The sequence below is a fragment of the Schistocerca nitens genome, chromosome 10, assembly GCF_023898315.1.
Source record: "Schistocerca nitens isolate TAMUIC-IGC-003100 chromosome 10, iqSchNite1.1, whole genome shotgun sequence".
Lineage (NCBI taxonomy): Eukaryota > Metazoa > Arthropoda > Insecta > Orthoptera > Acrididae > Schistocerca > Schistocerca nitens.
In genome coordinates, this window is record NC_064623.1 from 43,622,560 (window position 1) to 43,694,648 (window position 72,089).

The window sequence follows — 72,089 nt, forward strand, 5'->3', positions numbered from 1 at the left end:
TTGACCTATGGCAGGGCCATCTAGGGGGCCAACCATAACGCCATCTTGTTTCCCCCTTCAAGCTAGACGAGTTTCATTCTTTGTAGTTTTTTCGTTTGATGCTTATTTTGTGAGATATTTGGCCCGGTCACTGTCAATGGACCACCCTGTTTACTGTACTCAACTTGCGTTACAGGCTTCTTCATATGCTGCATACATGTAATTACAAACATATCTAGACAGGCATTACTTATCCCATACTTGACTAAGCGCCTTGTTAGAGGTTGCTCCCTATCAGTTGAAGGCCTTGCTACTTTACTACTTGACGTCCTGATCAAGAGTGGACGAGAGCTCGCTAGATTCTTTCACAAGCTGCGGAGCGGCGCTAGTCGCGACTCGCGGGTCAAGGGATATCTAGTATTACGGACCGCGGTCCATATCTGCAACCCCAGCAAGTGTGGTATCGTGCGTTGATACCTCAGCCTTTAAGAAGAAAACGCACGACAGTTATGTAATGTTGGCTGCATAGCTTCAGGCGAAATTTCTCACGAGGCCCCCGTACTTGGCGGGAGACACTATTGTTCTAGGTGTTTTTATGTGCTCCCTGTGTGCTCACAACCAAAAAGAACGACGTAACGCGATCGACGTGCATACTGGAGACATTGCGCAACAGACCCGTGCAAAACGTAATTGGATTTTCACTGTGGTTCCCATTTCGTGACCGATCGCTCCTTACTTTTCGAATAACCCTCATATTATCATGTCTACAGTTAATATAAAAAGATCCCTAGTGTTAAAGCAACGATTATGGTAATTGATTTAGGGTGAAATATTTCATTGCCTGTAAAACTCAAAGTGCTCCGTAAGACGTACAGCAACTTAGCTGGCTACCACGATCTCCGTACTTGACTCCAATAGAGCACGTGTGTGATATGGTGGGACAAGATGTGACTCGTGTGACCTTTCAGCCGACAACCCTGACAGAACTACGTGAACAGGTCGAGCAGGCGTGGCTCAACGTATCCCGGGACTGTATTCGCCACCTGTACGATCGACTGTGTGCCAGAGTCAGCGCCTGCATTGCCGCCCGTGGAGTCTGCACCGCTTAATAATGTGGGTGGTTCGGCATGAGCCGATACCAGGTACCTCACAACCGGCTGTGCTTTTGACCTACAAATGTAATCCTTTCGTGTACTCCATATGCGCTGTTCAAACAAACAATACATCTTGAGTAAATTGGAAACTTACCAAATATGCAGCAACCAGTCGCAAAATCATGTTTTATTTATTGACTTTTGCAAATCGATTTCAACTGATTGACAGCCATCATCGCTGCTTTCAACCAATATATGGACTGAGTAGTAATACTGTCTTAAGCGGCGGTCAAACATAAAGTCACTGTATGTTTCACCTCTGCTTAAGACAGTTGTTGTTGTTGTTGTGGTACTCAGTCCTGTGACTGGTTTGATGCAGCTCTCCATGCTACGCCATTATGTGCAAGCTTCTTCATCTCCCAGTACCTACTGCAGCCTACATCCATCTGAATCTGCTTAGTGTATTCATCTCTTGGCCTCCCTCTACGATTTTCACCCTCCACTCTGCCCGCCAGTACTAAATTGGTGATCCCTTGATGCCTCAGGACATGTCCTACCCCCCCTGCGGGTTCGGGGGTTAGAATAGGCCCACGGTATTCCTGCCTGTCGTAAGAGGCGACTAAAAGGAGTCTCACACGTTTCGGCCTTATGTTTTGGTCCCCTGTTGGGTTTGACCTCCATATTTCAAAATTCTTCCGAAGAGCGAGCCGATTGGGGAAGGGCGCCTTACATGGTGCACTGTATCCGTCGTGCAATTAGACCTTTAGCCGGCTTTCTCGTCGTTGCAATGGTGTAACGCTCGTTTTCGATCTCTTGGGCGATTACCACGCTGCACTCTGCAGTGTTTCTTTTATCTGCGACGACGACCTTGGTCAGTTTTGCACCTAAGATCCAGCACGGTAGCCAGTCCGTTGTGGTGGGGCCGCCATGTACCCTCTTGGTTGTAGCCCCCTGACAACACAGGGATCGCTCTACTGATGCCTGCGCCGTTAACTCCCCACGTATGCCAAGGAGTAGATGCCCATCTCCTTGGGGCATCGGGACTCCCGGCAATGGCCATCCTGCCAGGTGGCCTTTGCTGTGGCTGGGTGGCGCCCGTGGGGAGGGCCCTTGGTCGGAGTAGGTGGCATCAGGGTGGATGACACGCAATGAAGCGTGGCACTTCTTCTCTTGCTGGTGGCCAGCCACCAGCAGTCTCTAAGCGTTCGAGGGCCCATTTCAAAGGTAACGTTTATGACCCCAAATCGTTCCCCTCCCTCGCCACACCATGGGAGGAACGAAAGGCATTAAATGCAAGTGAGCAGTATTCGCCCAGATATCTTGTCTGTACCAGAGCTGATGGGGAATCTTTTATGTCCGTGAAGCCTCAGTTCTTTGTCGAGCATTTAGAGGACAAGTTTGGGGAGGTGGAGGGCTTGTCAAAGATGCGGTCCGGATCGGTGTTGATAAAAACGGCGTCCTCCGCCCAGTCGCGGGCCTTGCTCGCTTGTACTAAGCTGGGGGATGTCTCCGTCACTATCACGCCCCATAAAAGTCTGAACATGGTCCAGGGCATTATCTTCCACAGGGATCTCCTTTTACAGTCCGATGACGAGCTGCGCGCCAACTTGGAGCGCCGAGGTGTCCATTTCGTCCGGCGCGTCCACCGGGGTCCGAGGGATCGTCAAGTTGCCACCGGTGCCTTCATCTTGGCCTTCGAGGGTGACACGTTACCTGAGAAGGTCAAGGTGATGGTGTACCGTTGTGATGTCAGGCCTTATATTCCTCCCCCTATGCGGTGCTTCAAGTGTTGGAAGTTCGGCCACATGTCTTCACGCTGTGCTTCCGACCTCGTCTGTCGCGATTGCGGTCGACCATCCCATCCTGATCATCCCTGTGCCCCACCTCCAATCTGTGTGAACTGTGGTGCGCACCATCCGCCTTGCTCGCCAGACTGTCCGATTCTGCAGAAGGAGCGGAAGATCATGGAGATAAAGACTCTCGACCGCCTGACGTACACTGAGGCGAAGCGGAAATATGACCGGCTTCACCCAGTGCGCATGACGGCTTCTTATGCCGCAACTGTCTCTCCTGCTACGGTTCAATCCTCTCCAGCCAGCTCGCAGAGTCGCAGTCCCGCACCTGCCCCCTTGATGGTGGGGGGCACTAAACCCACTGTTGCTCCTGCTCCATCTACTTCAGGAGCAACACCCCCCCAACCATCGGGGGCATCAGTTCCCCCTTCCCAGCCGGAGAAGCGTAAGACTTCTTCGGCTACTCTCGTCCGGAAGGGGTCCCTTGGGGGCTTCCCTTCACACGTTCCGACCGGTTCCAAAGCCGACAGCCGCAAGTGGCTCAAACAACCGCCGGTCCCTGGTCGTCGGGACACACGGTCGTCGTCTGTCCCTGAGACTGACCCGGTGACGCCCTCCCAGCCTGAACCACCAAAGGCTCAGCGCGAGAAGCAGAAGAAGAAGAAACTCCCCAAGGCCACCGACAATGCGGTGGCACCCATTCCACCGCTTCCTACAAGCTCTGCGTCTGAGGATGAGGTGGAGATTCTGGCGTCCGCTGAGGACATGGATCTCGCCAGTCCCTCGGACGCACTGGCTGGCTGTTCTCCAGGTGGTGACTCAGTAGCAGCAGGGGCCTCGGAGGCGTAATCTGCCTCCCCAGTCCCTCACGCCTTTCCCATCCATGGCTAATACCATCCTCCAATGGACTGCAGCGGTTTCTTCCACCATCTAGCTGAGCTCCGCCAACTTATCAGCCTTCATCCTTTCCTTTGCATTGCTCTGCAGGAAACTTGGTTTCCAGCACTGCGAACCCCCGCCCTCCGTGGCTATCGGGGTTATTTTAAGAACCGGGCAGCTTATGAAAGGGTGTCTGGTGGCGTCTGCATATATGTCCTTAACTCTCTACACAGCGAGTTTGTACCACTACAAACAGCTTTAGAGGCTGTCGCTGTTCGGGTGTGGACGCCACAGGCTGTTACCGTCTGCAGTATTTACCTTCCACCGGATGGTGCTGTCGGGCAGCATGTCCTGGCTGCTCTGATAGCCCAACTGCAGCCACCTTTCTTGTTGCTGGGCGATTTCAATGCCCACAACCCTCTCTGGGGTGGGACTGTCTCCGATGACCGCGGTCGTGCCGTGGAGCATTTGTTGGCTCAGCTCGACCTTAGCCTCCTGAACACCGGTGCTCCCACACATTTCAGTGTGGCCCACGGCTCGTTCTCGGCCATCGATCTCTCTCTTTGCAGCCCCGGCCTTGTCCCATCTCTCCACTGGAGAGTGCATCCTGACCTGTGTGGTAGTGACCATTTTCCCATCTATTTGTCACTGCCCCAGTGTCATTCTTCTGGGCGCCTGCCCCGCTGGGCTCTCCACTGGGCTGACTGGCCGAGTTTTACTTCCGCGGCAACCGTTGAGTCTCCCCCGCAGGGTGCCATTGACGATGTGGTCCATGACTTAACCACGTCCATTATTTCGGCGGCCGAGGCTGCCATCCCCCGCTCTTCTGGACTCCCTCGGAGGAAGGCTGTACCCTGGTGGTCGCCGGAGATTGCTGAAGCTATTCGCGACCGTCGGCGGGCCCTCCAGCGTCATCGGCGGCACCCGTCTCTCGAGACCCTCATCGCCTTTAAGAGGCTCCGTGCCTTCGCCCGTCGTCTTATTACGCGGCGTAAGCAGGAGTGCTGGGAGCGGTATGTTTCATCCTTGGGCTCTCGTGTCTCCCCCTCGCTCGTGTGGTTCCGGATACGGCGGATTTATGGACACCAAACCCCTCTGGGTGTCGCTGGGATCTCCTTGGACGGCGCTGTCTGCACGGACGCTGCCGCCATTGCTGAACACCTTGCTGCGCACTTTGCTCAGAGCTCTGCGACTGCAACTTATCCCCCCGCCTTTCGCTCTCTCAAGGAGCGAGCCGAGCGGACGCCGTTATCGTTCCACACGCGTCGTTCTGAGAAATACAATGCTCCTTTCAGCGAGCGGGAATTCCTTGCTGCCCTCGCCGATTGCCCTGATACAGCACCAGGACCAGACTGTATACACGCGCAGATGCTGAAGCATCTTTCCAGGGACTGCCAGCGACACATCCTCACCATCTTTAACCGCATTTGGAGCGAGGGCGTGTTCCCGTCGCAATGGCGTGAGGGTCTTATTGTCCCCATCTTGAAGCCCGATGCGGACCCGCTGGCGGTGGACAGCTATCGTCCCATTACCCTCACCAACGTTTTATGCAAATTGCTCGAACGTATGGTGGGGCGGCGTTTGTGTTGGGTCCTTGAGTCGCGCGGTCTCCTCGCTCCATCCCAGGGTGGCTTCCGTCGGGGCCGGTCTGCAGTGGACAATTTGGTGCGGCTGGAATCAGCTATCCGTACGGCCTTTGCCCGACGTCAGCATCTCGTTGCCGTATTCTTCGATCTGCGGAAGGCGTATGACACCACATGGAGGCATCACATCCTTGCTACGTTGCATGAGTGGGGTCTTCGTGGTCGACTCCCAGCTTTTCTTCAGACCTTTCTATTGCACCGCTCTTTCCGGGTACAAGTCGGTGCCGCCTCTAGTTCATCCTATACACAGGAGAATGGGGTCCCGCAGGGCTCAGTGTTGAGCGTCTCGTTATTTCTAGTGGCCATTAATGGTCTGGCTGCAGCCGTGGGGTCGTCGGTGTCTCCTTCTTTGTATGCCGACGACTTCTGCATCTCATTTAGCTCCACGACTACGGGGGTCGCCGAACGCAGGCTGCAAGTAGCCGTACGCAAGGCAGAATCGTGGGCTCTGACTCACGGTTTTCAGTTCTCTGCAGCCAAGACTCGAGTTATGCACTTCTGCAGGCGTCGGACGGTCCACCCTCATCCTGAACTTTACCTTGACGGCCACCTGCTTGAAGTGGTGGACACTTGCCGCTTCTTAGGACTCGTGTTTGATGCCCGGCTCACATGGGTTCCTCATATTACTCAGCTGAAGCAAAAGTGCTGGCGGCATCTCAACGCCCTCCGCTGCCTCAGCCACACATCTTGGGGTGCGGATCGCTGCACGCTGTTGCGACTGTACAACGCCCTTGTGCAGTCCAGGCTTGATTATGGGAGCCTGGCCTATGGGTCTGCATCACCCTCAGTGTTGAAGTTGTTAGACCCCATACATCACTGTGGGGTTCGGCTTGCAACTGGCGCATTTCGTACGAGCCCCGTGGATAGTCTACTGGTGGAGGCCGGGGTTCCCCCGCTGCGGATTCGCCGCCATCGACTGCTAGCCGACTATGCTGTCCACGTTCATTGCTCGCCGGGCCATCCCCATCGTCGCCTGCTTTTCCCTGTCTCGGTCCTCCACCTGCCCGAACGGCGACCTCGGTCTGGGCTTTCCATAGTTGTCCGTGTCCAGTCCCTGCTGTCCGAACTGGGACCATTCCCTCTTCTGCCTCCCTTCCGGGTCTGTGCACCTACGCCTCCCTGGTGCTTGTCCCGTCCGTCCGTCCGTCTGGACTTGGCACAGGGACCCAAGGACTCGGTTCCGCCTGTGGCCCTCCGTCGCCGTTTTCTTGCGCTCCTCGCTTCATTTTCGGACTGTGAGCCTGTCTACACCGATGGTTCCCTGGTTGATGGTCGCACTGCCTACGCTTTTGCTCATGCTGCCCACGTTGAACAGCGCTCCTTGCCGGCTGGCTGCAGTATTTTTACTGCAGAGCTGGTAGCCATATTGCGCGCTCTTGAGCATATGCGTTCCTGCTCAGGTACGTCCATTGTCATCTGCAGTGACTCCCTGAGCAGCCTCCAGGCCATCAACCGCTGCTATCCCTCATGTCCTCTGGTGTCCTCTATTCGGGAGTCTGTTTCCACCATTACCCGCTCTGGACGTTCGGTGGTCTTTGTTTGGACGCCGGGTCACGTTGGCATCCCAGGGAACGAACGTGTCGACAGGTTGGCCAAAGGGGCTATCGACGCCCCAGTTTTGGAGATCGGCCTTACGGCTCGCGACCAGCAGCTGGTGTTGCGCCGAAAGGTGCTTGGGATGTGGGCTGCTGAGTGGCGTGGCATGACAGCCCCGAATAAACTGCGGGCTGTCAAGGAGACGACCGATGTGTGGCGTTCCTCCCTGCGGGCTTCTCGCAGGGACTCGGTGGTCCTGTGTCGGCTGCGCATCGGCCATACATACCTGACGCACGGCCATCTGTTGCGTCAGGAGGATCCCCCTCTGTGTCGGTGTGGGTCCCGGCTGACGGTCGGCCACATTTTGCTGGAGTGTCCTCGACTGCGCACACTCCGGCAATCTTTTAATCTCCCGGGCACTTTGGCTTTGGTTTTATCTGACGATGCCTCCATGGCTGACAATGTTTTACATTTTATCCGTGGTAGTCCTTTTTATAGTTCGATTTAGGAAGGTCCTGCACCTTCCCATTCTGTGTCTTTTGTCCTCGCGTCTCTTTACATTTGTTGCTGTTTTGGTGTATAGTCTGCTGGTTGACTCTTTCCCTTTTTTTTTGTCTCGCGGTCAGTCAACCAGTTTCCAGCCATCTTCTTTTCTTCTGTATGTTAGTGTCTGGTGTTTGTCTGTCCTCTTCTTGTCTGTAGTGTTCATTGTTGCATTTGTGTTCTTGTAGTGCCTGGGGGGAGTCTCCTTCCCTCTAGGGTTTTACCTGCTTCGTGACCCTGTCTCGCCTGTTTTTGGAATGGGGGACTGATGACCTTAGCTGTTTAGTCCCCCTTAAACATCCCAACAACCAACCAACCAACATGTCCTACCAACCGATCCCTCCCTCTAGTCAAGTTGTGCCACAAACTCCTCTTCTCCCCAATTCTATTCAATACCTCCTCATTAGTTATGTGATCTACCCATCTAATCTTTAGCATTCTTCTGTAGCACCACATTTCGAAAGCTTCTATTCTCTTCTTGTCTAAACTACTTATCGTCCACGTTTCACTTTCATACATAGCTACACTCCATACAAATACTTTCAGAAACGACTTCCTGACAGATCTGTACTCGATGTTAACAAATTTATCTTCTTCAGAAACGCTTTCCTTGACATTGCCAGTCTACATTTTATATTCTCTCTGCTTCGACCATCAGCAGTTATTTTGCTCCCCAAATAGCAAAACTCCTTTACTACTTTAAGTGTCTCACTTCCTAATCTAATTCCCGCAGCATCACCCGACTTAATTCGACTACATTCGATTATCCTCGTTTTGCTTTTGTTGATGTTCATCTTATATCCTCCTTTCAAGACACTGTCCATTCCGTTCAACTGCTCTTCCAAGTCCTTTGCTGTCTCTGACAGAATTACAATGTCATCGGCGAACCTCAAAGTTTTTATTTCCTCTCCATGGATTTTAATACCTACTCCGAACTTTTCAATCGTTTCGTTTACTGCTTGCTCAATATACAGATTGAATAGCATCGGGGAGAGGCTACAACCCTATCTCACTCCCTTCCCAGCCACTGCTTCCCTTTCATGTCCCTCGACTCTTATAACTGCCATCTGCTTTCTGTACAAAGACAGTATTACATGATATTGCGACTGGTTGCTGAATATTTGGTAATTTTATGGTTTACGATCGCTGCACGAATTGTGGACCACATGGAGCCCACCATTCATAAATTGCAAACCTCTAGAAGGGTAATTTTTTTATCCAGCAGTGTGTTTTAGAGTGCTACAAAATTACCAAAATATTGCTGTGATTATTCCTGGTTTATGCGTATGATGTGGATGTTTATTCTTCACCTCCATTTTTTGTCTTTCTTTTATTCTGCTAAGAATCTGCCTGTAAGAGTTACAGATAAAGCAGTTAGTCTCCAAGAGAAAAGTAGTTGTGTAGCGGATCCATAGACTCAAGAAGCCGACATCAAAAACAGGTTAAAAGGAGATAGCGGCGGAGGAAATTTAGGCCGGATCCATGGGAAATTGAGCGCGTAATTTCCTTGGCGGTCCGCCGTAACAGGAAATTGCTGCTACCCAAGAGGCGATGTTTAAACTTTTTTTTAAACATGATTGAATATTTCGGCGATTTCCTCGGCTACGTACAGCGATAAACACAGTGAACATTAAGGAGGTGGTAATAAGAATTACAAATTACCAATAGTTTACAACGGAACTTCGATAAGGAAAAGAAGTGTGGCGTTCAATGAAGCGTCCTGAGCGAGGTCATTAGGGTGAGGCTTGGTAAGGTGGCGGGTAACGAACAAAGAATTCGGCAATGATCTCTGATCCGAATTCAGACGTATTTGTCAACTTCACAAGCAGAAGATCAAGAGAGAAAGAAAGTATGTGGGGATGTGGGACGTATAGTTCACAAGAAGGAACTCCAGTAATTAATGGTGATTGGAATGCTATAGTAGGAATAGAATACAGAGATACGGGAGAATGTAGACTTAGTAGTTGAATAAGAGAGAAGAAATGCTTTGTCATGTACGTAAACAACGATACCTGGCGGTATTTCAGAAGCTTTTGCCATTGTTCTACATTTCCGAATGATCATTGGATTAAGTTTAGCACTGCCAGCACAACATGTAAGGCCAATAGTGTAGTGCATTACTTCATGTCAACTTGGTTTCATAGTCATAGTTTTAGTACACTTCAAGGCAACAGAATCCGTTACTCGGGACACAAAATGTGAGAGGAGTTTAATCCATATTCGCTACTAGTCTTAGTTCCACACAGGTTATCTTTCGGTGTTGAATAATACAGCGATGGGAAGATAATATTTTTTTCTTCCTACTCTTGTGTCATTTTCTGAGATAGAATTTCAGTTCGCATGCTAAATACAGGCAGCTTCATAGACCTGTAGCATCATCCAACTCCACCCTTAGAGCGTGTTAAGTTCCCCTGTAGCGCTAGCTAGGGAGCGAAAATGTGAATCATTTTTGTATTACCTCCAGGGTCATTTCGACGGAGTTCTTGAATCCATTTCAGTGTGTCGTCTTCTGGTTTTGGCCACTTTGCATTCAGTTCTCTATTTGCACATTTAGTCTCCCTGACTTATTTTTTTTTTCAGCTCTGCTTTACTAGTCCGCAAATCGCAAATTGTTCTTGTCTGTTGGTGGAGGGCCGAAATGCTTTTCAGCTGCTGTTTCCATGCTCTCCTGCATAGCTGTTACTTTCAACTTATAATCTGTATCATACGAAAATCTCTTTTTTCCATTACGAAACTAGCTACTGACTAAAATATTGAGCTGTCACCTATAACAGAAATGGCTTTCAATTCTAGTTCACTGCCACCGCGGACTGCAACGATACATGATAGCTAAATAGGTAATGCTGGAATTCAGTAGGGTGTTGGCCCGCCCTTATCCTTGATGACAGCTTCCACTCTCGCAGTCATACGTTCAGTCAGGTGCCGGAAGGTTTCTTGCGAAATGTCAGGCCATTCTTTACGGAGTGCTGCACTGAGGATAGGTATCGATGTCGGTCGGTGAGGCCTGGCACGAAGTCGGCGTTCCAAAATATCCCAAAGGTGTTCTGTAGCATTCAGGTCAGGACTCTGTGCAGGCCAGTGCATTACCGGGATGTTATTGTCCTGTAACCACTCCGCCACAGGCCGTGAATTATGAACAGGTGCCCGATCGTGTTGAAAAATGCAATTGTAATCCCCGAATTTGCTCTTCGGCAGTGGGAAGCCAGAAGGTACTTAAGACATTAATGTAGGCCTCTGTTGGGATAGTGCCATGCAAAACAACAAAGGTTGCAAGCCCTGTACATGAAAAACACGACCACACCAAAACACCACCACCTCCGAATTTTACTGTTGGCACTACGCACGCTGGAAGATGACGTTCACAGGGCATTCGCCATAACCGCACTCTGCCATCCCCACATTGTGTACTGTTAAATCGTCCAATGCCTACGCTCCTCACACCAAACAAGGCGTCGTCTGGCATTTACCGACGTCATGTGCAGCCAATGAGCAACCGCTCTACCATCAGATCCCAGTCTTGTCACCTCCCATCTAGCTTGCAACGGATACTGATGCAGTTTGGAATTCCTGTGTGATGGTCCGGATAGATGTCTGCCTATCACACATTTCGACCCTCTTCAATTGTCGGCGGTCTCTGTCAGTCAACAGACGAGATCAAAAATGGTTCAAATGGCTCTGAGCACTATGGGACTTAACATCTGAGGTCATCAGTCCCCTAGACTTAGAACTACTTAAACCTAACTAACCTAAGGACAGCACACACATCCATGCCCGAGGCAGGATTCGAACCTGCGACCGTAGCAGTCGCGCGGTTCCAGACTGAGCGCCTAGAACCGCTAGACCACCGCGGCCGGCTTTCTCCCTTCAAGCTAGACAAGTTTCGGCCTTGGTACTTTTTCCGTTTGACGCTTATTTCGTGAGATATGTGGCCCGGTAACGATGAATGGACCTCCCTGTAGAATGTCAATAACATTCCCTGGCTTTTAACAGTTTTAATGGTTTTTCTATAAAAAAATGGATGCACTGCTTTTCAGCACACCTTCGTACGACGCGCACTGTTCCCAACGTGGCTGTAACTACTCGTATTCTAGTCACGTGACGACCGTGTGGCCCGGTCTGGTTAGCTTTGTTGACGAATGCAAGTGTCACTAAGAACCATTTTCAACGGCAGTCTTTCGGACACAGTTTTTGTAGTCAACACTTCCATAAATACAAAGGAAAAACACCTGTACACATCTCCTAAAATTTGACTTAAGCACTGAAGTGCGTACATGCAATGTATATGAGCGTCCATCAGAGTAATAAACGCACTGGCCAGTTACATTCCGCCGTCAGTTACTCTGGCTCCTGTATTCATGGGCGACGGAGATGCAAAGTGCTGCCGCCGTAGCAGTCCATTTACGCATACATGAGATATGAGGCACGTGTGCAGTCCGGCTAACCAATCCATACTACTACGTCAGTCTTCAGGGGGATAGAACCAGGTGTTATGTACTCGGCTACAGCTGCGGGTACCGCAGTACCGGGACCGATGTGGTACTTTTATTTGTCTCTTTAAGTTTAAAGGCAAATAAGACATCGTAACCACTTTGTAATGATGTAAATGCTTTGAAGCTGCATATGCATAAAAACTCGGCAAGCCGCCATAGGATTTACCTGTAAATGCCACATTAATGCAATACATGCTCAAAATGATGTCCGTCCATCTCAATGCATCTGGCAATACGTGTAACTACATTCCTCTCAACAGCGAGTATTTCGCTTTACGTAATGTTCGCACATGCATTGACAATGCGCTGACGCATGTTGTCAGGCGTTGTCGGTGGATCACGATAGCAAATATCATTCAGCTTTCCCCACAGAAAGAAATCCGGGGACGTCAGATTCGGTGAACGTGCGGGCCATAGTATGGTGCTTCGACGACCAATCCTCCTGTCGTGAAGTATGCTATTCACTACCGCTTCAATCGCACGCGAGCTATGTGCCGGACATCCATCATGTTGGAAGTACACCGCATTCTGTCATGCAGTGAAACATCTTGTAGTAACATTACGTAGGAAATCAGCGTACATTTCACCATTTAGATTGCCATCGATAAAATGGGGGCCAATTATCCTTCCTCCCATAATGCTGCACCATACATTAACCCGCCAAGGTCGCTGATGTTCCACTTGTCGCAGCCATCGTGGATTTTCCGTTGCCCAATAACGCATATTATGCCGGTTTTACGTTACCGCTATTGGTGAATGACGCTTCGTCGCTAAATAGTACGCGTCCAGAGAATATGTCATTGTCCCGCCATTTCTCTTGTGCCCAGTGTCAGAACAGTACACGACGTTCAAAGTCGTCGCCATGCAATCCCTGGTACATAGAAATATGGTACGGGTGCAATCGATGTTGATGTAGCAGTCTCAACACCAACGTTTTTGATATTCCCGATTTTCGGCCAATTTGTCTGCTACTCATGTGTGGATTAGCCGCAGGTCGTGGTTGATGTTTCACATGTGGCTGAACACTTCCTGTTTCCTTAAATAACGTAACTATCGGGCGAACGGTCCGGACACTTGGATGATGTCGTCCAGGATACCGAGCACCATACATCGCACACGCCCGTTGGGCATTTTGATCACAATAGCCATACATTAACATGATAGCGACCTTTTCCGCAATTGGTAAACGGCCCAATTTAACACGGGTAATGTATAACGAAGCAAATACCGTCCGCACTGGCGGAATGTTACGTGATACCACGTACTTACCCGTCTGTTACTATTACAGCACCATCTATCACAAAGCGGAAAATGTGGTCCAACTAAAACATTCATATTTCTTTACGTACTTCACGAATATGTAATAAAAATGGAGTTTCCTGTTTTTAAAAAAACGCGGTTGATATCCGTTTGACCTATGGCAGCGCCATCTAGCGGGCCAACCATAGCGCCTCTGGTTTCCCTCTTCAAGCTAGACGAGTTTCGTTCTTCGTAGTTTTTTCGTTTGACGCTTATTTCGTGAGATGTTCGGCTCGGTCACGATCATGGAGCAACCTGTATATCTTTATTCTACATGTCAACATATTTTCAGCACCTGCTTCAAATTGTAGCGTGTAATGTGGTTGTGTGTAAGGTTATCTTTGTCGTTGCCTGAGAAAATGCGTTCTCTAATCGAATTTCGAATTCGAAGAGTTCCGCCTACACATGGAACACACACTCCCCTCCAGCATCGCAATGCCGGCCTGCATCTGCAGCAATGCGACGCCTTGGTTTTACTGTCATCGAACATCCTCCACACAGTCACCACTTGGACCTGTCCGATATTCATCTGTTTCCATTTGAAAACACCTTCGAGGACTTCACTTCGATGGTTCAAATGGTTCAAATGGCTCTGAGCACTATGGGACTCAACTGCTGAGGTCATAAGTCCCCTAGAACTTAGAACTACTTAAACCTAACTAACCTAAGGACAACACACACATCCATGCCCGAGGCAGGATTCGAACCTGCGACCGTAGCGGTCGCGCGGTTCCAGACTGTAGCGCCAGAACCGCTCGGCCACCAGCGGCCGGCCACTTCGATGGTGATGAAGCGTTGCAGGCAGGGGTGAGGTCGTACCCCGGTCAACAGAGTCAAGCGTGTTATAGAAACGGCAAAAAAAGGGTGTTTCGTTGCGAGAATTGCGTTCGTTGCCGAAGTGACTACGTTCAGAAATAAATACGAGGGTTATTCGGAAAGTAAGGAATGATTGGTAGCGAAATGGAAACTATAGTGAATGTGGTGTCACCGCCAGACACCACACTTGCTAGGTGGTAGCCTTCAAATCGGCCGCGGTCCATTAGTATACGTCGGCCCCGCGTGTCGCCACTGTCAGTGATTGCAGACCGAGCGCTTCCACACGGCAGGTCTAGAGAGACTTCCTAGCACTCGCCCCAGTTGTACAGCCGACTTTGCTAGGAAAGGTTCACTGACAAATAGGCTCTCATTTGCCGAGACGATAGTTAGCATAGCCTTCAGGTACGTCATTTGCTACGACCTAGCAAGGCGCCTTTACCACTTTATATTGAGATTATATATACTTTTGTATCATCAAGAGCGATGTTCTCCAATTATGGATTAAAGTTAAGTATTACAAGATTTTCGTACTTTATTGCAATTCTCAAGACATTGTCCTGCTAAAGACCTCACGCCACTCTGCGTGTAATTAAAAGCGTGCATTTCGGCCTCCTCTAGCAACACGGTGTTGGCTCTTCTGCCAACACAGCAGTGAAAATCCGGTGAAGTTTTTCACAGGTTTGTTCGACAGTGTCTCGAGTATGCCTGTCGATCGCGTTACGTCGTTTTTTTTTATTTTCTTATTTTTTTTTATTTTTTTATTTTTAGTTCTGAGCACATAAAGATACCTATAACTACAGTGTCAGTGACGTACGAGGGCCTGGTGAGAAATTTCGCGTGAAGCTATGCAGCCAACATTACATAACTGTCGTGCGTTTTCTTCTTTAAGAGAATTCCCAGCCACATTCTGCAGGGGCAATGAAGATGCTCCTGCATCGTTTTCAATTGGAAATGTTTGGTTACCCACAATACAGCCCGTAATTGTCTCCCTCTGAGCTTCATCTCTGCTCACACGAAACGCTGGCTATGAAGACAACATTTTGGCACAGGAAACGAGCTGTAGGCCAGCGTAGAGAATTGGCGGAAAGCCCTGGCTGTTGCCTTCTATTACGAAGGTATTGGAAAGCTGGTACAACGCTACGACGATCGTCTAAGTCGGATCGGTTACTATGTAAATAAGTAGCTGGAGCTCGTAGCTAACTGTTGCAGCCGGCCAGGGTGGCCGAGCGGCTCTAGGCGCTGCAGTCTGGAACCGTGCGACCGCTACGTTCGCAGGTTCGAATCCTGCCTCGGGGATGGATGTGTGTGATGTCCTTAGGTTAGTTAGGTTTAACTAGTTCTAAGTTATAGGGGGCTGATGACCTCAGAAGTTAAGTCCCATAGTGCTCAGAGCCATTTGGCTCAAAATGGCTCTGAGCACTATGGGACTCAACTGCTGAGGTTATTAGTCCCCTAGAACTTAGAACTAGTTAAACCTAACTAACCTAAGGACATCACAAACATCCATGCCCGAGGCAGGATTCGAACCTGCGACCGTAGCGGTCTTGCGGTTCCAGACTGCAGCGCCTTTAACCGCACGGCCACTTCGGCCGGCTCAGAGCCATTTGAACCATTTCACTGTTGCAAATAAACAGTTTTTATTTTCGCTGTTGTTTCCATTTTGCTACCTATCGTTCCTTACTTTCCGAATAGCCCTCGTATATAGGCACGAAGAATGAACCGTGCAAAGTGTAGAATTTTGATAATCTTCGTTTTTATTAAAAAATCGTAAAGAGCTTTGCAGAATAAATTTGGAGGCACTAGTTGTCAACACGTGCTTGAACATCGCAGTGCTAGCATAGATAGTAATCTCAAGAGGTCCCTCACCGCCGTTTAGAGAATAAAATACGAGCTTATCGAGTGCCTGACTAGATTCGCGACTTTATTCGAGACAACTTTGCAGAGAGAACACAATGCTGCTACTGACGTAACAAAATCGACAAACCTAACGATAATATCAGGAGCACACCGAAGAAGTGTGAGAGGACAGTTACTGTAAACAGGCTATATAAATGGCTCAAATGGCACTGAGCACTATGGGACTCAACTTCTGAGGTAATTAGTCCCCTAGGACTTAGAACTAGTTAAACCTAACTAACCTAAGGACATCACAAACATCCATGCCCGAGGCAGGATTCGAACCTGCGACCGTAGCGGTCCTGCGGTTCCAGACTGCAGCGCCTTTAACCGCACGGCCACTTCGGCCGGCAGGCTATATAAATGATCTAAAAGAAAATGGCGGAAGCTCCATAAGGCCGTTGGCAGACAATAAATGTAACAGATAGCGCGTTCACAGGAAAATAAATCGATTACCACTGATGACAAATTGCTGGAAACAACTTTTAGCGCCGCGCGGGATTAGCCGAGCGGTCTGGGGCGCTGCAGTCATGTACTGTGCAGCTGGTCCCGGCGGAGGTTCGAGTCCTCCCTCGGGCATGGGTGTGTGTGTTTGTGCTTAGGATAATTTAGGTTGAGTAGTGTGTAAGCTTAGGGACTGATGACCTTAGCAGTTAAGTCCCTTAAGATTTCACACACATTTGAACCGTTTCTTGAACAACTTTTACCGTAAATATCTATGGGTAATGATCCGCAGAGACCTTAAATGGAGTGACCGCCTAAAGCAAACAGCAGGAAAATCAGATGCCAGGCTGAGATTCTTAGGAAGAATCTTAGGGAAATGTAACTCATCCACGAAAGAAGGGACATAATGCGCTTCTTCGACCTATTGTGGAGTACTGCTCATCAGTCGGGGACGCTACAAGAGAGGCATTTTTCATGAAGGAGAAATTTCCTTTCCAAATTTCGAGAGAGTACGCTCCGGAAAGAGTAGGACAATATTACACTACTGGCCATTAAAATTGCTACACCAAGAACAAATGCAGATGATAAACCGGTATACATTGGACAAACATATTATATTAGAACTGACATGTGATTACATTTTCACGCAACTTGGTTGCAGAGGTCCTGAGAAATCAGTACCCAGAACAACCACCTCTGGCCGTAATAACGGCCTTGATACGCCTGGGCCTTGAGTCAAACAGAGCTTGGAAGGCGTGTACAGGTACAGCTGTCCATGCAGCTTCAACAAGATACCACAGTTCATGAAGAGTAGTGACTGGCGTATTGTGACGAGCCAGTTCCTCGCCCAACATTGACAAGACGTTTTCAATTGGTGAGAGATGTGGAGAAGGTGCTGGCCAGGGCAGCAGTCGAAAATTTGCTGTATCCAGAAAGGCCTGTACAGGACCTGCAACATGCGGTCGTGCATTATCCTGCTGAAATGTAGGGTTTCGCAGGCATCGAATGAAAGGTAGAGCCACGGGTCGTAACACATCTGAAATGTAACGTCCACTGTTCAAAGTGCCGTCAATGAAAACAAGAGGTGACCGAGACGTGTAACCAACGGCACCCCGTACCATCGCGCCGGTTGATACGCCAGTATGGCGATGACGAATACACGCTTCCAATGTGCGTTCACCGCGATGTCGCCAAACATGGATGCGACCATCATGATGCTGTAAACAGAACCTGGATTCATCCGAAAAAATGACGTTCTGCCATTCGTGCTGCACCCAGGTTCGTCGTGGGGTACACCATCGCAGGCGCTCCTGTCTGTGATACAGCGTCAAGGGTAACCGCAGCCATGGTCTCCGAGCTGATAGTCCATACTGCTGCAAACGTCGTCGAACTGTTCGTGCCGATGGTTGTTGTCTTGCAAACGTCCCCATCTGTTGAGTCAGGGATCGAGACGTGGCTGCACGATCCGTTACAGCCATGCGGATAAGATGCCTGTCATTTCGACTGCTAGTGATACGAGGCTGTTGGGATCCAGCATCGCGTTCCGTATTACCCTCCTGAACTCACCGATTCCATAATGTGCTAACAATTGTATCTCGACCAACGCGAGCAGCAATGTCGCGATACGATAAACCGCAATCGCGATAGGCTACAATCCGACCTTTATCAAAGTCGGAAACGTGATGGAACGTATTTCTTCTCCTTACATAGGGCATCACAACAACGTTTCACCAGACAACCCCGGTCAACTGCTGTTTGTGTGTGAGAAATCGGTTGGATACTTTCCTCGTGTCAGCACGTTGTAGGTGTCACCACCGGCGCCAACCCTGTGTGAATGATCTGAAAAGCTAATCATGTGCATATGACAGCATCTTCTTCCTGTCGGTTAAATTTCGCGTCTGTAGCACGTCATCTTCGTGGTGTAGCAATTTTTGTGGCCAGTAGTCTGCTACCCGCGACACACCTACGGGTGACTTGCGAATTATTGATATAGATGCAGGTGTAATTTTATATTGTTAACTTTAGTATGAGTTATGTTTTTTTAGCATTTTTAGACTAAGAAAAAGTTTTTGACAATGTTGACTGGAATACTCTCCTTCAGATTCAAAACGTGATAGGGGTAAAATGTAGGGGGCGAAAGGCCACTTACAATTTGTACAGAAACCAGACGGTGATTATAAGAGTCGAGGGGCATGAAACAGAAGCAGTGGCCGAGAAGGGAGTGAGACAATGTTGTAGCCTATTGCCTATGATATTCAGTCTGTATACTTAGCAAGCAGTAAAGGAAACAACAGAAAAATTTGAAGTGCGAATTAAAGTTCAAGCAGAAGGAATAACAATTTTGAGGTTTGCCGATGAGATTGTAATTCTATCGAAGACAGTACAGAACTCGGAACAGCAGTTGAACGGAATCAACAGTGTCTTGAAAGGAGGGTATTAAATGAACATCAAGAAAAGCAAATCGAGTGTAATGGAATGTAGTCGACTTAGGCGATTCCGAGGAAACTAGAATAGGAAATAAGACATTTAAAGTAGTAGATGAGTTTTGCTATTTGAGCCGCAAAAGTATCTGATGGTGGCAGGAGAAAAGAGAATATAAAATGTAGACTGACAATAAACAGATAAGAATTTCTGAAGAAGTGAAATTTGTTAACATCGAGTATTGATTCAAGTTTGAAGAACGCTTTTCTGAAAGTATTTGTCTGGAGTGGAAATGAGATATGGGTGATAAGAAGTTTAGACAAGAAGACAATAGAAGCTTTTGAAAGGTAGTGCTACAGCAGAATGTTCAAGATTAGTCGGGTAAATCACGTAATTAATAAGGAAGTACTGTACATAATATTGTGGGGAAAAATTAGTGACACAACCTGTCTGGAAGAAGGGATCGGTTGGTAAGACAAAATCTGAGACATTAAGGGATCACCAATTTAGTACCGCAGGGAAGCGTGGTGGTTAAAAATCGTAGAGAGGGACCAAGAGATCAATACAGTAAGCAGATTCAAAAGGATGTAGGTTGCACTAGTTACTCGGAGATGAAGAGGCTTGCGCAGAATATAATAGTATGTAGAGCTGCATCAAACCAGTCCTCGGACTGAAGGCCACAACAACAACAACAACAACAACAACACTGCTAAGTTACGGCATTGAGTTGCGCATAAATGAAATGTACGTCTCTGATTTCTTACTACACCTCAGAGGACTCGTTCTGCGGGAACCATGAAGTATGACTGATGTAATGCAGCGTACAGTTCCACCGCCCGACACAGCACGTGTAACAGTCACTGTATGAACTCTCGGAAAGTGTTATACGGGTTTACCGCAGAGACAATTCACGTCCAGCTTCAAACAGCGACGTTATCATCTCGACATCGCGCTAATCACGCGCTTTTGTCCACGCAAGGAAGTGAAACTAACACAGCGGTACTTCATTGTGGCAGGTTGGCACCACTGCGGATGCAATTACCGCTTCGCACGCCTTATTAGCCATTCAGTCAGCGGCATTCAGCAAACGCATCGCCCATTCACCTGTCCGCGATCGCATTACCCGCTGGGGTACAAATACCTCCCCTAATGGTTTCTCGCTTAGCGGAAAGTGGAGCCAGCAACTGTTTCGGTTTGAATCAAGTTAACTCCCACACCTTCTTTAAACAATCGAACTCCAAGTTAAAAGAGTAGTTTCAAAGGTGTGACCACTTCACAAACGAGTTAACGTGCTAAATATTTAACGTTAAGCAAGTGATACCTTTACGGTGAAAGACGAGAAGTCATAGTAGAGTTGGTTTTATTAGTTTCGAGTTATTCAACCCTAGATTAATGAATCAATAAAAACCAGAATGAGATTTTCACTCTGCAGCGGAGTGTGCGCTGATATGAAACTTCCTGGCAGATTAAAACTGCGTGCCCGACCGAGACTCGAACTCGGGACCTTTGCCTTTCGCGGGCAAGTGCTCTACCATCTGAGCTACCGAAGCACGACTCACGTCCGGTCCTCACAGCTTTACGAGTTCGAGTCTCGGTCGGGCACACAGTTTTAATCTGCCAGGAAGTTTCATATCAGCGCACACTCCGCTGCAGAGTGAAAATCTCATTTTGGAAACATCCCCCAGGCTGTGGCTAAGCCATGTTTTCGCGGTATCCTTTCTTTCAGGAGTGCTAGTTCTGCAAGGTTCGCAGGAGAGCTTCTGAAAAGTTTGGAAAGTAGGAGGAGATACTGGCAGAAAGAAAGCTGTGAGGACCGGGCGTGAGTCGTGCTTCGATACCTCAGTTGGCCTTTGGCTGCGGTGAGGACGCGCTGTTTGTGTTCCTGCCGCGGAGCGAGCGCTCGTGTGGTTTACATCGTACTCGGCCGTTTCGCGCGTGCCGTACTCAGCATATCGATCACTAGGGCGCACCAATACAGAAAATCGACGCTCAAATTTACGTTCCGCAAGGAGTTTTCACGGCCCAAAGCACTGGAAGTCGAACGATTTCTACGAGAAGAAGTTAAAATCCCGGCGACCGACATTCTCGGCATTCACTTGTCCATTGTGAGTAGTATCGTATATGTCAAGATCATCAACGACGCAACATGTGAACGGATGCTTCGGGACACGAAACAGGGCCTCCGTTTCTGCCATGCTGATGGCAATCTGGGGACTGTGCACGTCGATTATTCTGGCATGGGACTCTGCACGATCAGACTTTTCGAACTTCCTTTCGAATTACCGGCGGAGGACGTCGTGACAGCGCTGCGCCCCTACGGCACGGTCCATGATCATATTGCGGAAAAATGGACGCAATTCCATACATATCCTGTGCTGAATGGAGTCCGCCAGGTCCGAATCTTCATATCTGAATATCGGTGGCTGTCGTGCCATCGTCATCTACGATGGGCAACCGAAGACCTGCTCTGGTTGTGGGAAGGAGGGACACCTCAGATCCGAATGTATCCAACGTCGAATCACTCTACTGCCGCCGGCTGACGCGGATCCGCCATCGCAGCAGACGCTGCTTCCCGTGACTTATGCAGCAGCCCTCACGACAACCGACATCCACTGTTGGGTCGCGGCTCCATCCTCCAATACAGGGCGATGATGACACACCCGTTCCACGAGCTACGGAATCATCTCCGATGCCGCCGCCCCCGTCGACGGATAACAACATACATGACGATAGCATGGCCGTAGACTCGCTTATTGTGTCTACGGCTGCCTTCGTGCCGGAACGTCGTGAATCTTTGCCATCGTCTGACACAGAAGGACACACCAGGACGCAACGCTCTCCGAAGCGACGGAAGCGGAGGTGTAGAGCAACTTCCGAACTGGATGCGACGCAGCCTCCAGAGGACGACGACTCCACCTTCAATGACGACGCTACCACAGAGGCAGCCGCGAATTGCTGCAGTGTGGCGTCACCGACCGGAACTGAGGCCAAACCACTTATATCTACAGTGGCAAAATCGGATGCCGATATGCAGGAGAGATGCTGCCCACCACCTTCTGGAGTGCAAGCACCCATGCCGTGTCCTGAGGAAGCTAGGGAAGCCGATCTTGCTTTGGATTCCCCGACGTGGGCGGATGACCACGACGACGACGGAACCGTGCAAGTTACGCCAACAGGGCCCACGCCGTTGGCGCCGGCTCTCTAGAAAGGACTGCAGGTGAGGTTTGGGGGGAGAGACGGAGGTGTGAATAGAGACAGAAGTGTCATAGGTAACTCCAGTCTTAATGGATAACTTAACACCTGCGATTCGGCAACAAGCTTATCGTATCGCCACGCTTAACCTCAACACGATACGAACGGCAGTGAAGATCCAGTTGCTGCGTGAGATGCTTCGTTCTTCGGATGTTGACATTGCCCTGTTGCAAGAAGTGTATATAGCGGCCCTCCCCGTTTTCTACGGTTATGTGACATATGTGTCACCGACGTACCGGAATGGCAGCGGTACGGCAATACTAGTGCGCGACGGCATTGCCATCGAAGAAATGACTTACCTTCCGTCAGGAAGGGGGCTGGCGACCATAGCACTGGGCACGCTCCATCAGGAACTGACCAACGCCGCGAACGATCGCTGTTCTACTCGGAGGATATCGCCCCCTCTTTATCAGCCGCTTCGATCAATACATCTTCGGCGGCGACTTTAACTGTGTGCTTCACCCCAAAGAACAAGTCCCACACTTCTCGACTTGTCAAGAACTTCGGCACCTGGTTCGAGATATGCTTCTCACCGACACGTGGGAGACAGTGCACGGTGACGTCCCGGGCCGACCTACCTTACTAGTCACTCAGCCAGTCGCCTAGACCACATTTATGTCTCACAAGCTCTAGCGCCGGGAGTATTGGACGCCGAACGTTGGCCGCTTGCCTTCTCCGATCATAGCGCTTTCATATGCACACTCACTCTACAACAGCAGCGGATATGGCGCAGCCGAGGACCCTGAAAGCTGAATGTGGCACATCTTCAAGCCCCGGAATGCCGTCAGATTATCGCCAACACATGGCTGGATTGCGAACGTCGTCTTCCCCGATACCCGTCGACTCTAGCATGGTGGGTGGACTGTGCAAAACCAGCGTTTCGGCGTGTGCTAACTAGAGATGGGGGATCCGCTCTTGAACTAATTCATAGAGTTCAATCTTTCAAAGGAGTGAACAATCAGTGATTCAGAAAAAAAGAACGGTAGCTCCAAACGTTTCCCAGGCAGAGAGAGAGAGAGAGACGGAGCATATCAGCAGCGCCTCTGCTGGTCAGAGCACAGTGCACGCCACACAACACAGCCAGCGCCGGCCTCTGCCCTGCTTCTACCTTGGCTGCCTGCATTGTGCAGTGCCCCATTGGATTTTGTGTTTCACATATGCCGGGCCGTCTCTGTGCGTCGTCTGCCGTGTGCACTGTGCAGTGTGGCGCAGCTTAACTTCGCATCGCACTCTGTCGGCGATCGTTTCAGTCGCACGTCCTGCCCTCTGGGCAGTTGATGCCAGCAACAGGACAGAGAGCCACCTAGCGGATAACATAGGAACTACTTGCAAAAACCTGCTCGCAAGGGAGCGGACGATTTGTCTCGGAGCGGGTGAGCTCCCCCCACCCTCGGAACTCGCCCGCTCAACGCTCACCCCACCGTCTCGGCTCTAGCCAGAGCGTCGAGCAAAGCGACTCTGGTGTCACTCTGGTCTCTGCGGTCTCAGCTCACGCAGTAATACAGCTCGCGGCTCGACCTGCTCGACTCAGCGCCTCTGCATCGGAGTTTGTCCCCACTGGATATTGTTCTTCGTAGTAATACCGCTATGTATATTACATTATTATGTTATGTATACATCAATTGTTTTTATTTTATTTTTATTTGTTTAAACTGATTAGATTAGGTTCCTGATGACTACTCTTACTATAGGATTTTTATTATGGACACTCGAATTTACGCTTTAATTACGAGCGAACCGATAAACGTATCGCAAAATGTGATACACCAATATTTTCCTTGTTTTATTCTGCGTAAGGCTATATGCAGCACTTTCGTTTTACAGTCAAATTTATATTTTTTTTTCTTATTCTGGTACGGATTTTGCGATTTTAGGCGTCTTCGAAAGGAAAAATATATGGCTTGCGATGTATTTGTATGAGGTTAATGAAATTTTAATACATTATAGCCAAATATATTGTTAATGTAAATCTCAAGCTACAACATTTTCCGATCACCCAAAAAACCACGCTAGTGCAAAATAAATCAATAATTAAAAACTTTGTCATATCGTGGAAATTTCAATAAACAATACAAAATTCTTACTCATTATCTATGTTACTTCAAAATAGGATCAAATAAGATCAAAATACAGGTATAGTACTGGAATAAACCAAGTTTAAAGGGCAATGTGCCTTTCATTTATTTTCTTTTGTAAATGAGTGGTGAGTCATGAAAAACAGCTAATTCATTTCAGGGAGTGAACAGTTCTGATCCAATCTCTGAAAAGAACAGTTTTGCCCATCTCTAGTGCTAACACAATTCGGAAAAGATATCGCAGCTTGGCATCGTCACACATTGGACTTTTATTACACGATGCTTCGCGAACTCGACAGCCAACCACCATCTCCAAACCGACAAATGGAAAGCCGCCGAATTAAAGGTAAAATATTGTCTCTTACGAGGAAACGTTTGGAGGGGGTCGTAGTGCGATCGCGACGTCAAGACCGAGCGGAAGGAGAAAACCCGTTTATGCATCACATCGTGCTCGACAGCCGCCGACGCCGACAGCAGCTGATCACGGACCTCGTATTGCCAGGTGGTAGGGTCGTGATGACTCAGGCGGCGGTTACAGAAGCCTTCGCAGATCACTATCGCCGGTTTTACGACGAGGTCAATACAGAGGACGAGGAAGCGGACGATCACGTCATACTGCAGCACGTGTCGCACACCCTCGACAATGCAGCAGGGGCGACGCTGTTAGATGGAATTACACTGGACGACATCGAGGACGAGCTTAACAAGGGAGCACTCAACAAATCTCCCGGGCCAGACGGACTACCGCTCGAGTTTTATCGGACTTTCCGCGATCTAATGATGCCCCGATGGATCATCATGTACCAAGAACTGATGACCCCCGGCTCCCACGTGCCACCTGCATTCGTGGAAGGTCTCCTTATACCGATACACAAGCCTTCCAGAGGTCGGACGGTCGAGGACTACAGGCCCATTACAATGCTCAACTCGGACTATAAAACCTTCGCCCTACTACTCGCCAGCCGCATAAAGAAGGTTCTGCCCCTACTCCTCTCAATGGAGCAAACGACACAGGGCGGAGTGACCAACATGCAAACGGCAACCAGCGAATGCAGGGATTTAATAGCCATCGCCACATCCTGTCGCCTTCGAGCTGCTCTGATCTCCATTGATTTCGTCCACGCCTTCGACAGAGTTCACCACAAGTTCCTTCTGTCCGTTATAGCCCGCATGGGCTTCCCGCCTGACTTTCTCGACATCCTTCAGCGCCTTTTCAGTGGAGCTGCATCCCGTGTACTGGCGAATGGACGGATTGTGGGTCCATTTCCGATCCGACGGTCCGTTCGCCAAGGATGTCCACTCTCCATGATCCTTTACGCCATTGCACTCGAACCACTTTTCGGAGGGTTGAAAAACAGGCTCTCGGGCATGTCATTGAGGGATCACACCTTTCACCGCAGGATATATGCTGATGACCTTCTATTGCTTGTCCGATCTGGTAACGAGGTACGCTTGGTGATACAATGGATCAATCGCTATGGATTGGCAGCGGGCAGCCTCATGAATGTGGCCAAGTCGGCAGCGATGCCCATTGGGAGAGGTCTACAGGAGGACGCTTTAGGCCCGCTCCCCGTAGTTAACAAGATCCGGTTCTTGGGCATAACATTTACACAGGATGTGCGCCGCACGGCTGCCATGAACTTATGCTGGATTACTACAGGCAATACGCACAGAAGTCCGCCGGAACTTACTTCGACGGATGGACCTCCTACAGCGTATGGAATACCTCAACCTTCACGTGGTGACTAAGATGATCCACATGGCCCAGGTCCTACCGATATCGACAGCGATGGCACACAGATTGCAAGCAGCGTTTGGGTATTACCTTACCGCCGGACACCTATTCAAAGTCCGCTAGGAAACACTCACCCTCCCTCCGCATGATGGCGGACTGGGACTTATAAATGTACGAGCGAGAGCTACAGCGTTATACTTGTGCACAATGATGAAATTGTGGACCCACAAAGATGCTTCCCTTACGGGACGTCTGTTAGAGGAATTGCTGCCGGCGTCTCTTCTGCCACCTGTCACGGTCGCGCACATTACACCCTCACTCTCGCACCTCTCGGCATTTATTCTTGAGTCTAGTTACGTGCACCCAGACCTTCCCAACACTCGCACTCCCAAGGCGAGAGACGTTTACACACTGCTGGTAAGGTCCATCCCTCGCAATGTTGTTGAGAGGAAGAGCCCTACGACCCTATGGTCTGCAGTGTGTAGAGCGATCCAGAAGCCGTTCCTCCCCACGCGGGTACGAGCCACGTGGTACCAGGTGGTGTACGGGAAGGTTATAACACGACAAAGGCTGCACGCTATTGGGATGACGGACTCCCCCCTTCGCCCACGTTCGCACCTCGTGGATACTGACGAACACCGTTTGACATGTGGATCGGCGTTAGAGGTATGGCTGCTAGTGCAGAAGATCCTCGCCTGCTACCTACGTATCGCGCCTCGCACAATTGAGCCACGGCTCCTCCTTTGTCCAGAGGATACTTATTTCCCACCTGCGAAGACTCACGCTCTCACATGGTTTAAAGGCAACCATATACTACCTCTTTCGAGATGATGAGAAGATGGTGCTTGATTACTGGCAATTTCTCCAGGACAGTCATGGCACACTTGAATGTACACCCCGATACCGACAACTATTTGCGAACTATTTGCGCAGTGTCTTCGGTAACCCCCCTCCCAGTTGGGGAGTACCGGGCAGAGAATGACCGCCGACATGGAGCTCCACATGCTGCGAAATGTTGTACCAATTTGGAACATAGAATCTGTACGCAGATAGGCCATGCACATGGAATGGCGTGCGGGATTTGTTTACTTATTTCTTTCTTTATTATCTATCATCACACTATTAGTTTCAAATTCTATTTCATAGTTTAGAAGGAACTCTTGTTCTGTTGTTGCTACGGATGTACATTCTAATTTTGTTTGTCGTAACTGAAAGACGCCTTTTGCCATATATAACAAAAAAAGGTTGGCAGAGAAAATAATTTACAACTACAAAAGTTAAAAAATTTTAAAAAATAAAAAAACAAATAAAAGACACAAATATGTTAGCCGAGAGCGCTAATGCGCTAAAGAAAAAAAGAAAAAAATAAAAAATAAAAGTTGGTAGAGCACTTGCCCGCGGAAGCAAAGGTCCCGAGTTCAAGTCTCGGTCAAAATAAAAAAAAAAAAAATAGATGGTAGAGCACTTGCCCGTGAAAGGCAAAGGTCCGGAGTTCGAGTCTCGGTCGGGCACACAGTTTTAATCTGCCAGGAAGTTTCAATAAAAACCATTTTATCGTGATTATCGTCAGAATGAGGCTTAGAGTCACCACCGAGACTCTGTAATATCTGAGCTTGCCGCAGGTCTCGACTCTGAAATTTTTAGCTTGTATATGTAAAACCCTAGTAATTCAAGAATTTCAATGTGAAACCCTTTGTCAGCATTGTGTCACAAGGAAATGGATATAATGAAGAACACTATCTCTTCAAAGAGAATCCGGACACTTATTAGTAGAAATTAACGTAAGGTGTATCTATCATTCGCTTTCATGACGCCGTGAACTCCGCTGCGTACACCTTCGATCAGATGTGTGAATGGCTGTAGAGGAATGGTAGGCCATTCTTCCTCATCAGCCGAAGCCAGAGAAGATAACAAGGATGTGCACTGGGGTTTGAAGCGAAGTCAACGTTTAACACCACAAAACAGTGCCTCATGAGTATCACTTTACTTACACTGAAGTGGTACATGCATGATTATTCATATAAATTGAAGAATTGAAAAAGTATCATGGTGATTTATCCACTGGCAAATGATCCCGGAATAGTCCCCCATTCGGATCTCCGGGAGGGGACTGCCAAGGGGACGGTTATCATGGGAAAAATATTTAATAATCAAAGAAAGGATAACGTACTACGAGTCGGGGTGTGGAATGTCAGGAGTTTACACGTGGAAGGGAAACTAGAAAGTCTGAAAAGGGAAATACAAAGAATCTACGGGTTCTGTCAAGTGAAGTGGAAAAAAGACAAAGATTTATGGTCAGATGAGTATAGGGTAATATTAATAGCAGCAGAAAATGGTATAACTGGAGTTGGATTCGTTATAAATAGGAAAGTAGCGCAGAGATTGTGTTACTGTGAACAGTTCAGTTAGAAGGTTACTCTTATCAGAATGGATAACAAACCAACACCGACAACGATAGTTCAGGTATACATGCCGACGTCGCACACTGAAAATGAAGAGATAGAAAAAGTATGTGAGGATATTGAAAGGGCAATAGAGTATGTAAAGGGGGATGAAAATCTAATAGTCGTGGGGGACTTGAATGCAGCTACAGGGGAAGGAGTAGAAGAAAAGGCTGGAGGAAAATATGGGCTTGCGACAAGGAATGGGAGAGGAGGAAGACTAATTGAGTTCTGTAGCAAGTTTCAGCTAGTAATAGCGAATATCCTGTTCAAGAATCACAAGAGGAGGAGGTATACTTCGAAAAGGCCGGGTGATACTGGAAGATTTCAGTTAGATTACATCATAGACAGACAGGGGCTCCGAAACCAGATACGGGAGGTAAGGTGCAACGAAGAGCTGATATAGACTCAGATCACAATATAGTGGTAATGAAGAGTAAAGTTTAAGACATTAGTCAGGAAGAATCAATACGCAAAGAAGTGGGATACGGAAGCACTAAGGAAGGGCGAGATACGGTTGAAGTTGTCTAAGGCTATAGATACAGGAATAGCTCAGTAGGCAGTACAGTTGAAGAGAAACGGACATTTCTAAAAAGAGTCATCTCACAAGTTGGGAAAGAAAACATAGATACAAAGAAAGTAACTGCGAAGAAACCATGCCTAACAGAAGAAATGCTTCAATTGATCGATGAAAGAAGGAAGTACAAAAATGTTCCGGGAAACTCAGGATTACAGAAATACATGTCGCTGAGGAATGAAATAAATAGGAAGTGCAGGAGAGCTAAGACGAAATGGCTACAGGAAAAATGTGAAGACATCGAAAAAGGAATAATTCTCGGAAGGACAGAATCAGCAAACAGGAAAATAAAAACAACCATCGGTGAGATTAAAGGCAATGGTGATAACATTAAGAGTGCAACGGCAATTCCAGTGTTAAATGCAGAGTACAGAGCGGATAGATGGAAAGAATACATTAAAATCCTCTATGAGGTGGAAGATTTGTCCGATTTTATAGAAGCAACAGGAGTCGATTTGAAAGAGATAGGGGATCCAGTATTAGAATCAGAGATTAAAAGAGCTTTGGAGGACTTAAGATCAAATACGGCAAACGGAATAGATAACATTCCACCAGAATTTCTAAAATCATTGGGAGAAGTGCAAAGAAAAGGATTATTCATGTTGGTGTGCAGAATGTATAAGTCGGGCGACATATCATCTGACTTTCGGTAAAGCATCATCCACACATTTCCGAAGATGCATGAGCTGACAAGTGCGAAAATTATCGCACAATCAGCTTAACAGCTCATGCATCCCAGATGCTTATAAGAATAATATGCAGAAGAATGTAAAAGAAAATTGAGGATGCGCTAGATGACGATCAGTTTGGCTTTAGGAAAAATAAAGGCACGGGAGAGGCAGTTCTGACCTGCGGTTAATAATGAAAGGAAGACTAAAGAAAAATCAAGGATTTGTCGACCTGGAGCCGGTCGCTTTGGCCGAGCGGTTCTAGGCGCTTCAGTCTGGAACCGTGCGACCGCTACGGTTGCAGGTTCGAATCCTGCCTTGGGCATGGATGTGTGTGATGTCCTTAGGTTAGTTAGGTTTAAGTAGTTCTAAGTTTAGGGAACTGACGACCTCAGATGTTAAGTCCTATAGTACTCAGAGCCATTTGAAACATTTTTGTCGACCTGGAAAACGCGTTCGACAATGTAAAATCGTGCAAGATTGGTGTCCGAAATACTGAAAAAAGTAAGGTTAAGCTATAGGGAGAGACGGGTCGTATACAATATGTACAACAGCCAAGAGGGAATAATAAGAGTGGACGACCAAGAACGAAGTCCTCGTATTTGAAAGGGTGTAGGACAAGGATGTAGCCTTTCGCCTCTACTGTTCAATCTGTACATCGAGGAAGCAATGATGGAAATGAAAGAAAGTTTCAGGAGAGCAATTAAAATTGAAGGTGAAAGGATATCAGTGATACGATTCGCTGATGACATTGCTATCTTGAGTGTAAGTGAAGAAGAATTACATGATCTGCTGAACGAAATGAACAGTCTAATTAGTATGGAATGAGAGTAACTCGAAGAATGTCGAAGGTAATGAGAAGTAGCAGCAATGAGAACAGCGAGAAACTTAACATCAGGATTGATGGTCAAAAAGTAGATGAAGGTAATGAATTCTGCTACCTAGGCAGTAAAATAACCAGTGACGGACGGAGCAAGGAGGACATCAAAAGCAGACTAACGATTCCAAAAAGAGCATTCCTGGCCAAGAGAAGTCTACTAATATCAAATATCGGCCTTAATTTGAGGAAGATATTTCTGAGAATGTACGTCTGAAGCACAGTCTATGGAGGGTCATAGACGTCTAAACATTTAGGGCCAGCTGTAGTTTCACTGTCGTACCTCTTTCGGTAGATGCTCGCGACAATGGCAGTGAGCCGTAGTAAAGTTAGCTTTGAAAAGTTCGCCGCAGCGCGTGGCGTGAAGCAATCACCCCCCGTTTTCTGCCGGTGGCGTCGTTATCGCAAATGAAGGCTTCTGTGTCTCCCTCTAGTGGGAATGGGGAAAAGGGGGCTATTCGCGTGGGTTTAAGAAGTAGCTATATGGACTCTCGTGGAGAGTTGGCAGTCGGGGCATCAAAAAGCGACGTCTCTGCCGGTAAGTGACGCGAGCAGCGGCTCCGTGGTATGGGGCGTTAACTGCTCGTCGCGAAAGGAATCTTCCTAAGCGTGGGTCCGCGAGGGGCCTAACCTGCAGTTCGGCCGTATGCTGTCGACCGGCGAGGAGGTTCTGAAAATCGGCGCGCCTTCCTGCGTCCGTTGAAACGGCTGGCAGCGGGCGGCTCGGCAGAGCATTTGGAGGTGCTGCGTTGGTTCAGTCCTGGGAGTCGTAACACACCAGAAGTTGAGTATTGATTGTTAACAGATATTATGGAGTTTAACTGAATTCAGTATACTTATTCTTGTTAATTATACCAGCCGTATTTTGGGGGGGGGGGGGGTCCCGCCATTTATTCTCGTCTGCCCACCCGCGGGAAGGTGGTAATATTAGAAAGGGTGGTCCGTTTGTCCCCTTTTGTGGACGAAAGGGGGGAGGGGGGGGGGGAGAGTCATAGTAAATCTGTGGTACGGATTGCTTCTTTCTCCTCCCAGCTTACCTACGGGTTTATTCGACTGTTAGTCTCTGGCATGTCTGTGAAAGTCTTAGGCACCAATGGCTGTACTGTTTAAAATGCAAGGCACTAAGACCTGATCCATTCTCTCGCCTGCCAGATCTAGTATTACTAGACTCACGTGTAAAAGGTACTCTAAGAAAGAAGAAATACTCCTTTTGCCTCGTGGTAAGAACTAGTGAATTGCATAACGAATTCTTGCTCATCTGGAAGCTGTAAATTACGTAAATTTGTGTTTATGTATATTTGACTATAATCAAGCAAGCCTAATGTACGCCGTAGTGGATTTTTTATATTGTTTCTATTCAGCAAAAACTGTTGTGTGTTTTCCCAGTTCAGTACCTTTTAAGGCCTTTACTCAACGTGCTTATGTGTTTTATGCAGGAAGTAGGTTATTAGTGTTTTTCTTGCCATGCAAAAGTTTGTCATTTCATTACGGGTAGGAATTGTTGCCTTGAAAGGAGAATGTTGTAAAAGTTCGCAAGTCCTACCTGGCGAGCGTGTGTGTTTGCCGTAATTTAACTGGCAGAATTTTGTAAAATTTGTTTTTTTATATATTTTGGAAATGTTAATGTTATTAAGTGTGAATGTCCCCCCGTGAGCATGACTCATGCGTTTTGGTTTTTCTGTTTTGACAACTTTTGTGAACAGGATTGTCTTTATATGTTGCACACAAGTTAGATTCTGCGCCATTTAATGAATGGAGTGAAATTCACCTGTAGTTTAGCTGAGCTTGAAATATTATACAGCGTCGCGTTGTATACGTTAGATTGCTTGCCTGTACTTGCCTTTTACTGGCGTGAAATTTTTATAATAATTTAATAATTTAAAAGCCCTTCCCTATCGTAAATTATGACTTCTTTGTTAAATGATTGTTGGTCTTTTTTTAAAAAAATATCATAAAGTCTTGCACCAAATTTTAAAAAAGAGTGTTACTGAAAATTGTGTGTAATTTCACCAGTTATTCCTTGGCACCTACTTCCACTTTACATTTTGTGTAATGATTGAGTCGGCCGGTGTGGCCGTGCGGTTCTAGGCGCTTCAGTTTCGAATCCTGCATCAGGCATGGAAGTTTAAGCAATTCTAAGTTCTAGGGGACTGATGACCACAGATGTTAAGTTCCATAGTGCTCAGAGCCATTTGAACCATTTGTAATGATTGAGATTAATAACATTCGGTGAACGAGTAGTAATTCGACCAGCTTGTCGTTTTCGAGACACTCGTTCACAAGATCTGCTTAATAATAATTTTCCCGTTGTGAAAGACCCTTACCTCAATGCATTTCCCATTTGCAGCCCATACCTTCGCTAGGGTGATCCCTTGTCCGCGCTTGCTCCAGTTGCATGCTTCCGTTGCCGCGTCGCGTGCCCGCAACGCCACTGAGTCTCATCCAACGTCGTGGTGAGCAGTGGTCATAATGTTTTGGCTGACCAGTGTGCTTTCGCATTAAGCGTTCGGTTAATCGCAATAAAGGGAACACATGTTAACCAGGAAATACGAGGGCAGTTCAATAAGTAATGCAACACATTTTTTTTCTGAAACAGGGGTTGTTTTACCCAGCATTGAAATACACCAGGTTATTCCCCAATCTTTTAGCTACACAACACTATTTTTCAACGTAATCTCCATTCAATGCTACGGCCTTACGCCACCTTGAAATGAGGGCCTGTATGCCTGCACGGTACCATTCCACTGGTCGATGTCGGAGCCAACGTCGTACTGCATCAATAACTTCTTCATCATCCGCGTAGTGCGTCCCACGGATTGCGTCCTTCATTGGGCCAAACATATGGAAATCCGACGGTGCGAGATCGGGGCTGTAGGGTGCATGAGGAAGAACAGTCCACTGAAGTTTTGTGAGCTCTCGGGTGCGAAGACTTGTGTGAGGTCTTGCGTTGTCATGAAGAAGGAGAAGTTCGTTCTGATTTTTGTGCCTACGAACACGCTGAAGTCGTTTCTTCAATTTATGAAAAGTAGCACAATACACTTCAGAGTTGATCGTTTGACCATTGGGAAGGACATCGAACAGAATAACCCCTTCAGCGTCCCAGAAGACTGTAACCATGACTTTACCGGCTGAGGGTATGGCTTTAAACTTTTTCTTGGTAGGGGAGTGGGTGTGGCGCCACTCCATTGATTGCCGTTTTGTTTCAGGTTCGAAGTGATGAACACATGTTTCATCGCCTGTAACAATCTTTGACAAGAAATTGTCACCCTCAGCCACATGACGAGCAAGCAATTCCGCACAGATGGTTCTCCTTTGCTCTTTATGGTGTTCGGTTAGACAACGAGGGACCCAGCGGGAACAAACCTTTGAATATCCCAACTGGTGAACAATTGTGACAGCACTACCAACAGAGATGTCAAGTTGAGCACTGAGTTGTTTGATGGTGATCCGTCGATCATCTCGAACGAGTGTGTTCGCACGCTCCGTCATTGCAGGAGTCACAGCTGTGCACGGCCGGCCCGCACGCGGGAGATCAGACAGTCTTGCTTGACCTTGCGGCGATGATGACACACGCTTTGCCCAACGACTCACCGTGCTTTTGTCCACTGCCAGATCACCGTAGACATTCTGCAAGCACCTATGAATATCTGAGATGCCCTGGTTATCCGCCAAAAGAAACTCGATCACTGCCCGTTGTTTGCAACGCACATCCGTTACAGACGACATTTTAACAGCTCCGTACAGGGCTGCCACCTGTCGGAAGTCAATGAAACTATACGAGACGAAGCGGGAATGTTTGAAAATATTCCACAAGAAATTTCCGGTTTTTTCAACCAAAATTGGCCGAGAAAAAAAATGTGTTGCATTACTTATTGAACTGCCCTCGTACATCCTCAAACTCTAAAATCAGCACATCCACACTTCATGGTACGTATTCACCAAACCCAAACCCCTAAATCGGATTTCTGGACGCTTTAGTGCGCTTCCTCACTCGAGATCACTCGTTACCAGTTATTCATTGTCTAACGGTGTCGATTTTTACAAAACCACAAGCGACGTTTTGCATTGGCTACTAAAATAACGGGGTTTATAGGAGATGTTCGAGCGTTGTACCCCATTTTTTAACTCCCCGCGCATAGCCATTGCGTCATCTGGAAAGGTGGTTGCAATTTGTATCGCACTATTGATGTTGTTTGTCGTTGGGGTCTTCAGTCCTGAGACTGGTTTGATGCAGCTCTCCACGCTACTCTATCCTGTGCAAGCTTCTTCGTCTCCCAGTACCTAATGCAACCTACATCCTTCTGAATCTGCTTGGTGTATTCATCTCTTGGTCTCCCTCTACGATTTTTACCCTCCACGCTGCCCTCCAGTACTAAATTCGTGATCTCTTGATGCCTCAGAACATGTCCTACCAACCGGTCCCTTCATCTTGTCAAGTTGTGCCACAAACTCCTCTTAGGAACGGTACAGGCTCTAAATTCTGAGGTTCCGCTTGTTAATGGAAGCATCATTGAAGAAAAATCAAGTCATACTCATAATATTTTTTTACGTATAGAAATCGTTCTACTATGTAAAATGGTGTGAGATGTTCGAAATAAAGTGGAAAATAGGAGTAAGCAACAAGGGACGACAGTTAACGCATACAACACCCTTAGGAGGCGGGGGGAGGGGGGGAGGGAATAACGCTATGCTGCATTTTACAACTTTTGGAAAGATCCCTTCTTTTAGTCAATATGTGCCACAAACTCCTCTTCTCCCCAATCCTATTCAATACCTCCTCATTAGTTATGTGCTCTACCCATCTAATGTTCAGAATTCTTTTGTAGCACCACATTTAGAAAGCTTCTATTCTCTTCTTATCCAAACTGTTTATCGTCCACGTTTCACTTTCATACGTGGCTACACTCCATACAATTACTTCCAGAAACGGCTTCCTGACATTTAAATCTATACCCGATGTTAACAAATTTTTCTTCTTCAGAAACGCTATCCTTGCCATTGCCAGTCTACATTTTATATCCTCTCTACTTCGACCATCATCAGTTACTTTGCTCCACAAATAGCAGAACTACTTTACTACTTTAAGTGTCTCATTTCCTAATCTAATTCCCTCAGCATAATCCGACTACATTCATTTATCCTAGTTTTGCTTTTGTTGATGTCCGTCTCATATCGCCAGTCGGTGTGGCCGTGCGGTTCTTGGCGCTTCAGTCTGGAACCGCGTGACCGCTACGGTCGCAGGTTCGAATCCTGCCTCGGGCGTGGATGTGTGTGACTTCCTTAGGTTAGTTAGCTTTAAGTAGTTCTAAATTCTAGGGGACTGATGACCACAGTTGTTAAGTCCCATAGTGCTCAGAACCATTTGAATCATCTTATATCCTCCTTTCAAGACACAATCCATTCCGTTCAGTCGCTGTTCCAAGTTCTTAGCTGTGTCTGACAGAATTACAATGTATTCGGCGAACCTAAAAGTTTTTATTTCTTCTCCATGGATTTTAATACCCGCTCCGAATTTTTCTTTTGTTTCCTTTACTGCTTGCTCAATATACAGATTGAATAACATCGGGGAGAGCAACAACCCTGTCTCACTCCCTTCCCAACCGCTGCTTCCCTTTCATGTCTCTCGACTCTTATAACTGCCATCTGGATTCTGCACAAATTGTAAATAGCCTTTCGCTCCTAGTGTTTTACCTTCAGAATTAGAAAAAGAATATTAATGTCAGCATTGTTAAAAGCTTTCTCTAAGTCTACAAATTCTAGAAACTTATGTTTGCCTTTCCTTAATCAGTCTTCTAAGCTAATTCGTAGGGTCATTTTTGCCTCACGTGTTCCCACATTTCTACGGAATCCAAACTGATCTTCCCCGAAGTCGGCTTCTACCAGTTTTTCCATTCGTCTGTAAAGAATTCGCGTTAATATTTTGCAGCCGTGACTTATTAAACTGATAGTTCGGTAATTTTCACACCTGTCAACACCTGCTTTTTTTGGGATTGGAATTATTATATTCTTCTTGAAGTCTGAGGGTATTTCGCCTGTCTCATACATCTTACTCACCAGATGGTAGAGTTTTGTCAGGACTGGCTCTCCCAAGGCTATCAATAGTTCTAATGGAATGTTGTCTACTCCCGGCGCCTTGTTTCGACTCAGGTCTTTCGGTGCTCTGTCAAACTCTTCAAGAAGTATCATATCTCCCATTTCATCTACATCCTCTTCCATTTCCATAATATTGTCCTCAAGTACATCGCCCTTGTATAGACCACCTATATACTCCTTCCACCTTTTTGCTTTTCTTTCTTTGCTTAGAACTGGGTTTCCAACTGAGCTCTTGATATTCATACAAGTTGTTGTCTTTTCTCCAACGGTCTCTTTAATTTTTCTGTACGCGGGTGTATCTTAGCCCTAGTGAGATAAGCCTCTACATCCTTACATTTGTCCTCTAGCCATCCCTGCTTAGCCATTTTGCACTTCCAGTCGATCTAATATTTTAGACGTTTGTATTACTTTTTGCCTGCTTCATTTCCTGCATTTTTATATTTTCTCCTTTCATCAGTTAAATTCAATATTTCTTCTGTTATCCAAGGATTTCTACGATTGATATCTCCCGCCAAATTCAACGAGTTTTTTACAACCGTCCTCTGCAATGCTCAGCGCTCCCTGTCAGTTATGGTGTCGGCCTTGTCTTAGTTCAGCTGGAGTTGTCCCTTCTCGTTTCTACTTCACACAACAGTCAATTTCGGCATTCGTCGAAATGAAACATCTCTGACAGATTAGTTACTTAGCTGACACCCCATTACTCGTCACTGAACTCTCTTGAACAACCAGTTCTACCATTACTGCCTGATTCCTTTATTCCGACGGGTTTACTACTAGTGTCGTCTAATGTTCAAGTCCGCAGTACAAATTGGCGTCCAGATACTCCGGATCAAATGATGTACATTCTTAGTTAAGGCAGATGTAAAGAAGCCTCATCCGTTTTATGAACCACGTCGCTATCACTGCAAAAGACTGCCCTTTACCACTACGCGTACCCGCTGTAGCGACCGATACGATAAGCAATGCTGTGTACGTGTAGTGACAGCTAGCGTGGTGGGAAAAATCAGTCTGCAAAATCCCGTCGCATCCTGTCGTGTACACTAACCCCGGCTGAACGCGGACCGATGCGCCCGTCAGATAGGCAACACGCGCAACCGCTGTATCCCCGTCAATTACGATGCCGTGGCGTGATTTCAACTTCTCACCCCCTCTTGGCGCACAAACACCGCTCTACCTATCCCAGCCCTGGTGGGTGGGGGTGGGGGTTGCGGGGTGGCATCCCCGTAGCCTGATTAAGTGGCGGTTGCCACGGGATGGGCGAGGGAAGTGGCCACCGCTTTGATATCTGCAAATCCTCTAGAATGGAGATGTAAACGGTATTGGTTTCATTGGCTTTTGGTAACACGTTGCGGTCGAAATTGCGAGGTAATGGTAGATGAATTGCTTCACTTTAAGTAAATACACAGAAAATCACACAGCTTGATTACTGTCAAGGCATACGTTTTCAATTTACATCTAAAAAATTGGTACTCCAGTAGCTACCATACGGTGGTTGGCAGAGTGTATCTTGTACTGTTCCTTGTAATTCCCTTTCCTGTTCTACTGGAAAATCCGTCGAATGAAATGTGAAAGTCTATATGCTTCCACACGAGTCTGATTTCTAAATGGCTCTGAGCACTATGGGACTTAACATCTGAGGTCATCAGTCCCCTAGAACTTAGAACTGCTTAAACCCAGCTAACCTAAGGACATCACACACATCCATACCCGAGGCAGGATTCGAACCTGCGACCGTAGGGGCTGCGCGGTTCCAGACTGAAGCGACTAGAACCGCTCGGCCACACCGGCCGTCTCTGATTTCTCTTATCTTCACTCTCATTACTTGACATTCATAGTGGTGACAGTTAGATCGTTCTGCAGTCTACCACAATAGCCAATTCTCTAAACTTTCTAAACAGTACTTCGTCAAAGGAATGTCTTCAACCTTCCAGATATTCCTATTTGATTAGCGTAGATTTCCGTAACACTTGCATGTTGATTGGAGCTACAGATGACAAATGAAGTGGCATGCCAATTAACTGATTCGATGTCTTCCTTAATCCGACCTTGTAAAGATCTCTATCACTGGAGCAGTACTCAATAATTGGTCGTTCAAGCGTTGTGTAAGCAGTCTCCTTTATAGACGAGCTACTCTTTCCAGCAAACCTCCCAACAAACAAAAATCTACCATTAGCCTTCCATAAAACCGACCTTACGTGATTATTCCATTTCATGTCCCACTGGAACGTTACGCCTGGGTATTTAATCATCCTGGCTGTGCCAAGCATCACATTGCGGGACTGTTTTTGCTAACCATTTGCTTTAAGTTAGATTTCTTGACATTTACAGCAAACTACCACTCATCACACAGCATAGAAATTTTCTCCAAGGCATCCTGTATCCTCCTAGTGTCAGTCAACGACAACGAATATCCTGATTTCATACTAACATCACGTACAGTGAAGCACTGATAGCTAACACAGATGCTACGAAGTGAAGATACACCTCTTTCCAATGCTATGCACTAGACATCACAGAACACTTCCAACAAAACTTAGCCTTATATGTATCTTCTGTAATACTAACCATATGTCATTGTCCCATTACTAGGGGGCAGATTTTCCAAAACTGCTCCATGGCCTAATTAATAGCCCTGCAAAAATTAAATGAAAATTCGAATGTTAATGAAAGAAACGTATGTGATTTCAAAACTAGTAAATACTTCTCAACATCATTACGATTCGATGACATAGACATGGAGTGTCTCTTTCCAAATTGGGCTCTCTGGCAGACTGTCGGAACGTGAGGGGTGCTGACATCGAATGGCGAGAGTGTCACAAAAGTGTTTCTAGCTGGAAGGCTGGAACCTAAGCAGATATTCTGGGCAGATGGATGTTGTCAGAGACAATGTCCCACGTGCAGATAAAAGCCTCGCGGAGTCTTAAGGGCGACGTTCATCAGCCGTAAACTGCCACTGACTATATGAAAGAACGCTTCCAAAAATAATACAAATCTGCAAGAGGGTGGAAAACATGAGACACTCAGGCCAAGAAATATCTGCTTCACTCATTGCAGACACATGGGAGTCGTTGCTTGAATTTTTTAATGTAGACGCGGGTTTGGTTCACCAATATTATTTTCGTAGCAGGGTAGAAGACTTGCAACAGAATACGTACAGGCCTTGTCACTCGCAGAAATATGAAACCACTCTGATGGTAGGAGTGATGTTCTGATTTCTGCCTCGCATTGGGACAGATACATACGTTGCTGGTTTATCACAGCAGATCTTTGAGGAGAAGGAAATTTGTTGTTATTGTCATAAACTTTTCGTTGGTCGGAACTTGCAAGGTGTACAGCAATTCGTTGAAGAGAATCCAATGCTAAAAGAATTTGCTAGAAATCTGAGTACACCTAAGAAATCCAGAGAATGAAGACTCCATCTTAGGCCTGCACAGAAGGAGAACATCCCAGAATTGCGCAAACGTGCTGGGGCTCAGCATAACTTTCAGATATCATTCCAATCACCCTCTGCGCCTGAGTCTTAGAGGGAAGGGAAGGATAAGCAGCGATGGCATGAGTCGCAACGAATCTGTTTACTGCATCTGACGTCAAGTGTATAAGGATGCCATACATGGCAAATTTCACCTTAATAAATACTTTGAAGGGATAGCATCAGTGGTGAGACCCAGTCGTGGTTTATACAGAACTGGAAACCTATCGTTCACTACGAGGTGCGGCTAGAGAAAAACCGGACTGATGCTGGAAAAAACATTTATTTGCAATTATTTACAATTTCATGTTATCTCCTTCAATGTACTCTCCTCCTCGGTCTCTACACCGCTCAATACGAATTTTCCACTGTTCATAGCAATGCTGCAGATCATTTTCGGTAAGTCCATACATTACTTCCGTCGCTTTTTCTTTTACTGCTTCAACAGTCTCAAATCTAGTTCCTTTCAAAGCTGACTTGACTTTAGGGAAAAGAAAAAACTCACAGGGGGCCAAATCAGGTGAGTAGGGTGGATGATCTAAGATGGGAATGTTGTGCTTTGCCAAAAACGTCTTCACTGACAACGCACTGTGAGCTGGGGCATTGTCTTGGTGAAGGATCCATGACTTTTTTCTCCACAAATCGTTCCGTTTTCTCCGTACTTGCTCACGTAGGGTTAACTCAGACACTGCTCTGATTGTTAAACGGCGATCTTGTCGAACAGGTTTACCGATTTTTTCAGTGTTTGCATCAGTTTTTTCTGACAATGGTCTGCCAGTGCGAGTGTCATCACTGGTGTCTTCGCGGCCATCTTTAAATCGTTTAAACCACTCAAACACATGTGTTCGCGATAAACGATCATCGCCATACACTTGTTGTAACATTACAAACGTTTCACTTGCAGATTTTCCTAGTTTGAAACAAAATTTCATGTTAACACGCTGTTCTTTCTGTACACTCACCATTTTCCGACGCACAGACAAAACGTCAACTACTTAAAACAGACGCCACGGGCAGACTGAGTGCAGGAGGCAGATGAAACTCGAGCAGTAGGCGGAGCGAGAGTCACGTGACAGGCCATGCGACTTTCAGCCTTATTGCATTCGTTTTATTGTTTCACCAGTACTAGTCCGGTTTTTTTCTAGCCACACCTCGTATGTTGAAAACTTCTCGGATTGCTCTCAACTCGCCTGCTTCTTCTCTTTGCTGGTGGCTACTTTTGTCATGATACCTAATAGTGCTAATAAATTTCCGAAACGTTCTCTTGCTGTAATACCTATGTGAACAGTCTGACCAATTACGTTTCACCAGAGTTTGTATACACTGACGGAATTGTCTTTATTCGCATCGAAAAGCGTCAATATCTCTATAAATGCATAAAGTTCTTTCTTGTTAGCAGAAGTAATATTAAGCGTTACTGCCTCTTCATTAGAATGTTTTACTATAACGTCAATGATGTCAGGTGCACGAAGGAACACCGAGGCTTCACCAGGAGAATGGCAAACACAAACTGGAGTTACTCAAAAATGGTTCAAATGGCTCTGAGCACTATGGGACTCAACATCTTAGGTCATAAGTCCCCTAGAACTTAGAACTACTTAAACCTAACTAACCTAAGGACATCACACACACCCATGCCCGAGGCAGGATTCGAACCTGCGACCGTAGCAGTCCCGCGGTTCCGGACTGCAGCGCCACAACCGCTAGACCACCGCGGCCGGCCTGGAGTTACTCCTGACTGCTCACTCCCTATGTTAGCAAAAGACCTCCTAGGCATTCTTGGCTGTATGATTATGTATCCTCTTCCAGACTTAGAGACAGTCTTATCCTGACGCCCACTACATGAAGCTACATTGTCTTCATCTCCTCTAACGTCTACGTCATTTTCCTGACCCGAATCATACTCTAGAACATCATCCTCTTCTTCACCTTCATTCCAAAGATTCAACTTCATCCAGAAATTTCATTTAGTTTTCTGAAGATGATTCACGTATTATTGTAGATACTTCTGCATCTCGACGTGAACAGCAGGAAATTAAACTCATTGGAACTATACAAGGTAACTAACAGCTGAATGTCACCAACAATAACTTCCTCTGAAAATAAACTGATTGTTGAGAATGTCATGAATGCCGACCAACATGGAACACAGACTTCCATTGTTGTAGGGGTGTAAAATAATAAATATTACAGAGAAAAATTTTCTGTACATGGAAATTTTTGGAGGGGTTTTCTGAATACATATTAAAAGCTTTTTTTTTTGTCTATCAAAGGGGGACTTCTCCACAAAATTTATTGGCACTAAAGCTTCTGAAAATATTCAATAACTATAACTCAAATTGAAAATGTTGTATCATATTTACTTGTGGAGACACTAAAGAACAGAATCAGTAGTGGGTTCAGTGAACCTACCAACCCCCCTCTCAGGCGCCCACGGATTAATTGTTTCTCATTACTGCTGTGCTACTGTGGTTGTCTCTCGCCTGTGGGTCTGCGCAGCATTGATACGACAAGTTACGATTTACCTCTACTGACCTTAGTGTCTTCAACGCGTTAAATCTAATCCCCCCTACCTTTTTCTCTTTTCTGTGAAAGAAGAGCAGAATGATAAAGGTGCCAATCAAACGTTGAGATATTTCCAGAATGAGACTTTCACTCTGCAGCGGAGTGTGCGCTGATGTGAAACTACCTGGCAGAAGAGCTTCTGTGAAGTTTGGAAGGTAGGAGACCAGGTACTGGCAGAACTGAAGCTGCTCGGGTAGCTCAGCTGGTAGAGCACTTGCCCGCGAGACGCAAAGGTCCCGAGTTCGAGTCTCGGTCCGGCACACAGTTTTAATCTGCCAGGAAGTTTCGTCGAGATATTGTGCCCAGTTTTAATGATGTGTTTGGTGCAGTAAAGGTACTTTTGTCGAACTACTGACGCGTCACTTTGTGATTCAGTGACGTCACTGCTGTTGTTCAACCCCGCAGGAGTAATGGGATGCCATCGGCAGCTGTGTCGACTTGTCCTGTTACGTAGCGCAATAGCTGACGCCCGTGGTTGGGCAATATAATTGCGGGTAATCATTTGTAGATCGGTCATTGTGTGAACAGCCATCCGTATTGTCCTGTGGGTGTTTAGCTTCCTCTGCCACGATGTGCGCAGTGTTGCGACAACAGAATGAGTTACAATAAATTAGTTGTGATGGCGATGGATAGACGAGATCGATTGAATAGTAGTGGCCACGTTTATCGGGTCACTAAGTTTGCTATGCCCTACAGTAAACGTTGTAAAATGATTCAATAACAAACCTGCTTACTGATGTCTAGCACGTTCGTTGATCCTGTTCATTTTGAAGTGTCACCGCATGGACATCGCAGTGTTGCTCTGTGCATGTTTGCAACTATAGCATAAATGCATGGTGAATTATAACTGCACACACAAACTTTCACGTGTCGTAGTATGGAACAAAGGATGAAAAAAGTATAGTTAATGAGGGCTGTAAAAAGCATACCTTAGAACTATGAGCACTTGTTCATTTTTCCCATGTTTACTGGATTTTCTTTCTTATTTCAGTCCACATCGCCTCACCCCAAATGATGAAAAGACAAAAGCTTGCATTAGAAGAGATATGTTTCACAGAATCGATACCGCGCGGGATTAGCCGAGCGGTCTTAGGCGCTGCAGTCGTGGACTGTGCGGCTGGTCCCGGCGGAGGTTCGAGTCCTCCCTCGGGCATGGGTGTGTGTGTTTGTCCTTAGGATAATTTAGGTTAAGTAGTGTGTAAGCTTAGGGACTGATAACGTTAGCAGTGAAGTCTCATAAGATTTCAACACATTTGAACACATCTGAACAGAATCGATGATGAGCAAGTGGTCATAACTCTTAAGGTACTTATAGCAGATGGCATGTTTAGTATTTTGGTCCATCTCTGAGAGCCATGCGAGCCTCAGCGCCGACAGACGACAGTGGCTAAGGGTGTTTGAGTTGTGTGTATGTGACTGTGTGTGTGTTTTCCTGTGTCTGCTGAAGGATGTTGTTCTATAGCTCATTCTAGAATGAACTTTTCACTCTGCAACGAAGTGTATGCTGATATGAAACTTCCCGGCAGATTAAAACTGTGTGCCAGAGCGAGACTCGAACTCGGGACCTTTGCCTTCTGCGGGATACTGCTCTACTAACTGAGCTACTTAAGCACCACTCACAACCCTCCATCACAGCTTCATATCTGCCAGTACCTGGTCTCTTACCTTCCAAACTTCACAGAAGCTCTTCTGCGAACCTTGAATAACTAGCACTCCTAGAAGTACGGATATTGCGAAGACATGGCTTTGCCACAGCCTGGGGATGTTTCCAGAATGAACTTTTCACTCTGTATTGGAGTGTGCGCCGATATCAAACTTCCTGGCAGATGAAAACTGTGTGTCGGACCGAGACTCGAATTCGGGACCTTTGGCTTTCGCGGAAAGTGCTCTACCAACTGAGCTAACCAAGCACGACTCACAACCCCTCATCACAGCTTCAGTTCAGGCAGTACCTCGTCTCCTACTTCCAAATTTCACAGAAGCTCTTCTGAATGAAAGGAGATTTCCTGAGTACGAGTCTCGGTCCGGCACATAGTTTTAATCTGCCAGGAAGTTCCAGCTTTTCTACCTCCCTCTTTTGTCGCTCAACGCCTCCTGTATGTGATAAGTACGAGGCCTTACAATAAGTAACAGAACACATATTTTTCTCGGCCAAGTTCGGTTGAGAAAATGTGGAATTAGTTGCTGGACATCACTGAATATTCCTCCTTCAGCCCTTATAATGTCGCGACGTTGGGAAAGTGCGTTCCAAGCAGAGTTCCTTTTGACGGAAAAACAGAGCATCGTAAATATTCATAAGCACTTGCAGAATGTCTACGGGTAAGTGCCAGTGAACAATAGCGTGGCATCATCGCCACGAGGCCTCACAAACTTGTCCGATCTCCCATCCGCCGGGCAGCCACACACAAGTGTGACTCTTGCAGTGCTGGAACACGCAGATTCGAGGTGATTGACGGATCACAGTCAAACATCTCACTGCAAGACTGGAGGTCTCTGTTGGTAGCGCTGACACACTTGTCCACCAATTGGGATAGTCAGAATTGTGTGCCGCTGGGCTCCTAGCAGCCCAACAAAACATAATAAAAATCAGTGAAGGACCATCAGTGCACAGTTGATCGTCCTTTACGATGCTTATTACAAAAAATTTTTTTTTCCACATCGCAACAGTCGATGAAACATATGTGACAGCCACTAAAATTCAAACCAGTTTCTCCTTCTTCATGACAACGAAAGGCCTCACACAAGTGTGCACACCCAACAGGAGCTAACAGTACTTCATTGGACTCATCCATCCTATAGCCCGAATCTCGTGCCTTCCTAGCTCCATCTGTTCCGCCCAATGAAAGATGCACTCCGTGTGAAGAATTAGGTGGATTATGGGGAGGTTATTTGTGCAGCACGACACTGGCTGCGACGTTGCCCACTAGAGTGGTACCATGCCGGCATATGGGCCCTCCCAGTAATGTGGCATGATATCACCGCATTGAAAGGAGCTCATGTTGAAATACATTATTTTGTAGGCAAATGTGTGGGGAATAATGTGGTGCTTTGGAATCCTGAATAAATATAACATGCTTTCAGACAAAAAGTGTTCATTTACTTAACAAACGCCCCTCATAGCTATCTAATCCCATTTACCTTGATCACCTCAAATGATGCAGCTTTACTGTATGTTTAATAAGTCACAGCTGCAAAATACTAACGCCAATTCTTTACAGACGAATGGAAAAACTGGTAGAAGCGGACCTCGGGGAAGATCAGTTTGGATTCCGTAGAAATGTTGGAACACGTGAGGCAATACTAACCTTACGACTTATCTTAGAAGAAAGATTAAGAAAAGGCAAACCTACGTTTCTAGCATTTGTAGACCTAGAGAAAGCTTTTGACAATGTTAACTGGAATACTTTCTTTCACATTCTAAAGGTGGCAGGGGTAAAATACAGGGAGCGAAAGGCTATTTACAATTTGTACAGAAACCAGATGGCAGTTATGAGAGTCGAGGGGCATGAAAGGGAAGCAGTGGTTGGGAAAGGAGTGAGACAGGGTTGTAGCCTCTCCCCGATGTTATTCAATCTGTATATTGAGCAAGCAGTAAAGGAAACAAAAGAAAAAATCGGAGTAGGTATTAAAATTCATGGAGAAGAAGTAAAAACTTTGAGGTTCGCCGATGACATTGTAATTCTGTCAGAGACGGCAAAGAACTTGGAAGAGCAGTTGAACGGAATGGACAGTGTCTTGAAAGGAGGATATAAGATGAACATCAACAAAAGCAAAACGAGGATAATGGAATGTAGTCAAATTAAATCGGGTGATGCTGAGGGAATTAGATTAGGAAATGAGACACTTAAAGTAGTAAAGGAGTTTTGCTATTTGGGGAGTAAAATAACTGATGAAGTAGAGAGGATATAAAATGTAGACTGGCAATGGCAAGGAAAGCGTTTCTGAAGAAGAGAAATTTGTTAACATCGAGTATAGATTTAAGTGTCAGGAAATCGTTTCTGAAAGTATTTGTATGGAGTGTAGCCATGTATGGAAGTGAAACATGGACGATAAATAGTTTATACAAGAAGACAATAGAAGCTTTCGAAATGTGGTGCTACAGAAGAATGCTGAAGATAAGGTGGGTAGATCACGTAACTAATGAGGAGGTATTGAATAGGATTTGGGAGAAGAGAAGTTTGTGGCACAACTTGACTAGAAGAAGGGATCGGTTGGTAGGACATGTTTTGAGGCATCAAGGGATCATAAATTTAGCATTGGAGGGCAGCGTGGAGGGTAAAAATCGTAGAGGGAGACCAAGAGATGAATACACTAAGCAGATTCAGAAGGATGTAGGTTGCAGTAGGTACTGGGAGATGAAGAAGCTTGCACAGGATAGAGTAGCATGGAGAGCTGCATCAAACCAGTCTCAGGACTGAAGACCACAACAACAACAACAACAGCAAATGACGTTTGGTCCCAAACCGAAATAAAAAATAAATGAAGCACACGTTGTTTAGCTACCAGGCAGACTTTAATTAGCATAGGTGCCTTTTTCCTAGCTGTGTTCGTTACTAAGACACAAACAGCAGCAGTATGTCTTTTTTTAAACAACATTCAGTACATCTCATTTGGACGTCCAATTGCTCTCACCAGGACCTGTGAGGAATGTGTCACAGTCTAAAATTCAGGTAAACATGACGTTATTAACAACAATACCAGGATTTTGACTTTGACCTGTACCAGCACATGACACATTTACATGGGGTAATGTTGACTGTATGATCTATGTGCATTTTCATTGTGTTTCCAGTTGATTAATGTCACCTCCAGCTGGCGGACGATTACGTTACCCTAAGTACTTGCACTGTGTGCAAATCGAATGAGTAATCATTCTAGCAAAGATGTGGGCAGCGAACCGGGTAATCCACTCATGTAACTGACAGAAGACTGATTGGTATCGTCCAGTGCCTAGGAATGTGTATCTGGAAGACAGTTAAGCTGCTCCGCTGTTCGTGTGCTACTGTGGTGAGCTTCTCTGGAAGGAAGGTAAAGCACGAGTAGGTTGGAGAGTGTTGCACGTTCGTGACTCATCTCAGGACCTGGAGGTCGGTGGCTTGTACACTCTGTGTAGAAGGATAGGCGGAATATCTAGCATATCTGACGAGAGAGTACAATTTTCATGCAGGCGTATCTGGTTTGGTGCACATTGTTTGGCGAAATTCATCGAACAAGGGCTTCTGCAGCAGTCTAAAGTGGTTCCAGCCACATCGTGGGCATGGGATCAAGATTTCGTAATGGATAAATGGAAAGATGTCGGTTGGTTGGACGAATAATTTGTCTAAGTACACCAGGTCGGTGAACCTGCCAGTCTGTACCACCATCCAGGCGAATGGCTGTAAAAATCATGCATCACACCACAGAATCAAGGCAATGGGGAAGTATTATGCCACGTGGGACATTTCCTTGGGCTCCAGTGGGAAGTGTGATAATATGGGATGGTGGTTAGTACGTGTCACTGGGTAGGACGGAGCATTTGGTATTTCTCGGGTTTACCACAAAACAGGAGTCATCATGCAGTGCTTGGGCTGAAATGCACTTGCAAGATTTTTGAGTGATTTAGCGGTTTTATTTATTTTTGAGTGTCAAAGCATCGGTGTATCCATTTAAAGATAAGGAATAATACAGTGTTCAAAAGAATTAGGGGAACACATGAACGTCCTGCATGTTATATCTCTTCTTATTGCATGGCTTGAGATCTTCGCTTTCAGTGTACCCGACAGTTAAAAATCATTCCCAATCTGTTGGCTGTGTTATGCTTTAGAGTGTCCCTCAGAAGAAATTCAATACCGACGTCCCAATGTTATCTAGGTGCTATTTGTCACTGGAGGAAAACGTATACATCCAAGCAATTCCAATGCGACTTTTTGATGTAGTACAAATTGCATGGGCGATCTGTTTGGTCCAAAAAGGATGGACATTCGGTCATGTTGCTGCAGATGCCAATGCCTCTCCTTGCGTTTCCACACCTGCGAACACACAACAAGGAGGCATGTCGGTACAAAAAGCGAGTTCGGCAAGGTTGTCGACACATCACAACCTCACATGAAGACTGATATCTGGCTATCTCTGCATTGCAGCACGTATGTATACAGCCAAAACACTGGAAATCAGAAGGACCACAGGAGTTGGTGTGTCCGACTCGTGGAGATAACATCTTGGACCTACTGATAACAGACCCGAACCTTTCGACTCTGTATGTACAGAACAAGGAATCAGTGATCATAAGGCCGTTGCAGCATCCCTGAATATGGAAGTTAGTAGGAATATAAAAGAAGGGAGGAAGGTTTATCTGTTTAGCAAGAGTAATAGATTTCAGACTACCTAACAGATCAAAACGAAAATTTCTGTTCCGACACTGACAATGTTGAGTGTTTATGGAAAAAGTTCAAGGCAATCGTAAAATGCGTTTTAGACAGGTACGTGCCGAGTAAAACTGTGAGGGACGGGAAAAACCCACCGTGGTACAACAACAAAGTTAGGAAACTACTGCGAAAGCAAAGAGAGCTTCACTCTAAGATTAAACGCAGCCAAAACCTCTCAGACAAACAGAAGCTAAACGATGTCAAAGTTAGCGTAAGGAGGGCTATGCGTGAAGCGTTCAGTGAATTCGAAAGTAAAATTCTATGTACCGACTTGACAGAAAATGCTAGGAAGTTCTGGTCTTACGTTAAATAAGTAAGTGGCTCGAAACAGCATATCCAGACACTCCGGGATGATGATGGCATTGAAACAGAGGATGACACGCGTAAAGCTAAAACACTAAACACCTTTTTCCAAAGCTGTTTCACAGGGGAAGACCGCACTGCAGTTCCTTCTCTAAATCCTCGCACAAACGTAAAAATGGCTGACATCGAAATAAGTGTCCAAGGAATAGAAAAGCAACTGGAATCACTCAACAGAGGAAAGTCCACTAGACCTGACGGGATACCAATTCGATTCTACACAGAGCACGCGAAAGAACTTGCCCCCCTTCTAACAGCCTTGTACCGCAATTCTCTAGAGGAACGGAAGGTTCCAAATGATTGGAAAAGAACACAGGTAGTCCCAGTCTTCAAGAAGGGTCGTCGAGCAGATGCGCAAAACTATAGACCTATATCTCTGACGTCGATCTGTTGTAGAATTTTACAACATGTTTTTTGCTCGAGTATCATGTTTTAGGAAACCCAGAATCTACTATGTAGGAATCAACATGGATTCCGGAAACAGCGATCGTGTGAGACCCAACTCGCTTTATTTGTTCATGAGACCCAGAAAATATTAGATACAGGCTCCCAGGTAGATGCTATTTTTCTTGACTTCCGGAAGGCGTTCGATACAGTTCCGCACTGTCGCCTGATAAACAAAGTAAGAGCCTACGGAATATCAGACCAGCTGTGAGGCTGGATTGAAGAGTTTTTAGCAAACAGAACACAGCATGTTGTTATCAATGGAGAGACGTCTACAGACGTTAAAGTAACCTCTGGCGTGCCACAGGGGAGTGTTATGGGACCACTGCTTTTCACAATATATATAAATGACCTAGTAGATAGTGTCGGAAGTTCCATGCGGCTTTTCGCGGATGATGCTGTAGTATACAGAGAAGTTGCAGCATTAGAAAACTGCAGCGAAATGCAGGAAGATCTGCAGCGGATAGGCACTTGGTGCAGGGAGTGGCAATTGACCCTTAACATAGACAAATGTAATGTATTGCGAATACATAGAAAGAAGGATCCTTTATTGTATGATTATATGATAGCGGAACAAACACTGGTAGCAGTTACTTCTGTAAAATATCTGGGAGTATGCGTGCGGAACGATTTGAAGTGGAATGATCATATAAAATTAATTGTTGGTAAGGCGGGTACCAGGTTGAGATTCGTTGGGAGAGTCCTTAGAAAATGTAGTCCATCAACAAAGGAGGTGGCTTACAAAACACTCGTTCGACCTATACTTGAGTATTGCTCATCAGTGTGAGATCCGTACCAGATCGGGTTGACAGAGGAGATAGAGAAGATCCAAAGAAGAGCGGCGCGTTTCGTCACATGGTTATTTGGTAACCGTGATAGCGTTGCGGAGATGTTTAACAAACTCAAGTGGCAGACTCTGCAAGAGAGGCGCTCTGCATCGCGGTGTAGCTTGCTGTCCAGGTTTCGAGAGGGTGCGTTTCTGGATGAAGTATCGAATATATTGCTTACCCCTACTTATACCTCCCGAGGAGATCACGAATGTAAAATTAGAGAGATTAGAGCGCGCACGGAGGCTTTCCGGCAGTCGTTCTTCCCGCGAACCATACGCGAAAGGAACAGGAAAGGGAGGTAATGACAGTGGCACGTAAATTGCCCTCCGCCACACACCGTTGGGTGGCTTGCGGAGTATAAATGTAGATGTAGATGTAGACGTAGATCAGACTGTAATGAACAGGTTACAAAAAAGGACCATACGACCCAGGCGTCCAATTTGGGTACAATGCTTAACGCGACAAATCCTTCAGCTCGCCATCATTTCTGCTGTTCCCAATTGACAACTTCGTCACCAACACAAGGCGATGGCTGTTTTCGTTAGCGAAAACCCATGGTGAGTGGTACCCACCAAATGTTCTCAAGCCAATCGACAGATTTCCAAGGTACTTTATGAAGTTGAGGGAGGCTTCATTGTTAATAGCCATACAGAACTTGTGTTTGTCCACCATCACCTGACTGCCAGGCAGCACATTAAACAGATCTGCTGGACCATGTCATGGCTGCTGCATACTGTGCTCGCCCTGAATTCCTTGTAATGCCAGGGCCCATGTAGCAGGTGTGAGAGGAATGTCTTGCAAAACCTGGATAAAAAAATGGCTCTGAGCACTATGGGACTCAACTGCTGTGGCCATAAGTCCCCTAGAACTTAGAACTACTTAAACCTAACTAACCTAAGGACAGCACACAACACCCAGCCATCACGAGGCAGAGAAAATCCCTGACCCCGCCGGGAATCGAACCCGGGAACCCGGGCGTGGGAAGCGAGAACGCTACCGCACGACCACGAGATGCGGGCCAAAACCTGGATAACGAAACAACTGAGTGACTGGTGGTGAGTCCCGACTTATACCCCTACCCAGATGTGACCTCCGTACATTTATACGGAGCATGCCATCTGGGTGTTAAGACGGTGATAAGCACTCACAAACGGCATACACATTATTGAAGCTCTCAAAGTCTAATTACAATCATCCATGCTGATGACACTTGTCAGATATTTCACTTCCTTTTATGTAAACGATCGAAGATGTGATATTGTATTGTTGTGTACCTAGTTCTTTAAAGATACGATTTGCTAACGTACCCATTCCTCTGTTATTACTCAGTGGAGTATGGGAGACGCCCAAATTCTTTTTCCCCTAATTCTCTGGAGCAATGCCTTGTGATACTAGTATTAATACTCAAGTAGTCAAATGTAAATTGAAACTTCCTGGCAGATTAAACCTGTGTGTCGGACCGAAACGCGAACGCGAGACCTTTGCTTTCGTGGGCAAGTGCTCTACCATCTGAGCTACCCAAGTACTACTCGAGACCCCTCCTCACAGCTTTATTTCTGCCAGTACCTCGTCTGCTACCTTCCAAACTTCACAGAAGCTTTCCTAAGAAGCTTGCAGAACTAGCACAGCCTGGGGGATGTTTCCAGAATGAAATTTTCATTCTGCAGCGGAGTGTGAGGGACAGAAAAACAATTAAAATCGCTCAAAGTGGAAAGGCCGCTGGAACTGATGGGATACCAGTTCGATTTTACACAGAGTACGCGAAGGAACTTGCCCCCATTCTTCCAGCGGTGTGCCGTAGGTCTCTAGAGCGTTTCAAAGGATTGGAAAAGGGCACAGGTCATCCTCGTTTTCAAGAAGGGACGTGGAACAGATGTGCACAACTATAGACCTATAAATCTAACGTCGATCAGTTGTAGAATTTTGAAACACGTATTATGCTCGAGTGTAATGACTTTTCTGGAGACTAGAAATATACTCTGTAGGAATCAGCATGGGTTTCGAGAAAGACGATCGTGTGAAACCCAGCTAGCGCTATTCGTCCACGAGCTCAGAGGGCCATAGACACGGGTTCCGAGGTAGATGTCGTGTTTCTTGACTTCCGCAAGGCGTTCGTTACCGTTCCTCACAATCGTTTAATGAACAAAGTAAGAGCATATGGACTATAAGACCAAATACACTCCTGGAAATGGAAAAAAGAACACATTGACACCGGTGTGTCAGACCCACCATACTTGCTCCGGACACTGCGAGAGGGCTGTACAAGCAATGATCACACGTACGGCACAGCGGACACACCGGGAACCGCAGTGTTGGCCGTCGAATGGCGCTAGCTGCGCAGCATTTGTGCACCGCCGCCGTCAGTGTCAACCAGTTTGCCGTGGCATACGGAGCTCCATCGCAGTCTTTAACACGGGTAGCATGCCGTGACAGCGTGGACGTGAACCGTATGTGCAGTTGACGGACTTTGAGCGAGGGCGTATAGTGGGCATGCGGGAGGCCGGGTGGACGTACCGCCGAATTGCTCAACACGTGGGGCGTGAGGTCTCCACAGTACATCGATGTTGTCGCCAGTGGTCGGCGGAAGGTGCACGTGCCCGTCGACCTGGGACCGGACCGCAGCGACGCACGGATGCACGCCAAGACCGTAGGATCCTACGCAGTGCCGTAGGGGACCGCACCGCCACTTCCCAGCAAATTAGGGACACTGTTGCTCCTGGGGTATCGGCGAGGACCATTCGCAACCGTCTCCATGAAGCTGGGCTACGGTCCCGCACACCGTTAGGCCGTCTTCCGCTCACGCCCCAACATCGTGCAGCCCGCCTCCAGTGGTGTCGCGACAGGCGTGAATGGAGGGACGAATGGAGACGTGTCGTCTTCAGCGATGAGAGTCGCTTCTGCCTTGGTGCCAATGATGGTCGTATGCGTGTTTGGCGCCGTGCAGGTGAGCGCCACAATCAGGACTGCATACGACCGAGGCACACAGGGCCAACACCCGGCATCATGGTGTGGGGAGCGATCTCCTACACTGGCCGTACACCACTGGTGATCGTCGAGGGGACACTGAATAGTGCACGGTACATCCAAACCGTCATCGAACCCATCGTTCTACCATTCCTAGACCGGCAAGGGAACTTGCTGTTCCAACAGGACAATGCACGTCCGCATGTATCCCGTGCCACCCAACGTGCTCTAGAAGGTTTAAGTCAACTACCCTGGCCAGCAAGATCTCCGGATCTGTCCCCCATTGAGCATGTTTGGGACTGGATGAAGCGTCGTCTCACGCGGTCTGCACGTCCAGCACGAACGCTGGTCCAACTGAGGCGCCAGGTGGAAATGGCATGGCAAGCCGTTCCACAGGACTACATCCAGCATCTCTACGATCGTCTCCATGGGAGAATAGCAGCCAGCATTGCTGCGAAAGGTGGATATACACTGTACTAGTGCCGACATTGTGCATGCTCTGTTGCCTGTGTCTATGTGCCTGTGGTTCTGTCAGTGTGATCATGTGATGTATCTGACCCCAGGAATGTGTCAATAAAGTTTCCGCTTCCTGGGACAATGAATTGACGGTGTTCTTATTTCAATTTCCAGGAGTGTATGTGATTGGATTGAAGAGTTCTTAGATAACAGAACTCAGCATGCCATTCTCAATGGAGAGAAGTAAGAATGATTTCAGGTGTGCCGCAGGGGAGTTTTGTAGGACCGTTGCTACTCACAATATAAATAAATGACCTTGTGGATAACATCGGAAGTTCACTGAGGCTTTTTGCGGATGATGGTGTGGTATATCGAGATGTTGTAACAATGGGAAATTGTACTGAATTGCAGGAGAATCTGCAACGAATTGACGCATGGTGCGGGGAATGGCAATTGAATCTCAATGTAGACAAGTGTAATGTGCTGCGAATACATAGAAAGAAAGATCCTTAATCATTTAGCTACAGTATATCAGGTCAGCAACTGGAAGCAGTTAATTCCATAAATTATCTGGGAGTAGGCATTAGGAGTGACTTAAAATGGAATGATCATATAAAGTTGATCGTCGGTAAAGCAGATGGCAGACTGAGATTCATTGGAAGAATCCTAAGAAAATGCAATCCGAAAACAAAGGAAGTACGTTACAGTACACTTGTTCGCCCACTGCTTGAATATTGCTCACCAGTGTGGGATCCGTACCAGATATGGTTGGTAGAAGAGATAGAGGATATCCAACGGAGAGCAGCGCGCTTCGTTACAGGATCATTTAGTAATCGCGAAAGTGTTACAGAGATGACAGATAAACTCGAGTGGAAGACTCAAAAGGAGAGACGCTCAGTAGCTCGGTAGGGGCGTTTGTTGAAGTTTCGAGAACATACCTTCACCGAGGAGTCAAGCAGTATATTGCTCCCTCGTAGGTATATCTCGCGAAGAGACCATGAGGATAAAATCAGAGAGATTAGAGCCCACACAGAGGCATACCGACAATCTTTCTTTCCACGAACAATACAACACTGGAATAGAAGGGAAAACCGGTAGAGGTACTCAAAGTACCGTCAGGTGGCTTGCGGAGTATGGATGTAGACGTCGATGTAGATATGGTAGCTCAGATGGTAGAGCACTTGCCTGCGAAAGATAAAGGTCTCGAGTTCTAGTCTTGGTCTGGGAGACAGTTTGAATCTGGCAGGAAGTTACATATCGCCGTACAGTCCGCTGCAGAGTGAAAATTTAATTCTGCAAATGTAAACTGCATCGTAATAATGAAATTCTGCTCACTTAATGTGGATTATTTTCGTTGTTTCATTGTGCAATGTCAATATGAGCAGTGCCAAAGGCAGGAGGTATGGACCACATAAGTAAGTTGTTTGTTTGTTTTTAGCACACAATATCATGGTTGAAGAAGGAGCGTGCTGCTGAGGATCGAGGAAAGTGGTCTGAGACTGTAATGAATCAAGCATTTTGAGGTGTTTTGGAAAGCAAGCAGAGAAAAAGGGATGCGGCAAATCTCTTTCATGTTCCTAGGACTACACTGCAAAGGAGAGTAAATTCTTTGCAGGGAATGAGCACAGATGTGTCATACGTCAGATATGGTTCTTCTACGAACTTCCGAAAATAATTACAAAGAAATATTTGGAGTACACACGAGAGATTTAGATCCAATGTTAATGCCACTAGCTGAGGCTTAATTTGAAAAGTCGGTAGAAAATGTAAAACTGCCTCACATATTTAATATAGAGAAGCACACGGAACTGTGTTACAGCTGAGCGAGGTGGTACAGTGGTTAGCAGACTGGACTCGTATTCGCGAACATGACGGTCCTCCTGATTTAGATTTTCTGTGATTTCCCAAAATCGCTTCAGCCAAATGTTAGCATGGTTCTTTGAAATTGGAGGGCCAACTTTCTTCTGCATCCTTCTCTAATCCACTGAGACCGACGACCTCGCTGTCTGGTGCCCTCCCCCAAATCAACCAACCAAGCAACGGTCTTGCAGGGAACATCAGCCCACAAGGTTGACGCATTGTGTCAGGTTCAGCCACAACTGTTATTATTATTATTATTATTATTATTATTATTATTATTATTATTATTGTCTTAATTTGTTTGAGAACTACAAAACACCTTTTTTGTTTAAAAATCTGTATTTTGGTGTATGTTTTTGTAACACATGAAAGTGTAACTCTTAAAAAATTTAATCTTGCTATCTGCTGTTTTGGTCAGAAACCCTTTTCTTCCTACTTTCACCAAAATAAATGTTCAAATAAATAATTCATTTATTTAGCGAGTGGCTAATACAGGCATATCATAAAATTAAAATATGTATACAAATGCACATATTGAAACACAAGGAAATTTGTCTTTACAACTGAATATCCAGTCCTGCAATCCAGCGCACCGCCTCTAGAGTTGCTAGCAGGAAGTCCTCTTCAGCATCGTACAAAATGTTCAAAAGTGTGTGAAATCTTATGGGACTTACCTGCTTAGGTCATCAGTCCCTAATCTTACACACTACTTAACCTAAATTATCCTAAGGACAAACACACACATCTGTGCCCGAGGGAGGACTCGAACCTCCGCCGGGACTAGCCGCAGAGTCCATGACTGCAGCGCCTAAGACCTCTCGGCTAATCCCGCGCGGCTTCAGCACCGTGATAGGCTCGAATCCTGCATTCACTGACAATGTGGTGAACAGTCTGGTATGGAGCCCCGCAGTCACAGGCTGGATTAGGCAGCTTCTTCCACTTAAAGGGAGCATCCCTACATCGCCTATGGCCGGTACGGATTCTGTTGAGAGTAGTCCAGGCCTTGCGTGGTAGGACGAATCCACTTGGAAGTTCAGCACCTGAGAAGATGTTATGCAGGTGCACATCTATCACTGCTTCCCACCGACCTTTCCATTCTTCAAGAGGTTTGAAATCCTTAGCAACCATGTCAGCAGCATCACACAGAGTTGGATGGCGTGATTTTAGTCTCTTACGATTTAAAAGTGGAAGGTCGCTATGCACGGGTAGGTTAGAATTGCTGGAGATCTTGTGGAATTCTCTCATAAGGTCAGTACATTCATGCAATTATACCGTATTTCAAAACAATAGCAAAAGCTATACACCAGTTTAGGGTCAAATGACCCACACCAGCCATCGTCCCATAGTCTAAGGCACCATGGCAGCAGGGCACTACTTGTACGCTATTGTTGACCACCTCTGTCCCCGATGGTTGATTTTTTGCATCATCCTGAAGGACAGCTGCCTGTGCTGCAAAGCCATAACTGTGCTACGGTCGTCTGAAGAGCATTATCCACAATTCACATTACTGCCTCGCCCACCAAATTCACCTAATCTGATCCCAATGGAACACACCTGAAATGCTAGCACGCGCCAGATCTGCAGCCACAGATTATCGGCGTAGGCATTAGGATACATTTAAACTGCATCCTCCCTTTTGACACCTAACTGCTGGCATGTCGCACCTCATTGCTAGCTGGTAGCGTCTTTGGGTTTACGCTGCAACCTCGCTCCTCGTTGCCCGCTGGGAGTAATTACCCTGCAGTTGTCCACATATCGAGCAGAGTGCTAGCAGCGTCAAACGCGGCACTGCTAGAGTGGCCCTGAAGCAGCCAGTCACAACTCACATTTCAGGAGGTTGCAGCGCAAAATACAAAGCAGCTTGATATGATCGCCTGATGTGGGCCGTTGCGGGCAGCGATGGTGCAGGTTTAATGGACCGGAAAGACGCACTGAGTTTGGTCCACCATCAGCAAGCGAGGCCAGCGAACAGCTAGGTGGCAGTATAAATGTACCCTTATGGTAATCTGCGTGTTCTTTGCGTGAAAATTGTGTCCCAGAGACTGGTCAGAACGCTGTAAGCACACGATCATGATGTTGTGGCTCATCATCGTATAGTTGAAACGCTTGGGCTGGCAGGACAGACCGGATTAGGTTTTGGAAAGGGGCCAAAATAAGTTGCTGTCAATTTTCACTCAACGTAAAAACTTTATTTATCAACCCACAATATTACAACAAGGATGCAAAACACTTAAAACTTTAATCCACGTCCCTTGATTAACTTTAGAGCGGCTGTAGGCCACACTCCAATCCAAGACACCAGGCCTAAGCAAGAAATTGAAATACAAGTTTCTTCTGCAGGTTTCACCCAAAAATATTTTCTAAATCTTCAGTCTAAACAGGCTGAAGGCCTTAGCAATTTAATTTTAATGGAACTTGGCTGTAGGCCGCATATTAACCAATAAGAAGAGTTACAATCAAAAGGCCGAAGGCCTTATCTTAAAACATTTCATGCAAAAGGGCAAGACAAGAAGATTAATTTAACAGGTACTAAAACTCGGCTGAAGGCCACGCATCAGCAAATAATGTAACGGCTTAAGCCCTAGAAAGAAGAGTTTGAATTTTAAAAATCAGAAGGCCGCATCTTAAAAATTTTCATACAAAAGCGCAAGAGAAGAACATTAATTCAAGAAATATTAAAACTAGGCTGAAAACCACATAACAACCAAATATGTTTAATGACTTAAGGCCTAGAAAACGAGTTTCAATTTAAAAGGCAGAACTAATCTTAAAACATTTCATGCAAGAGAGCAAAACAAGAACATTAATTTAAGAAATATTAAAACTCGGCTGAAGGCTGCACATCAAGCAAATAACTAATCCCCAAACAGGAAAATTACTATGTAGCACACCAGGAACGGCGCTCTTTCCAAGGGCCGCCCTGGGATTGTAACACTAACTCCCGTCTCGGTGAGACAGGCAGCCTGACCAACAATCTCCAAATCGGAAGGCAACCCAACCGACAGACAACCGACGAACGAACCAACTACCTGATTTCGGTCAGCGGACCAAAAACACTGCAATCAAAATGCCAGCGAGGCGAAGAGACCAGGAACACTCGTCTTCAAATATTGGTGTGTTAACAAGGCATAATAACCACTGACATACATGAACATCGCAACGTCTGTGGAAATAAACGCCGTGGCGGACAGCATCAACACAGTAACAAAACACTCACTCGCTGCTCTGTCGCAACCGACCAACTGGCTACTGCAGTAAGCAGACATCATTACAGCACTTAAAGCTTTGCTCAGTCGAACTGTCACAGGGTACACAGTGTTCCACGAAACTAGAGATGGGTCGAACTCGTTCATTCCCGTGAACTACTTCATTCATTTCACTCTTTGCCGTGAAGCGTTCAAATGAAGTAGTTCATTCATGAAGTACGGAAGCCTGGCGAAGTTGCCCAGTTCGCCGCTCAGCCGCGGTACGCTGGCATCGCCTCGCTCGTACAATAAAGCTTCGTAATACTTCATATGTTTACCAACAGATGGCCGAACTATGCAGTAACGTGCACGCAACGTTTTACACACTTACAGCGTCTGAGTTAACTTAAACAGAGCATGGTCGAAGGGGACAAAGGAAAGATAAACAGAGAAGCCTGACACATATAAAGAAGGTATTACGTTTAATGAAACTCGACATTTTTTCACGAAGCGCCCAAAAGTGTCTTTATCTGCCAAGTGAAACCTTATTTGTTGTATTCATGGACTGAAAACTACAAAATAGAATGAGTATGTTTACCACTGTCAGAAAGTCTATATACCTACGTTAAGTAATTATTGAGAAGTTTTCCTGGAGATTTTATTTTTATTGAGAATAATAACCCTCTAAATTCAAAACGTAAACTGTCACCTGTAGTCATTGGTACGATTTCAGGTAAAATCCCTCTTTATTTTATTCGAATGCAGTTTTTGTGTCTGTTCACGTTTATACAATGGCTAGCAACACGCGATCGCGTAAAAGTAGTGAAATTTGGGGTTTCTTCGCCGATTTAGGTGATGGGAAAGCAAAGAGCAACTGTTGTTCTAAGAGTATTTCGCCGCGCGATTCGTCGACAGGCAGTAGAGGGAGGACTGAAGTGAAGGGAGAATGAGTGACGTAGCGCCGATGTAATGGGAGAGGGAGAGGGGAAGTGAGTGAGTGAACTAGAAAAAAGTGTGCTATGTGCGAAGAGTTTGAAGTACCAGTTCATTGAAATTGAGTGGTTAGTTCACACTTCACTGGAGTGAAGCGTTCATTTGAACGACTCATTCACGAGCTCCCCATCACTACACGAAACACTGCCACAGGAAACTCGAACACTTCTAAAAAGAATCACTGATTAACAACTAGAACGAATCACAGGCGAGCACATACACAAAACTGAAGGTCGGTCGGTGACGAAACACACGTCGCCTGACCAGACGACCGCCCAACAACCAACCTAGGTCGTTCGCACTCAAGAGTGTCAGCAACGGTCGGGCGAGTCGTGCCTATCTGGAGCTCACTGTAGCTCCAACCAGACTCACCCCGATGGAGGAACTGGGAGACACGGCGATGCGGGCACTCTGGCTCGGACCCAATCGTGCATAGGTAACTCTTACCCACTGGCCACGACGTCTCCGCACAAGAAGGAACCGAGCCACGTCCAGCAAGACGACCCAGTGACGAGGCCCAGAAGCGGTCAAAAGACCCAACACAGGTCGCCCAAAGAGCTGACCAGCTGAAAGACCGACAAATGGTCGATCCCGCTGCCATCTTCGTCCGTCGGGCAGTTCATCCTGTGTCACTAGCGGTCGGCGCGTACTGGCTGTTCGCGCCCCCTATCGCTCCTCCCCGACTGCTGCTACGTCCCGACTTCTTCTGCCGCGTTCCAACATTCGTCCGATCTCCAAAAAATGGTTTAAATGTCCGTAAGCACTATGGGACTATTGGTTGGTTGGTTTGGGGAAGGAGATCAGACAGCGTGGTCATCGGTCTCATCAGATTAGGGAAGGATTTGGAAGGAAGTCGGCCGTGCCCTTTCAGAGGAACCATCCCGGAATTTGCCTGGAGTGATTTAGGGAAATCACGGAAAACCTAAATCAGGATGGCCGGACGCGGGATTGAACCGTCGTCCTCCCGAATGCGAGTCCAGTGTCTGACCACTGCGCCACCCCGCTCGGTTTCTTACTGAGGTAATCAGTCCCCTAGAACTACATAAACCTAACTAACCTAAGGCCATCACACACATCCGTGCCCGAGGCAGGATTCGAACCTGCGACAGTAGGAGCAGCGCAGTTCCGGACTGAAACGTCTAGAAACGCTCGGCCACCGCGGCCGGTCTGATCTCCAACTCCAGGGCCAGACACACGACGACCCGGAAAAACTATCGGTCGTTCCAGAGATTGTACCACAGTGCACTTATCGATACGCGCTGCTGCTGCCTCTCACGGGCAAGTAAGGCAGTAAGTTAGTGATGCCAGTAAATGGAATAAGAAAACGAGGCGTCAGTACCGTAGTAGAAGAGGTCAACCAGTAAATGGCATGAACACGAGCCGCGCACCGCTCAATAGAGTATGTGTTTGTGTGTTTTTGTTTGTGTGTGTGTGTGGTCGGCCGTGCTGCCTTTTGTCTGCCGCTACTGCTCTTATCTCCGCCAGCCCTGGGCTTGTTGCCACTTGCTACGGCCCTCGTCGTTAACAGCCGCCCCGCCTGCGGCTTAGCCCCGCTGCTGGCCGCTGCTAACTCCACCCCCAGCCGTGCACCAACGTCCCGCTCACGACTTTGTTCTCAGGACCGTCCCTTCTCATTTGAGCGGAACTCGGCACTCGGCCGGCACATGTCTTTTTGTTCCGGTGTCCTTGCTCCCGTTTGCCAAACCCACACGTTTTGCTGCGTAGCAAATTACGTCGGAACATAACCCTGCAAGCAAAATCTCGCAACATCGCTTCGTCTCTATCCCGCTGTATCCGACTGAAGACGCCGAAAATTATCATTTTACTACCTCAATCGTAAATGGTATCACGGGGAAAAATAATAGATTTTTGCGTATTTACTAGACTTAATTTCAACAAAGGAAACTGAAAGTAAATTAGATATACTTTCTCCACTGTACATGAGGCGATTTGTTCGTGGGAGACAATCTCTCCGGTGCCACTTAAAGCGCTACGACCTGTGTAAATAGCGTAAACCTGTTTTTGGCCGTAACAAATTTTCATTTGACACTCACAATGATATTGTTTGGCTACTTCGGATCAGTATTATACCTATTTCCGAAGATTCTTGTTGTAGATTCGTCTAAAGTTCTTACTGTTTTACCCTTCGTTTGGCGTCATGCTATTGCAACCTCCGACGATGTGTAATATAGCTCTCACCCTGTGATCTCTATACTATCTGGATATCGTTCTCTAGCTGTCTGCCAGCCGGTGTGGCCGAGCGAATATAGGCGCTTCAGGTTGGAACCGCGCGACTGCTACGGTCACAGGTTCGAATCCTGCCTCGGGCATGGATGTGTGTGATGTCCTTAGGTTAGTTAGGTTTAAGTCAGGGCTTCACAACATACGTGCTCGCGGAACAAGCTGTGAGCAGCAAGGCGCGAGTACGGAGCAGCGCGAGCACGCTACCCCCACTACCGGACCAGAGCGGAAAGTGGGCAGACTCACGTGGGGTACACAACAGCTGCCGCAAGTCGACGTAAATCCGCGGCCACCTGCAGGGATATCACTCACGAATTATTACTGCGACAAATGAAACAAATAAAGGAGAATGTACATGTGCCACATAATTTTATTAGCTTAGTGTATGCCTCTACCATCTGTAGACACTGAAACTAAAGAATTCCACGACAATCCTATATTTTCAACACTTTCTTCAACACTACTTAAAATATCACCTCAGGTTGTAGTGTTCTTCATGGCTACTACATCGAGGAGCTCCTCCCTCACCTGAAGATCTCTATTAACACCTCTAATAAATATGGAAAGCTGCACTGTTCCAGTGATATCAACACTTTCGTCCAGAGCTAGAGAATACGCCATAAAATCTTCACAGATATTTGCAAGCTGGCTCTGGACGTCGTCTGCTAGGTCCTGTATGCGACGCATAATGGTCATGTTAGATAATGGCACAATCCGAAACTGTTCAACTTGAGATGGACACAAACGTTCCGCTGCAACTACCAAACATTGTTTTATTAAATCGCCATCAGTTAAGGGGCGCAGGGATTTTCCTGAAAGCACAGCAATTTGGTAACCCCCTCTGAGAACTGCCTCACTTGATTTTTCTTCGTCGTCCAGATCTTCTTCGGATAGCTTCCTTTTAAGTTTAATCACTTCCTGTGCACGATCTGGCCAATCACATTTTCCACGTCCATAGTCTTTCGCGTGGTACGACATATAATGTCGCTGCAAATTAAATTCCGTAAAAGAATTCAGCGTTTTGTGATATACTAAACATTTTGCAACACCATCTTTTTCAGTAAACAGATACAATTCCTCCCAATGGGGGTTGAACTGCGAAAGCATGGTTGGGGTTACACAACGGCGACTTCACATGATTCTTAACCAGCGAAGTGACTGTTAAGAGCTGATCGTAGTACTTTAAACGTTACACAGTCGGCGCGAATTCAATAGGCACGCTGCGGCCCTATTCAAACGTGCGCGCGCATTTCCCCTCCCTCCTCTCCTTCCCTACTCCACGACCTTGCACTTGCTCGCGAGCACGTGCCTGAGCAGACGCGAGTACTCGCGCTCAAAACCGGCCAGTTGTTAAGCCCTGGTTTAAGTAGTACTAAGTTCTAGGGGACCGTTGTTGATAATTCTTCTGGGTTATAGGGCCGTGGTCTATGGAATTCTGCTATTCCTAACGTTTCGTCCAATACTACGATGGACATCTCCAGAGGTATGGGTGGTGCTCAGAGCCAGTTGAACCATTTTTTATAGCTGTCTGAAAGATGCCGTATTTCATTTCTGTTACGAAATGTTACAGGAGCACAAAATGAAGATACATGGTAATTCTCCTCTCATCTCATCCTATTCGTCACATATGGATATGAAATTCAAGTCAGAAATAAAGAATTTTTAATCACGTGCTGACCGGTGGAATTTCTATCCCTAATTACACCAAAGCAGATTCAAACTCACATTTTCAGGATGGGAGTTGATACATAGCAAAAACGTAGATATAAGTTCAGATTATAAATAAAGAATCACATAATATATTAATAAGTATACGCGCTTGTATCGATTGTAGCTTGCAACCGCTGTAACATTAGAATAATTACGCAGCTCACTTGTCTTGCCGAGAAAAGAGCACTTTTTTTTATCTGGAAGCCGTCCTTATCTGACGCATATATGCCATCGCTGCAGATAATTGGTACAACGCCATTATATATATATATATATATATATATATATATATATATATATATATATATATATATATATATATATATATTGAGACGCAATATTACTAGGCGTACTCGTACTCCAACAGAATTTATGTAAGTGTCTATGTTATTTAATTTAGTACAATACTTTGTGAATACAGTGACATTATTTAATGCTGTGTTCGTCTATGTTGCAAGCTATTGATCCAATTAAACGGCGTCTTAGAAAGGCTAAGGATTCCGTGTTACAGGTTATATAAAAGGCCCAGTGCGAACCAAAGCTTTGGAACTACTCAATCTACGAAGTCCGATATTTTCTGAAAAACAATTTACTGTCAAATTTACAATGAACGGATCTTACACAAAAAGCCATTGTCAAGCGCGCAAAGTTCCTGTAAACTGATCACTTACTATTATTATTTGTCTGTTCTCCGATATTCTCAAAGCAGGCAGGAGAAGCCTCTATAAATCAAACAGACTACGTAGATGAAAAAAATATGCCTGATCTCCGTATTTACGTTGCCAGACAAAGTGATATTAAATAAAGTACCATTAAATATTTCATTTCTCTCGCTTTTCAGCAAAGTTTGTACTGCTCTATAAAAAACTTGTTGCTCGTGTAAACCCACATTTCGTCGCTCTGCTTCAAATATCAAAGATGTTGGTATCTTCCACCTTCCGTAAAATCCATTGACGCAATCACTTTTTTTCTGAATCGGCTACCAAGATTTCGATAATCATGGTTCAAATGGTTCAAATGGCTCTGAGCACTATGGGACTCAACTGCTGTGGTCATAAGTCCCCTAGAACTTAGAACTACTTAAACCTAACTAACCTAAGGACAGCACACAACACCCAGCCATCACGAGGCAGAGAAAATCCCAGACCCCGCCGGGAATCGAACCCGGGAACCCGGGCGTGGGAAGCGAGAACGCTACCGCACGACCACGAGATGCGGGCGATAATCATGATAGCACAACTGATAACTAAATTTTTCAGTAGAAATTAACACCAAGTACTGGCCACGTATTAAAATACTTTTATTCCTGATGGAACGTGTACGTTGACTGCATAGTGGTCGCAATGAAACTGATTAGAATATTAACACATGCGTTACAACGGTGTTTGTTTCACCCTGTTTCGTTTCTACTAATTCTTATTGCAAGAAATACGGCAGGTCTTCCGGCTGCATCTTGCCGTAGCGTCCCATCGGATGATCACAGATGTAAAATGATTTAGACACTATAGCTGAATGCTGCAAGAATTGACAGTGGACAATAAGGACTGTGATGTTATCCACGTGACTACTGAAATCTCTAAATGCCGGTTCCACGAGAAATCACAGAGATCTAAGAGATGCCATTTCAACTAAATACTTAAGGATTACAATTATGAAAAACTTAAGTTGTAACTGTCACACGGGTAAAGCAATGGAGGACGGCAAACCAAGGATCGAGTTTTAATCGTAAAACAGAATAGGCGTGGGAAATGTCTAGTGACCCACGGTTCGGATATACGTTCTTATTGAAATACATTAAATTTATTAACAATTGCGAAAATGGACAACCATCAGCTGTAAAATGGACTGACAAGGAGAATTTGTGTTGGACCGAGGCTCGAACACAGATTTCCCGTTTATGGCGAGCGGTCGTCTTACCATTTAGCTATCTGTGCCAATTCACCACTAAGCCCAAACTACACTATATCGTCAACCATGTGTCTGCAGCCTATATTCCTACATCCATTATGCGTATCCCCGTCCAAGTGAGACATTTTACTTGATAGTTGTTTGTCTCGTGTCAGCGGATAAATACGATATTGCAGTGCCTGCCTCATTCTGAATTACGACGGCATAGTTCTTTTGGACGTGCATTCATGTTTACCTAACCACTTTATTAGCGATTGCAGGTCCGGTATCTTTTTTTGTTCCAAATTCTGCAACGATTTCACTGGGTTTTGCTGCATACAGTCAAATACCCAAAAATTTCTGTTCCTTTCTTTGGACGGTCTTCAAGTTCATTCGACAACTGACTCTGAGAATGTTCCTCGCAATGAGTCGGTGAACCACGATGCGAGGTGCAGCTTTTCCAGGAGTTCCTCTCAAAATGCCTGCTTCATCAATTCCGTGAATTTACCACCTTTTCGAAACACATGTTAAGAAGAAGAAGAAGTTGAAAGTACCACAGTTACAAAATAATAAACAAATATGGAACCTCTAAAAACCATACAACCCGTTCAATTATTTTCTTCAACTGATTAAAACATTTATTATTACATACCAGCAGAACAGATTAAACAACAGTCGCATATCTATGAAAAAACAGTCTTGTAAACTTGTGCGCTACTAACTTAGTTGCGAATCTCCAACGCAGTCTACATGTAGTCCAGTGGATAGAGATTTTTCGGATGCTATGTACGAGGGCTATTCAGAAAGTAAGGAACGATCGGTCGCGAAATGGAAACCACAGTGGAAATCCGATAAAGTTTTGCGCAGGTGTGTTGGGCAGTGTCTCTAGTACGCGATCGCGTTACGTAGTTCTTTTTAGTTCTGAGCACACAGGGAGCACTTAAAGAAACCTACAACAATAGTGTCTCCCGCCAGGTACGAGAGCCTGCTGAGGAATTTCGCCTGAAGCTGCGCAACCAACATTACATAACTGTCGTGTGTTTTCTTCTTCAAGACAAATCTCAGCCGCATTCTGCAGGGGCAATGAAGATGCTCCCGCATCGTTTTCAATTCGAAATGTTTTATTACCCACAACACAGCCCGTAATTGTCCCTCTCTGACTTTCATATCTGCTCACACGAACCGCTTGCTGTGAAGACAATATTTTGGCACAGACAACGAGCTCTAGGCCAGCGTAGAGAATTGTTGGAAAGGACTGGCGGCTGCCTTCTATAACTAGGGTATTGTAAAGTTGGTACAACGCTACGACAAACGTCTAAGTCTCATAGGCGACTATGGAGATAAGTAGCTGGAAGTTGTAGCTAACTGTTTCAAATAAAACAGTTTTGATTTTCTCTGTGGTTTCCATTTCGCGACCTATCGTTCCTTACTTTCCGAATAGCCCTCGTATTAGCTGTTCCTGACTGCAGTTTGCACGAGCAGCCACAGATCAGGTGTTAGGCCCTAAAAATTCATTTTATTGCTTAATTGATTGCAGATAGTCCAAACTGCCATAACATTTTCACTGCACCAGTCTTTGTCTGTAAGATGAGACTCTTTCATTTAGTGATGGTGAATTCCATACCAAGACTATTCCATCAGAATCTTATCTACGAAAACACGTTGCACGTGCGAGCGTTTATTCGTTTGTCGCTGAAGTCCTGTGACACAGGGACATGCCCGAAAAATGCCCATGAATCATTCTAAACGGATTTCAGTGTCTAGATGGCATCCAAGCAAGAGTGAAAGACAACGGTTAGCTTTCATGTCTACAAGCGGAATCGAGAAGCCTCAAGTTCTTTCGATCGGGTTCGGGATGACTACGCCCCTACCGACAAGTAAAAGCCATCAGCGGATACGGTATCTTTAGTATCGGCTGACTATTGTTGTCCACCCGTATCTCAGGATAAAGTGCAGCTATGGAACGCTAAGCGACCGTTTAAAGCGTGATAATCCATCGGAAAGGCGAGAGAAAGTTTTGAAAAATTCCCCACTTGAGCCTATTAAACGTATCGAGCCAGGCGCCTGTACGGCAAACGAGCGTGATTTCGTAAACAATGTGTGTACGTCGAAGTGCACAGCACGGAATGAGCGCCATATCGCTAGAGAATTATCTACGTTTGCTTTCGTAACTAGGGAAACTGTCACGTTGGAATCTTTACGCTTATTCGCGCGTTAAAATTCGGGCGCACACGATACAACGTATTTTGAATTAAACAGTAGTTGCTTCACGAACGCCACTTCCGTGAGACCACTTTTATGTTAACACGGCACGGGAACACTGCTCTTGCCGGCCGGTGTGGCCGAGTGGTTCTAGGCGCTTCAGTCTGGAACCGCGCGACCGCTATGGTCACAGGTTCGAATCCTGCCTCGGGCATATATGTGTGTGATGTCCTTAGGTTAGTTAGGTTTAAGTAGTTCTAAGTCCTATGCGACTGATGACTCAGACGTTAAGTCCCACAGTGCTCAGAGCTATTTGAAACATTTGGTACACACTTTGAGCACCCCAACTGGTGGACGAATGTGTCAGCACTACCAAAAGAGACGTCCAGATGACTGCGATCCGTCGATCACCCCATATGAGAGTGTCAGCACGCTCCAGAACTCCAGGAGCCACATCTGTGTGCGGCTGTCCAGCAAGTATACGTGATATGTAAACACTGTTTCTTTTTGTACTGTTAATCAGATTTCAATCTTCAAACTGTACTTCTAAGCTTTTATGTAAACAAAAAGTTACCATGTCTGCTGCTGTAAAATAAAACTTTGCCTGTTAGTTCATGTACTAGGTACTGTTCATCTTAACATTCATCTGTCTGTCTATCTATATCCGGATCCCGCTCCAGCTACTGCCGGGTCTGGATGCAGACGAGTCCTCTCCATTTGGCTCGGTCCTCCCACCACTTTCCTTCCTCCACTTGCTGCCAGGTCACACATCTCCTTCCACAGATATTCTCACTCCCATTTTCCACCGTGTTCTTGGGCGCCCTCTAGGTCTTTTCCCATCCATCTTTAGTTCTTTCACAATTTTGGGGAGACTCTGCCCATGTATCCTCTTAACACGCCCGTACCATCTTCATCTCTTTTTTTTCAATTTCCTCTCTCATTCATGTTTAAGGTCCTTTCTAATCTCTACATTCCTTACTCTGTCCGTTCTTGTTTTTCCATTAACTGCTCTGAGAAATTTAATTTCCCCTGCTTGCAGTCTGCTCCAGTCCCTTTCTGTCTCTGTCCATGTTTCTCCCCCATAGGTGACAATATGGAAGTAATAAATCTAATACATAAGGAGTTTGGCTTTTTTTGAAACTTCCTTATTCCAAATCAGGTGTTTTATTGTTTGGTAGAAATTGCGTCCCTTCTATATCCTCCTTTTAATTTCGTTAGTTATTCTTCCATCCCTAGATATTTCTCTCCCTAAATAAGTCAAACTTTCTACCTCTTTGAGGGGTTCTCCATTCAAGGTAATATTTCCGTTGATCCCTTTCTCTATTCCAAATACCATTACTTCACTCTTATCTTCATTTATTTTTAAGCCATACCTTTTCATTATTTTCTTCCACGCATCAAGTTGTAACTGTACATCTACCTCTTTATCACCTCATATAACAATATCATCTGCAAAAATCACCTTTTTGTCTTTTTCTTTTACTATATCTTTAACTGCCCTATTCATTCCCTCCATTACAACATTAACACTTCCTTGCTTAAGTCCTTTTCTTATTTCGAAGTATTCAGAGTTCCCCAATGGTGTTCAAATTCTACAATTGTGTCCTCTGTACATTGTCTTCATTACATTAATGTATCCGTCTTCTGATCTATCTTCTTCATTTCTTCCCAGAGTCTTTCCCTGTTAACTGAGTCATATGATTTTTCTATGTTTATAAAAACCATTATCACCCCTTTGTTATACTTCCAACTTTTTCCATCATCTGTTCATATTTTAAATGTTACGTAGCCTACTTATATTTACGGCTACTAGATGGCACTATTCGTCTAATATTCAGCTGCCCGTAATTGCTAGCGCGGTTGCCTCAGTGTGTTGCTACCTGTGGCATTATATTTTATACGAGCCCATAGTGCCTCGCTTTCCACATATTCTTTTTAAAATTTTTGTGACTGAAGCCTTATCACTTGATATTTATCTTAAGCGCGTTATGTAAGTACTGTTTCTTTCTGGTACTGCTAGTCAGTACTTGGGCTTTTATGTAAAAATTTTCCCATAATTTTCTACTTACGTTACAGGCCAATTTCAATGAAGGCACTCAGAGAAGTGTCGAAACCTGATCAAAAGACTTAAATTTTGTGACGATGGCCGTAATTTCTTTAACTTAAATTTTCAATGACAGATCTCTGCTTTGTACTGATCTCCGTTAGAGACGCCACTTTGAAGGCTACGTATAGTGCCGCCACCTATTGGAACTTAATGGAACTATAGGAGCTGAAGTAGGAACACCCCGCGATGTCCCACAACCAATTCCGCATTTTTTTCAAACGAAATGGACCGAGAAGAAACATGTCCATCACATTACGCAGCTTATACCTGTAGAGAAAGCTTTTCACAGTGTTGACTGAAATACACATTTTCAAATACTAAAGGTTGTTGTTCTTGAGGTCTTGACTCCAAAGCAGTTCTCCATACAACTATATCCCTTGAAAGCCTATTCACTTTTAACCTCCTCCCCCACCCCCCACCCCCCGTCGCTCAAATTCTGTAAGTGCCTCCAGATCATCGAGTGCCATGCCCATGCACTCCACCTCGCCTTCTGTATATGCCTCCCGTCCCCATGCGGATCGTCTACGACCTGATTCCTTTCCCCCATCTGCTCCTATTCCTCGAACATATCCACATACTCTATACCTCCCGCCACCTTGATCCCCCTCATCCCTTGGTTCCTCCTCTCGTTTCCAAGCCCGGCCCTCTGCCGCACCTTCACTGTTGTGTCCCCGCTGCCCTCCATCTCTACATCCTTCATCTCAAGGTGGCTTCTCTGCCATAAGTGTTAAACGACGTGAAAGGAAAGCTGTGGTTGGGAAGAGAGTTAGACTGGGTTGTAGTGTGTCCACCATGCTATTCAGTCTGTAAATTGCGTAAGCAATAATCATAATCAACAAGAAATTTGGACAGGAAATTAAGGGTCAGGAAGAAAAAATAAAGATTTTGACATCCGTCAGTGACATTGCAAATCTGTCAGAGGCAGCAAAGAATTTGGAACAGCAATTGAACAGAATGGACAGTGTCTTGAAAAGGAGATGAACAGCAGAAAAAGTGAAACAAGGGTAATGGAAAGTAGTAGAATTAAATGAGGCAGTAACAAAGGAGTTAAATCAGACGGCAAAATTAGAAGATAGCTTTTATTACTTGGGCAGCCAAATAACTGACGACGGTCGCAATAGACAACGAACAAAATACGGTCTGTCATTAGCAAGAAGCTAATTTCTAGAAAAATATAAATTTGAGTCGTACGTATTGGTCTTAAGTATAGCTTGGTACGTAAATGAAACATAGACTATAATCAAACAAAAATAAGATAGCTCTAGAAATCTGGTGCCATATAACTATGCTCTGAAGATTAGACTGACACATCTGGTAATTCATGAAGAGGTAATTAATCGAATTCGGCGAGCACTTTCGATAGATTGCCATGAACACAATGGGATAGATAGCTATTCACGTTTTATACCTAATATTACACTGACCACTGTTCAAATTCGGTGAAGACAAATTCCTGCTGAATGTAAAAGCGAAATTGGAGAACGTGATAGTTTTCATGAAGAAAATTTGGTACATACAACTCAAGCTGTCACAAATTATTCATATGTATTCGTTGCTGCTCAAAATTACGTCATTCCTAGAAAGTCAATTGAGAGAAATATTAAAAATAATATCTCTGCAGCAAGTAGAATCTGCATGGTATTTATGTTGATGGGACATACGCAGAAAGCTAGTTCTACATATTGGTTTCCCTGTAAATATGAGAGACGTTCGGAAGCTTGTTTGTAATTAGATCGAAACCCCAGCTACGAGTCACAAACACAATTAACGGATACAACATTTCCATGGATGATTGACAGAAGACGAGAACACACATACGGATGAAACTAAAAGGAAAGCACGGGAACATTTTTGGCAGAAA